The sequence below is a fragment of the Sphaerodactylus townsendi genome, linkage group LG04 (assembly GCF_021028975.2).
Source record: "Sphaerodactylus townsendi isolate TG3544 linkage group LG04, MPM_Stown_v2.3, whole genome shotgun sequence".
Classification (NCBI taxonomy): domain Eukaryota; kingdom Metazoa; phylum Chordata; class Lepidosauria; order Squamata; family Sphaerodactylidae; genus Sphaerodactylus; species Sphaerodactylus townsendi.
Window position 1 is genome coordinate 65,616,994 of NC_059428.1, and position 60,948 is coordinate 65,677,941.

Here is a 60,948-nt window from a genome sequence, read left to right on the forward strand (position 1 = left end):
GAAAACTTTTTAAAAAATAGAAATAGAACTAAAGAGAAGAAAGATGTTTTAATTTCTTGCATCTTGAAATCTACCCCTATATGTGCCATCCCATAATACAATCTCATGAGAACTTAAAGAAATCTGGTTTGAGTCTCAGCAAGCAAGGCATCTATAAATAGAAATAAAGTTAATGTCTATAACTAAATACATTCAGCTTGGATGTTTTACAGGGTAGCCAGTTGGTCTGCAGTAGAACAGCTAGATCTGAGTCCAGTAGCACCTTAGAGACCAACAAGATTTTCAGAATTTAAGGTTTTGAGAGTCATGCATTCTTCATCAGATACAAGTAAAACTGGAGATCTCTGAGTCATTGTATCCAGTCAGAAGGTAGAAGCGATGTTATAAAGATAGAACTCAGGATGCAAACAAAGAATGCATATTGTTACTGGCTTGATTAGAGTATCCATCTTCTCACCCACCACTGGCCTAGTGCAAATGCTGTTGAAAACTTTTCTCGGACAGTACCCATGAATTTCATTTGGAGAACTCACACAAGATAACTTTCAGGTGGCTTACACCTTTATGTCTATTTAGGTCACAATGTGGCAGATAATTATATTTACATACATTTGGGCTGTAGCTGCAATTCTGGCTCCAGAAATAATTGCATTCCAAAATGGGGAAAAAAACCTGAAATGTTCAGAATTTCTGAAAAGGATTGTTCTTAAAGGTAGTTGCTCTAAATGCTTATCAATCCACCTACGTATGTACCATCAGTGTATAAAGTTTAGCAAAATAATTATAAGCTCAAAACTCCACATCCATCACTGTCATTGGAAGATTCACAGACTTTCAGTTAGGGCATTGATCTGGTAGTGGTTAACAGTGGCAGATTCTAATCTGGACAACCAGGTTTGATTTCCAGCTCCTCCACATGAAGCCTGCTAGATGATATTGGGCCAACCACAGTTCTCTCAGAACACTCTGGGCCCATGCCAAGACAGGCAATGGCAAACCACCTCCAAACTTCTCTTGCCTGGGAAACCCTACCGGGACACCATAAGAAAACTGTGACTTGAAGGCACTCTCTACCACCAATATTTGAAATTTCCCAAACATTATTTTCATATATATAAAGTCATATTTATCTATATAATATAGATCCTGGGTTTATAAGATAAAATATATCTTGTAATAAAGGAACTTGGACTAATTACATCTTAACCAAGAAATTATAAAATATACTGGTGACCATTTCATTTGCAAGGAAAAGAAGCAACTAATATCTATTTCACAGCCAATGTTCTTCTTAAAGATATCATTCAAGAACCTCATGGATTCCTGAGCTCCTTAAATAAGGATTCTGTGGCTGAATTCAGAATGGCCGTTTCTGCACGAATGCGGAAGCGGCCGGGTCGGTGTTTCCGACGCTGACCCGACGACGCTGGGACCGTCCGCACAGACAGTCCTGGAAAGAGCCGGGCACCCTGCACCGCAGAGCGCCGGCGCCCGGCCGACCCGGCATGTCCCCGGGCCTCCGGCGCTTCGCCAGAGGCCCGGGGACAAGGTAAGTGCCGGGTGGGGGAGGCATCTCGAAGCTGCTGCCGTTCGCTCGGCAGCAGCTTCGAGGCGGCGTTTCCCCAACAAGAGCGCTTCCGAGCGCTCTGGGGAAACGCTGGTTTTCAAGCGGCAGTCGGAGCGGCGCTGGCGGCGCGGCTTCGCTTTATGCAGCTAAGCGCTCTGGTGCGGAAATGGAGCGGCCTGGAGACGGCATTTTTGCCGTCTCCAGGCCGCCATTAAATGCCCATGCGGAAACGGCCATAGTTCTTGAAAGGCTTTGGGCTCATGTTCTCTCTTTACTTCCTTTCCTTGAGCAAGGATGGAAAATTTGAGACTTTCTGGTTCTGACGATTCACAGTTTGTAGTGACTTCTGAAATGAAGCAAATATAGCTGTTCTCTTGCCTATAAAACAGAATTGAACCATAGTTTGGAATGCTGGTTTACACACAAGAAGACAAACCAGTTTGCTGTTACCCATTCATAAGACATCATAACAAACTATGGTTTGTCTTGAATTAGGAAACCTTCAATTTCCCCGCAGTGGTACAAAGGGAGAAAGAAGCATATGAACCCAGAGATGGGCAACCCAATTCACAGGGCTCTGGCAGCAGAGTACAGTTCTGCTGCTGCTGCTGCTGCTGCACTGCCTTCAGAAGACTTCCAGGCAGCGCAGGGAGGCAAAAGAAGAAGAAGAAAAACATCCCCGGCTGTCTGAAAAGCCCTTCATAGGGCTGAATGGAGTTATACCACCCTGGAGTAAGTCCAAGCCCCATGCTGATGTAGTCCCAGCTCAAAAGCCCAGGTGGAAGCCAACTAAAATAAGCTCCATCCCTGGGAATGCCCCAGCCCAGCCCCCGGTGCTACTGTCTACTTGGATGCCAGAGTGTCTCTGCAGTGGCACCCACTTTTGTGCTTGGCCACCAGAGAGGTACAGTGTGTCCAGATGCCAGCGTCTTTACTTTCTCCACTGTTGTGGCTGCCCCTTACACTAGTAAAGGGGGCAAATGTGCCAGCGCGGCCCTGAGACACTCACACACACCGTTTCAGCCCCCATGTCTGGATTGGACCGTAAGGCTCATTTGTGTGTTTGCAAATGGATCTGAATGGACCCACACCATCTAAAGGCATGCCAGTTAGGATGTTGTAATGTCAACTTTAAGGCCTGATCTATTATTATGAGTAGATTGTTCTGGCACCCGAACTAGTGTCTTGAGAGTACTGTTGTTCATGAGAATATAGAAACTGGCCATCTCTGATATTGGTAACATTTACTGACTAAATATCTCAAGCCTTCTATTGTTTTATTTAATTATTTTTGGCTAGTGTGTATGGTTTTATTGTTTTGCTTTTAGTCACTTCAAGTAGGTTCTGGAGAGGCAGCATACATTTTTGAAAATAAATAAAATAAAATGCATTTACAAGCCACTGCAGATCTTTGTCTTTTACAATGACTAGAGTTCCAATTCTAAGAATGCTTTCCTGAGAGTTAGCCACATTGAATTAGATGGGCATTACCTCTGAGTAGTTCTGCTCCAGGATTGGCTTTGTTCCTTTGGTTGGTGGCTTACATTTTTGTTGTTTCCTAAGTGACTCTCCTGTGATGTAATTACCACACTAGACTTTTAAATCTGTTTCCATAGTCACCTACACCAGACATGAAGCAATGCCAGCAAAAGTTTCAGTATATAATGGTCCACAAATGCCTTCAACTGATCCCTTAGCAAATATGTGTGCAGCCTCCTGAATGAAAAAGATCTTTAGAAAATGTCACTTAAGTTACCAAGCAATTGTTGCTCAGTGCAATAATTTTCCTTGATCTCTTTGCCCTTTATGTTTCTTGTGTCCATTTGTATGTTTGACTGCTTAAAAATTACCATACCAAAGAAGGAAAACTCAATGTTAGGAGCCTTTATAATGACATTTTGGGGGACTTATGCTATTGCACAATAGTGTATGTCCTGTATACACAAGGCATTAATTCACATTTGGAACACAAAAGTTGTAAGTTAATTCACTCTTTTAATATTATCGTTTTCATTTGAAATATCATTATGTTATTATTTAAAAATTTAATAGCAGCAAGCCAAATTTGAGAGAAGCAGAATCACAAAGTTTGGCACTTTACCATCCAGACAGAGTATGGATATTATGGTAACAATTCTTTTTATACTTATGTTTATGTTTATAAAGCATTTTGATAGGAAACCAGTAAAACAGATACTTCTGTCTTGGTTAACAGACTGTAAATAACAAGACAGACAAGTTTGTATACAGCACTTGAGGCAAGTTTCAACAGTGCTTCTACAAATCATTCCTGAAAACTGAATTTTTCAATCATCCTATGGCATATAGCATATTTACCACAATTCAAAACTACCATTTTGTGTAAAGTAGCAGTCCTTAACATCATGTTTAAATGACCATCTCGTAGCATAACATTCTGCTTTAAATGGAGGGTATAGATTTTGCTGGACTGAAGATATATAAGCATTCCACTTCAAATTTGAAATCAAAAAGTGTTCTTTTTGTCCCTTGTCCTGTGAACTTAAAGCTAGAGAGTTGCTGTTACAAAGATATGACAGATTTTTTAAAAGCAGTGAGAATGGCAGTTTGACAGTGTCCTGTCACCGTTAAAACGGGTCCTTCATATGACCCAGGCTTGGACACTGGTACTCTGTACCCATTAACAGCTGAAGCTGCATCTGCCATGTTTCGTGGTCCCGCCACTCCATGCTGTGTGACCAGCTGCTTCTGTTTATGCTAGACCCGTTGCAGCCTTCTGGCTGGGCTATAGCAAGCAATAACCTAATATTCCATCACTGCTCTTCATATGTCTCCCTAAAGAAAATCCTGCTTATATTGCTATGATATGGTGCAATAAAAATTAAGATGTGTCTTAAACTGACAGCCTCTTTCAAGCAGATCACAATCATTTAAACATCCAGAGAAGAAATACTACTTGATGGAGATTTTAGATGCTAGGTGAAGCATTTGAATGCTACAACTTAATTTTGCAGAAAATCATTCAGTTGCCTTTTTATAATATTGTGTGGATGTTTCTGTGTTTGCAACCTAAAATAAAGCACATCACCTTAGGCAAAGGAGAGTTTTCTGAAGCAAGGTTCTGAAAATCTCATTTCAGTTATACTGTGTGTTTTGTTAAAGCAGTCCTTTGTAATACAACAGCAGCCACTGACATCAGATCACAACTCTGCTGAATAAACAGAATGTTTACAATCTTTCTTAAAGCACTTGAAACTGCGCAAAACAACCCATGTACAGTCACTTTTTTAAAAAAGACACAATCCACCCAGATCTCCTGTCCAAGCACTTGTCAAATGAATTAGTTTCCAGTGGGGCACATGCTCATGAACTTCCTGGAGAACTTTTGCCTTTTGGCAATGCATGGCTTATGCTTAATTTTGTATAATCAAATAAAGAAAAGTGGATGAGTTTGATAGCCTTGCAGCCTCCAAAATTATCTGCCCTACTATTAGTAAAGAACATAAAGCTTTTTTTCAAAATGTATGTTTTAAGGAAATTCATTTTGTAGAAATAGCTAACACCATCTCAACTTGGCTAAAGATATTAGCTTTATTGGTGGCCCTTGATAAAAGTTTAATCGTCACCAGTTTTTTGACCGATTGCCAGTTGTACCACTTTTTAAAGGAACTGTCCCTTATTCCAAACATCACTGTACCATAGCATCCTTTAACTGAGAAATATCTTTGCCTAACATATAAATGGACTCCCCACTTCATCCCTCCTCTGACCTGGATGCTCAAAGTAGCCTGATCTCATCAGATCTCAAAAGCCAAGCAGGGGCGACCCTGCTTAGTAATTGGATGGGAGACCACCAAGGAACACCAGGGTCACTATACTGGAGAAGGCAATGGCAAGTCACCTCTGTAAGTCTCTTGCCTTGAAAACTCTACCATGTGGCCATAAGTTGGTTGTGACTTGAGGGCTCTTTACACACACATACCTCACACCAGCATATCTGACCACACTGAACCATGCTGGTGCAAAATGAGGTATTCAGAGTTAGCTGCAATGCACAGATTACAGACCCAGCTCCAAGGGGAAGAAGGGTCTAGGTAGACAGGCAGCAGACACATTGATGGAGTTGAATTGGTCACAGCTTTGTTGGCTACAGCTGTCAGAGCCTTGGCACGACATAGAGCAAAGCATCCAGGCATCAGTCAATCTGCTTGGCAGCCAACGGACACGCTATACTGCCAACATCATGGGGATACTGTGGGATGGCAGCATGTGGGATTCTACATGTGTGCAAGCCACTGAGAGTGGTTAACCTGCCAGCCTCCATAGGCTGCATTTCCTAGAAGTCCACATGCCAAATCCCTTAACAAAGGTAAAATGTAAACATAAGCCATGTTTCCCCAGGCCAGTGCTGATACCACTAAAAGAGGCTGGTGGGGAATCCGTGTGGCTTCCATCAAAGCTCCTACACCTGCAGTCAAACCTGAAGCTTGACCCAAATCCTGTGTAGCCAGACATCCTGCCCACATTCCAAGAAATGGATCCAGTCTAGAAAAGTGTCTTCAGCTTGAATGAGATGTCTGGGTGTTGAATCAAGCAACAGGAAACAGCAGACAACTCAGACATATCACTTTTTATGTTCCCCACTGCTTTTAGTTCATTTTAGATTGCTGACTGAAGAGTTTTCTCCACAAAAGAGATTGTTTTACAATAGAATGAGGGAATCTTGCCCAGAATAGAAGGCAAAAGATGTGCTGTACTGCAAAGCAAACCCCACCCACCAACTTGAAATGCTATCAGCAAACACCCCCTCTGTTCCTATTCAAAACAAGTCACCCACAGTGTATGCTGCATCTATTTCCTCACCTATCTATAAGCCAAGCTAGAGTCAGAAACTGATCAAAGAGAGGTCCTTGCCTTTTAAAATGCATGTGACAGTTCTTTTCATTTCACCAGTTAATAATTTTCTCTTCAGTCTTAGGCCCACACATTCTTTTCTCTTTAGTGTACTATGCCATGTGGCAGACTGTACAACACATACATACACACCAGCCACCTCTTATCACAAACATTTTATTTCCAGATGTCTCTTGTTGTCTTAGTAATAATATTCATGTGTTTCTTATACCTCCCGGCTTCCTCAAATATGTTGAAAATTGAAAACCAACTGATGGAAACATCCTTGGAATTTCCTGAAAACAATCATGCAGTCTTTTAAAATTAGTTTTTGCACTCATTAAGAAAAAAAACCTTATGCTCTAGAATATGTGGAAACCTATGAACTTGGAGACCGGGTACAAATCCCTAGTTGGTCATAAAGGTCACAGGATGACCTTCAGCCACTCTTGTTCTCTCCACCTACCTTGCAGAGTTTTTGGTACAGTTGTCAAATGGAGATGGGAGAACCGTGTACAGTCATTCTGAGGTTCTTGTAAGAAGGGCAGGATAAAAATGTAATAGACTAATAAATGTTTTGGGGAAAGAAAATAATGGATTGTAAACACTATATTGGGACAATTAAAATGAATATGATTGGTTGGATCCATTGCACAGGTATTTTGGATCTTATCTACTTTCCCCTCAACCCCAGCAATCCTTTACAATGCCAAAGAAGGTAATTCCTAGGGTTGTGGGAGCTCCACAGTCTTATGAGTTAATGTGCTGCAGTGATGAATGGGAAGGAAGTGAAATTCCCTTCTTGTCTCTTCTGTCAGAAATGATTTACTAATGAAAGTAGGGAGGAGGAGCCATTTTGCCCCTTCCTGCACCATCCTTCATTGTTATTACTTTGTGTGGATTCTACAATCTGAGGGTCAACTTTCCTGGATCAGAAGAAAATGCTAAGGGGAAAGAAAAGCAGAGAAAATCTACAGCCATCAGTGCCTGCTGCTGATAGATCACACAGGCTATAACTCTATGAGCAGAATGTTAGTGTGATGCCCACAGATGTTCATAAACACATACAAATCAAGAATATGAGGGAAGAACAAGGAGGGTTGAGGGAATGAACAGAGGAGAAGTGGACTCAAAAGGCAAGGTCTGGAAGACAGCGGGCCAGGGAGGCATAAAATTCTTTGGCTTAGCCAGTGTTATTACTCATTTTTTCTATAGACAGAAAACACTTTATTTCTATGTATTGTTGAAGGCTTTTCACAGCCAGAATCACTGGGCGGGGGGGGGGGGGGGGCTGAAGGATCTGAAGATGCCAGCCACAGATGCAGGTGAAATGTCCGGGGGGGAAATGCTACTAGAACACAGCCATACATCTCAGAAACCACACAACATCCCACTTCATTTCTAGTTTCTGCTTTTATTGCAGCGTGTAAATTTACAGTCAGAAAATTGCAAGGGGGCAATGAGGACCAAGAAGTAGCATATATTGCTCCAGAGGTGAATTTTACTTGTTGATTTGACCTAACTGGTTAACTCTTCAGCTGGAATATGCTAATACACTTTGCAACGTCTTTTAAATGACCTGTTTACTAAGCATCAATAATGTATTCATTATATACTGACTCAGTTTCAGAGTGCCACAGATCCCAAGATTGCTTAAGGGATTTGAACAGAATGTTGTCTTTGAACTTATCTGAATATTAATTCCTCATGTATATTATATTAATATTAATTCCTCATGGGAGCATGTAAGACAAACAAATACCAAAATTGATAGTTAATTATTTTGAAATGCCGCTCATTGATGGATAGAGTGGTGCCAGCAGATCAGAAGTTCCTGGGTGTGGAGCCTTATGAAGATGAGGTTTGGGAATGAAAGCAACCTCAACCGATATAATGCCATAGAGTCCACCCTCCAAAGCAGCCATGTTCTCTAGGGGAACTGATCTCTGTAGCCTTGGAAGGTGTCTGCCTTGGAAGATGGAGTCTGTAGCATTATACCTTTCTGAGGTATGATGTCCCCTCCTCAAACCCCATCCTTTCCAGTCTCCATCCCTAAACTTTCCATGAATTTCCTCACCTATCTATAAGCCAAGCTAGAGTCAGAAACTGATCAAAGAGAGTTGGCAACCCTGTTGGCAACCCTGTTTCCTTCTCACCCAACGGCCAACCAGCTTAAATTGATCAGGTACCTGTGTATCACACCGTTCTTTTGAATCAATCATAATAGCTCTGTAGGTCAGCATCCTGCAAGCTTTCTTTTAAAGCTAAAAGACTACTTTCATCACTGTGGCCCTGAAGAACTTTGCAGAAAAAAAAATTGCCACATCATGTAAAGTGCAAGTAGCATGCTTCCTGTTCATTAGCTGTCATTTCTTTTGTTTGATTTGTCTGATCTATAAACAAGAAAAAAATGTCAATATATTATCTGCTCATTTGTTCTTCACTCTGATAGGATTTGATAGGATTCTAACCATCATAGAATAGCTGTTTGTTCAAACTGTATAATGTTGATTTCTCTGATTTCACATTCTGTATCATTCATGACATCCCGTTCCACCCACAATATTAATATGATAATGTGTGGTGATTCTATCTATGCTGCCATTGATAGAGACTCCTAAAAATCTTTGAAGTCATTACTAACATTGCCTTTCAAGATTAGATTGGTGAATCCAGAAAATTTGCTCCCACAGCTATATCAGCTGCTTTTTGTTAACTATCCCGTACTGAACCAGTGTAACCCAGTGAACCTAATGTCAACACTTTGTCATTTCAATTACTCAAAAAAAATGCATGTGGTGTAATAAATCTTGGTATGTATGCAAATCTGCAGCTAATTGTATAGTACTCTCCTGTGTCTCTCTGTTTCTGTAACTTTACAGATGTTCCCAAATAGCTCCATGGGTTATATAAAGAATGATAACAATAAAGGGTTGTCTTAGTTGAGGTCAACATGCACCAGTCATTCCTGCCAGCATATATGCCATCAGCCAAGCAGAAATCTGATATACATCTGCTTCTGTTACACCATCCTTCCAAAAGAAACAACAGGATACTTGTTTGCTGTTTCTTTTCAGGATTAAGAAACATTTGCACCTTTTGTTCCCCAAACAATAATTTCATGGTTATAGAACTGCCAGTTAGTTCTGCAGCCTGTTTAAAGCCAAGAGATGTATTGTCTGAGTAGGTGTCTGTTGTGGGCTGTATAGGAGTACGTCTGTTACTCTACAACTAGATAGCATTGTGTCTGCACAAGGCACTAATGGCATTATCAGACCAACAGCTTCTGCCCTGACTGTCACTCTGCTAGTATTATCAATAAGACACTTCAATTCACTGCTGACTAATTCCATTTGATGGATAATTACATTGAAATCTGCATTTTCCCTGATAATATGCAAAGCAAAGCATAGGTTTAATAAAGGTGAAAGGTGTGTGAACAGGAGCAATGAATGCCTTTACCATGTACATACGGCCTCAGTATGGATGCATATGAATCCTGAAATATGTAGCGGTCAGTCTGTGCATACCAGAGCTGGTAAATACATGTACTGGCCTTGTTCACACAACATAGTGACTACATGTGACAGAAGGATCACAGGTAGTTTAGACAGTGTGATTTAGAGGTTAGAGTATTACACTAGGATCTGGAAGCCCGAGGTCTGAGTCCCCACTCTTCCATGGCAGCTTGCTGGGTAACTTTAGGCCAGGAACATACTCTCAGTCTACCCTGTCCAAAAGGGTTGCGAGGATAAAATGGAGGAGATAACAGTGTAAACTTTGGCTCCTCAGTGAGGAGAAAGGTGGAGACTAAATGAAGTAAATAAATATAAATGGCATGCAGTCCCATTATATATTGAGCATAGGTTCCCAGTTCATACAACTGTTACATCAGAAAAGGATTGAAGTAAATATATATTGAGGGGAGGTCTGATTCCTCTTGTATGACAGTGTTGTGATTTTTGCCTTAGTTACGCCCTCCTCTCAGCAGTAGCGCGCAGAACTTGAAGCAGTCTAGCAGGAGGTGCACCGGCGTGCATGGCAGCCTGCACCCGCGTTCATTCATTTCCCATCCAAGGACTGGCGCAGCGGCTGCGCCCTTGCTACAGCCCCACCCAGGAATGCCCCGCCCAGCCCCATTGGCGCTACACCACAGTTTGAATCCCACCACCATGGGAACCTGTTATTAAAATTTTTGGATCCCACCACTGGAGCCAACTAATCTCAGCTTCCCCACCCCCAGCCATGCCCTTGGATGGCCCCCACTGCGCAGAGCTATGTGCCATGCAAGTCACAAAATCATATAGGCATCTCCCAGTTATTCAAGTTCATCAAGCAGCATCTATGTAGATGGTACTCAATTTGTTGCACAGATATAGATGTCTTCCTTTAAGAAGTGTTTGCCCACCCCTGCATTTCATTGTCAACCAAACCAAAGTATATTGTTGCTGGAAAAGTGTAATTGTTTCCCAAATTAGTAAGGATAATGAAATCTGGAAAGCCCTGCATGTATGCCATGGATTCCTACAATGCTTATGGTATTACTGGTAATTATGTAACTGCCAATTATTAGAACTTTTTAAAAAAGATGGACAAAAACAAGCAGAAACAACAACAGCAAACAGGGAAAGGAAGAGCTTTCAATTTTCTCTGTGCCAAATATAACTACAGTTAAAAGTTTACCACTTGCTCGCTAGTTACAATTATGAAATTATAATTCAGTTAATTCTTACTTATTGGCCCTTTCCCCATTTACCGTTTGCTGCGCGCTACTCTCCCCAAATAGCATGTGGTCCAGCGGCATTCCCCACGAGTCCGGGCGGCGACAACGCAGCCGCCCCGACTCTGCATTCTCACGTCCCCTCAACGCGCGTCATTTCTGACGCTGAAGAAACGGCACCTTCTGACTGCCCCGCGCACGATCCCGCGGCGGAAATTGCTCGCGCTGAGAGTAGCGCACTGCAAACTGTAAGTGGGGAAAGGCCCATTATTAGGTAGAGGAAAGTGCAGTATAAAAGTCAACTCTTCTTCTTCTACTCATCATCTGAATCGGTCTCCTCGTAGTACCAGGTAACCACCTCTCTCTCTTCTGGGGCGTATTTAAATCTCTTTTAATGGGTGCAAATCTTCAGGGTGCTGGGCGGACCTCTCCTTACAAAAAAACAGTACCGTAAATTAAGGTGGAGCTAACATATTTTCAGTACCGATAGGGGCTTCTGCCTGTCTCAAGGGCTTCTTGGGAAAATTACTTGGAGATTTCGGAGGGCTGGAGCATGAGGAGGGATCAGATTGCGGAAGGGAGGGTATAATGCCAGAGAATCCACCTTCCAAAGTAGCCATTTTGTCCAGATGATCTCTATTGGCAATCCTATTAAAACATCTAAAAAAATAAATTTTACAATTTCACCAACTCATCCATTAATGCAGTGGTGGGATTCCAAAAATTTGGTAGCCAGATCACCCCCCTCCTGCCGCATGCCTCCCCTTGCTGCGCCCCCCCACCGCCCCCGCCCCCCTGAGCTTTGTTCAGGCCGCCTCTGGGGAGGGCAGGAGGCGGCCTAAATGAAGGCTGGGGGGACGGGGCTCGGGCAAGCGATGCATTAGCAGGCTGGTCCAGGAGCCAGCCTAGTGCCACAGTGCCCGCCCACCCTGCCAGTGGTGGGATTACAACCGGTTGACCAAACTAGGCGAAAAATTAGCTACCAGTTCTACCAAACCAGTGCAAACCGGCTGAATCCCACCACTGCATTAGTGCTATCATTTGCATAAACATTTATATTGCCAAAGCCATAAGATGAGTCTATAATACTATACACAATGAGATGAAGTAAACCTCAATGAAGTCAGTGGGACTTCCAAGTTAACATGCACAAAAAAATGGGGGGGGGGGTTCCCTTCCAAGTATCCTTGCTTTCTTTCATTATGTTTTCTCAGCAACTTTCTCTGAATTATTTTCACACATCTTTTCCTGGCCAGTATTTGGTACTGACAAACGAAAAGAGAGAATGAGGCCTACTTTTGCCATCACTTGGCAGGTGCCCAACCCTGGCTGCATTCCACTGGCGCTCCTCAAATCTTGAATCAAAGCCACATCCAGGTTTGATACAAAACAACTGCTAAAAATTAAAATAATTACCTGAAAACACTGTATACATTTCTTTCAGCTAATTAGGCAATCTGCCCAGGTGTTTAGCAGCAAGGCACCCGTCTCTTAATTGGAGCAGTATTAATCAAAAGCAGAAGCCAAACAATAATTAACCATGTATCATTATCATAATGCTGTCCCTTCATTATGTAAGATGCACAAACTGCTTGAAGTATCACAACAGCCTCTGTTAACACTAATTTCTTGACAAAAGTACAGGTTTTGAAATAAAATTACCCTGATGGGGTACAAAAAGTAGTATATACTTCATCAATTGGTTGTCTTTTTGGCAGCTCAAGCTTTAAAAGAACCTGGTATACATTCTGGCCTGTTGTTACTGTTTTCTCTGTTCCACTGGTCCCTGTTTTAAAAACCACCCAGTTTCTTTTATACTCCCTGATATGGAATGGTTCCCATGTAGGGGTACGGTGATCACATGTTGCAAGTTGAGCATAAATGAAAATATTATAATATTAGATAGGATTTGCAGAATGCTGACATAATATTAAGCAATTATTCACGTGGTAGAATGAAAAATAGTAGTGAAAACACTATAATAGTGTGGCCTGCAACACCATGGAGTTCAGCATAGCCACAGCTCTAGAATAGAAGCTGTCTCTGAGCCTAGTTGTCCTTGTTTTTATGATCCTATATCGTCTGCCAGATGGTAATATTTTTTTAAAAAAGAATATGCAGGGTGAGACGGGTCTTTCAGAATATTCAGAATTTCTTTAAGCAGTGGGAATTTTAGAGTTCTTCCAAAGAGGGGAGAGGGCAGCCAATAATTCTCTGGGCAGTAGTAATCACCCTATGGAGCAACTTCCTATCTGCCACTGTGCAACTGGCAAACCATGCACAGATACAGTATGTCAGGACATTCTCTATGGCACAGCGGTAGAAGGTCACCAGCAGTTTTTCATTCAGCTGTTGTTTTCTTAAAAGTCTTAGATAATACAATCTCTGCTGGGCCTTCTTAACAATCCCAACACAGACAGGTAGGTGGGCTGAGAGAGTTCTGAGATAAATGTGACTAGTTCAAGGTCACTCAGCAGGCTTCATGTAGAGAACCAGGGAAACAAATCCAGTTCATTAGATAAGAGTCTGCTGCTTATGTGGAGGAGCAGAGAATCAAACCCGGTTCTCCAAATCAGAGTCCACTGCTCTTAAGCACTACACCATGTTAGGCATAAAGGGAATGGAGATTGATGATCAAAGGAGCAGGGAATCAAACCCGGTTCTCCAGATTAGAGTCCACCACTCTTAACCACTATACCACGCTGGATAGGTGGAGGAACCAATACCCTAAAACTGTGTTTTGAAATGGTCTCTGATGACCCAGTTAGTTTTCTTTTGTTTTTGTTAACAGCATGGATTCTTTTCAGTGGATGTTTAACCACATTTTTGAAGTGGTTATTAAGGGCTTCTGGCCTGGAATTTTAAAATGTTCAACAAATACACTGAATATTTTGATTAATTTTTGTTAACACTTATGAAAAATTTCAGCTGAGTCATACATTTTTCACATCAAAATGTTAAATCTTGTGGGATTTTTTAAGTTACTGAGAGACCCAGCCTTTAAAACTAGTTTTGATCTTGAATTTCAAGTGCATTTATTGTTATGAGTTTAATAAAATTATTCACATGAGAAAAATCATATATGATTGCAAGCTGAGGCCTTACAGATTTGCACTTTCATATCTAAAAAAAGTATTGTTTTTAACCTCCATGACTTTGTTGTTCTATTCCATGTTGTGAGAACCCCACCCCCAATTCCCATTGCCCAGCTCTCTAGAGAATAAGGCTTGGAAACAGAAACACAGAGAGAAACTCTATAATTGTAAAAATGTTACAATATTCATGGCCATCGTTTTATGATGGCCTGTGCATTTCCTCTGAAATTTGCAAGAATACCTTGTTCCTATTGAAAAACTTCAATTATAACTGTATGTGGACTAGTTTACCCAAGAACTGGGTAAAAAGACTAGTTTACCCAAGAACTGGGTAAAAAGATCTGACATAAAATAGCTGCAAATTATTCATTCATAAGAGATTTGTTGATTGTTTTAAAATTCACTAGCCCTCTGCTACACTTCTAAAACGGAAAAAAAAGGAACTCGAAAAGAAAACCAGCTATTGGTCTGTGTACTAAGAATAGTTTCCATCAATATTGATTAGTCCTAGGGGACAAACTGGTGTGAAAGCTGCAGACGGTGAGATCCCAGTTGAAGCATGCCCCACTTAATATGATGCCTATGTTTAAGCAGCTCAGAAAAATGGGGAACTAATGGTCTCACACTGAGCATAATACAATTGTAATACAGCAAATCTTCTGTTGCTGTTTTCCTTCCTAAACTGGTCACCCAATAACAAATTCCAAAAGGGTCATCCTGTTAGTCCATGACAGCAAAACAATGTTTAGAATCGTAAGGCAACTTAAAAATAACCAATGTATGTTGACAGGCATTTCTTCAGGCTAGCGCTTGATATCATTACATGCATGATGTGGACTAGAAAGCTGGTTAGTGTATAGTAATAAGCAGAGAAGGTGGGGGGGGGGGTGTGTGACCACTGAAGATAAAAGCAAAGGCAGCACAAGATAATACTGTGTCCTAATGTTAGATACACCTAAGAACCCTGTGGCTGACAGCACCACAGCTATGGACTAGTGGGGGGCTACTGCCAATCTTAACCTCCTGTTGGTACCACCTGACGTCACAAACAGAATCTATGGGGGAGGGTCCATATAGCCAATTTCTGATGCCCTACCGCATCTCAGCCAGAGTGTGAAGGTGACCTTGGAACCATGTGGTAAGGAGGGCTTGGGAGACATCCATTGGTTGGATTCAGCAGGTTCGCACCACTTCGGCAGAACCGATTGTTAAAATGGTGCTTGTAAACAACTAGTTGTTAAATTATTTGAATCCCACCACCAGAACTGTTTGTTAAATTATTTGAATCCCACCACCAGAACTGGTTGTTAAATTATTTGAATCCCACCACTGGAGACAACCCTGTCTACACATCATTGCTGACATGTTACTTCCTCATATGGAACCCATCCATGATCTGCTGATCCAACATGATGCTAAGTAGCTGGTAACCAGAACTGTCCATGGCTTTAGCAAAACCAGCACAGGCCGAACCTAACCCTAGATCCTTAACTCCCCATTCACCCCCTGGAGCCATCAGCCCTGTGAGATAACTATATGACCTTCCCATGGACTTTATAACCCTCCCATGGCACTGAGCCTAGGAAACAGACATGGCCAGCAACCATGTCAGACGGGCCAGGAGACATGGGGTCCTCCCCATGTTTGAGTCAACACAATACACAAACATGAACAAGCAACCAATTTCACCATGAACATAGGAGCACCAACATGTTGCTTTCTGACTGGCAACTGGCCAGAGCAGGAGGCAGTTCTGAGCAGGGATACACAGGCACAGTTCTAAGGGTCCAAAGTCAAGCACACTGGGTCAAAACAGAGTCTGAAACAGAGTCCAAAAGACTAGTCTGAGAGTCAAGGTCTGAGGCAAGGTAACTGAGAGAAGGTAGCAGGAACAGGAACAGACCTGGAGCAGAGCAACAGCGAGACCCATAACATACCTTGCTTCTGTGGAGAAGCAGCTGTTATACCCTTTTCAACAAAAAGAACTAAGTAGAACTGCACCTTCATCTGTCACACGCTGGACCATCTTTGTTTTAGAATGCTCCCCCTGGGTTGTGGTGCCTAGCTAACACTTGGGCCATAGTGCTGAGCTAACAGAACTAGGCACTAGGACCCAAGCAGAACATTCTAAAACAAAGATGGTCCAGCACATGGCTGATGAAGCTACAATTCTGCTTTGCTCTTTTTGTTGAACAGGATATAACCCTTGTTCTCTTATACTCTGCTGGGGCTGGTGACTGTAATCAGTTGAGTAGCTGATGCTGATTCTGTGAGCTACTTACAGTTGCCACACAGCCAATCCAGCAGACCTCCTGCACTCTGCTAGCTCCAAGTGCAGGCACCGGTACATTGTTCTAGCAGAGGAGGAGATGCCAGAGGGCTGCATGCTCCTGGTGCCAGTGGAACCCTCAGAGCCATTTCAGGATCTTTGCTGGTCAAATGACATGGTCCTGGGGCATGATCTTCAGTGTTGTCTGAAGTTCCAGACCTGCTGATGGTGCAGGCCCAGAATGCCAGACCTTCATAGGTGCAGTGATGGGGCTTGTCTTGTCCTCATTGCCAGTCGACTCCTCATCATCATCACTCTCCCTCTCACACTCTTCATCACTGTTGTCAGTGTTGGCCTCAGCAGGGTGGGGTGGGTGATAAACCATGACACAACATTTCAAGAACAAAACCAGCAAGTCAACCACAGAGGGGTTCCCACACATACATGCCCTGCTAACTTAGGGCACAGCAGCTACCAGTCCCTCACCCTTCACTCACAGTAGAGGTCACCAGGGCAGTCCCCAGACCATCCTCACCAGCATGCTAGTAACTCTAGAAAACTCCCTCTCTACTGATCGCTGGGAGCCTGTAGCTGACCCCATGCCCCTGGAATTGTGTGTGATGGCCAGGCCCAAGGATAAGGGTGTGCTTTGGGTACCAGTGTGCAGGGTAGTGTCTTGTCCTCATTGCCAGTCGACTGGCAGTGAGGACAAGACAAGCCCCTTCCTCTTTTTGTGCCACTGCCTCCACTGTTTGCCAAGGCCTCTGCCTCCAAGGATTTGGGCTGCATGCTTGGCCCTGCCCCTCCTCTCTCCTCTTTTAACACTTCCTTGGGCCCAGTTCCCCATGACTGCTGCCTCGTGGTTGATTCTCCCCTTTCTGTCACACCCCTGTGATATCCTGTGGCACAGCAATACAGTTACTGGGGATCCTAGCATGGTTGCATCCCATGTGTTCCTACTGCAGGGGTGCTTGTGCAGTTTCCCCTCAGCCACCTTTATCTTGGCAGCCTTCATGATTGTGCTGCCAAAGTGATCTACAAAATACTTAGTAAAATTAATATAACTATAATACTACATGTATAATTAATTTTAAAATTTACGCAAGTGTAGAATCTGAAAAAAAAAACACCTCAGAAATCCAGGCTAAACAGATAGATGTTTACTGGCCACCTACAACTTTCAGGTATAGCAGATTTCCCTTGAGAGAGACTTTCACAATACGTGGGAAAAGCACAGTTTTTAAAAGCCCAATTTCTAGTGAAATATATTATTACTAAAGATTGATCTTGAGTCAGACATTCTCTACTTTATTGGTTGTTGTAAAATATCTAAGGCACTATATCTCTACTTGGTCTTACTTAATTGACAATGTGTGTATATGTGTGTGTGGGAGTGAGGGAGGGAAAAGGCACTTTCACAGCATATCCTGAACCCAGGCAATTTAGGTTTTTCCAGAGTATCTAATAGTATTAACAAAAATCGTTTTTCAAAATAAATTAGTTGTCTGCAAAAACTTTTTCTAGAGAAACAGCATCACCTACAGGTCAGTAGCTGAACATTCTTAGTACACTACATACAAACACATGCACCCGAACCTGAGAGGATCAGTTTCTCCCCCTCTGGAAATAACCAGCTTTTGAAAGAGAGGATTTTGAACCAAAAAGTAGAGAGGGAGAAAGTGCTTATGTTTTCCCCAGATCTTGGCTCCGAATTACCTCCTCCCATAAAGGGCTTTCAAAGTTCTGGTAAACACATTTGCATTGAAGATTTGGTTCACTTATTTGATGTTTTTATTTATTTAGAAAATGGTGATTGGTAAAAACCAGTTTACTGAAAGAACATACTGTCCATAAATTCATATGATAAATAGATTTTTTTAAATTTGGTGTATTTTTACCACCTATCCATCCGCCAAGGAGCTCAGAGCAGCATACATTATCCCCCCCCCAAACCATTTGATCTTGACAACAACCAATAAAGTAGAATTTTTTTCCAGATCTTTCCACAATTATTTTTTTCAGTTTTGTACAAGAAATCTGATTTTTTTTTAAAAAAAATTAAATTATACTGAAAATGATATAAGCACACTTGTCCTCCCATACCCAAGATTGGTACATCACCTAAAGGGATGGATCCTACTACTCTTATTATTTATTTAAATTTTTATATCATGTTTCAGAAATGAAAAAAGACAAAAGAGAATATTGAATATTGAATATTGAAGAGAATATTAAAGCCTTCAACATTACATAGAATATTGAACGTTGCACTACTGCAGCCCACTCTTATTAAGCAGTAGTATCTGAAGTGCCCAGTGACTTACAGCAGATGGTGCCATTCCCCAACATAGAGGTGGAAGAAATATTACAAATGGTGGTCCTGCATTGTCCCAGATTTCTGTTGATACTCTGTGTTCTCTAAAGATTGCATAATTGAATGGATGAAGGCATTTTTCTTTGTTAAAACCACATAATAAGAAGCTACACAACAAGAGAAAAATTAAGTTGCTTTGAGTCCACACTGGGGAGAAAGATAGGAGTATAAATGAAGTAAATAATAAATATAGTTGAAGATGAGGGGGAAGATCAGGTAAGGTTGGCTGGTGCGGGGAGGGGGAAAGGAAGTAGGGAAAGGGGAGAATATGTGGGGGCTGCCAAGAAGAGGGAAAGAGGAAATGGTGTGAGATGGGATACAGGGGAAATGAGAGGCCCCCCTCCCAGCAATTTGCAGAGGAAAGTAATGAGAATGATCAGGGGCCTGGAGACAAGTCCTATGAAGAAAGGCTGGGGGATTTGAGAATGTAAGGCTGAGAGGGACTTAGAAATGTCCAGTCTGGAGAAGAGGAGGTTGATAGGGGGCATGAATGCTCTCTTTAAGGGATCTGTTCCTGTTGGCAGCAGAGGATAGGACTTGTAGTAGTGGGTATTAATTATGGGCAGAAAGGTACCGTCTAAATATTAGGAAAAAAATTACTGTACAAATAATTCAGCAGTGGAATCGGCTGCCTAGAGAGGTGATAAACTCCCCTTCACTGCCCATCTTCAAGCAACAGCTGGACAAACAATAGTCAGGGATGTTTTAGGGTAATCCTGCGCTGAGCAAACAGTTGGACTAGATGGCCTAAGTCCCTCAGCCTTTCCTCACAGGGCTCATGATTCTAAGTTTCCACTTGTATTAAACTATTTGCCATCTTTAAAAAGATCTGGTGAAAGCAGTCCCATGGTGGTGGGATTCAAACTGTGGCGTAATGCCAATGGGATTGGGCGGGGCATGACAGGGGTGTGCCTGGGCATTCCAGGGGCGGGGCTGTGGCAAGGATGCAGCCACTGCGCCGGTCCTTGCGTGGGAAACGAATGCACGCAGGCGCAGGCTGCCACGCACGCCGGTGCACCTCCTGCTAGACTGCTTCAAGTTCTGCGCACTACTGCTGAGAGGAGGGGCGTAAGCAAAATCACCAATTAGTAACCCCCTCTCGGCACACACAAATAATTAGTAACCTACTCTCGGGAACCTGTGAGAACCTGCTGGATCCCACCTCTGACTAGGCCTCTCCTGAGAGGAGAAGGGCAGTGAGAGAAGGAGACAGAGCTGAATTTCCTTTTCTGCCATGCTTCTGAGGCTCATCCTAGGACAATGTCAGAAAGAAGGCTGGAGGGCCAGCCCTGGGGTCAGCCCACTGATGAAGAAGCCTAACATTGCTCTATGTACACAAAATGGCAACCACACTCCAGGATGATTGTAGGTTCCATACTTGTCCTCCCAGACACAAGATTGGTACATGACCTAAAGGGACGGATCCTACTACTCTTATTATGTATTTAAATTTTTATATCATCTCTTTCTTTTGCCTCAGGTTTTAAGCCTTCCTGCAATCTAAGGAACTGCAACTTCCTTCTGTTGGAGGAAGAGACACTTAAGTTGGAGGGAGGCAGCTTGGAAGATGAATCCACCCCAATGTCTTAGGTGGGAATCTGAAACATTTGGAATGACTGGTTTGCCAGTCCTTTCTATTTGCATGTGAAAACTTGAGAAGGTCAAAATTGATTCTCTTCACACATTACAGTATACAGGTTGTGTGGTACCCTCCCTCTTCCATTGGGTGTAACGCAGCAGGCACACTCGTACACACAATTTACGGCTTCTCCTCAATTATTGTATGTGCCTGATTAGATCGGGGTCGTGGTGCGTGCAGAAGGCCCTTTAGCCTCCATCCCTACCCGGTTTCCCCAGCCTGTCACTGGGCGGAGGGGGGGTGCTTTTGGACATGTTAGAAAAACTCGCGTGTATCGCAGAGAATACTTGGATCTTCCCAAATACAGTATGCAAAGTGAATGTCCAAGACGCAAAAGTCCAAGACTGGTAGAAGGTGGTCTGGGTCCTTCCTCAAGTACCAGGGCCTGACTTCTTATGTAACGAGATTAAGCCGGGTAGAGGAAAACAGGCCGCGGGGGGGGGGGGGGGGGGGGGGGCGTGCCATCGGCTCCTCCTTGTCGGGGGATTTCCAGTCGGGGCTCGATCAGCCCCTCCTCTTCTTCGCTCGCTAAGCAAGCCTGGTCTCACAGCGTGGGCAAGATCCGCCTTCCCCGGTCCCTTTGCTTTCATTTTCATCCGCGGAGCTGCTGCCAACTGGCTGGTTTGCCCGCCTGGGAGAGGGACGCTGCGGGGTTTGGGACCCGCCACGGCGCCCCAGGCGAGGCCAGAGAGGGAAAACAGAGAGCAAAGCTCGCCTGCTTCAAGGTGCGCCAAGGAGCAAAGATTGGAGCTCGGGGGGGTGGGGGGTGGAGCCAAGGGACCCCGTGGCTGGTTGTGCCTCGGGGGGTCGCGAAGGCCGGGGGTGGTGGATTTGCCTGCTGAGATCAAAGCAGAGCTGTTGTGGACCCTCCAGGAGATCTGTCACCTTTTCCAGCTTGCGGAATGGCAGGAAGGAGCCGATCGGCCTGGGCTGTGTTCAGGCCCTGCCTCTTGGCACTTCTCATGCGCAAGTCTACTGTGCCATTTTGTGTGGATGGGCGTGTGTGCGCGCAAAGTGCAGTCATGTAGCAGTCCATTTATAGCGAGGGTGTTCAAGGCAAGACACTCAGACGTGGTTAGCCGTTGCCTTCCTCTGCAGAGCACCCTGGAATTCCTTGGCGATCTTTCATCCAAATACTAACCAGGACCGACCAGCTTCCGAAATTTTACAAGATCAGTATAAGGCTGAGCCATTAGGGGTCTTTATTTAAACTCGAGGTCAGGTTTAGACATATTTTTGAACGATGCCTAAATCCTACACGGATGCAGGTGCCTTCGAGCCTATTGACTGCAAAGAACTTCAGTCCCTCTAACTCTACTTAAGAGAAGGGTTTCAAGGGGACCCCTGAGTGTATGCAGAGTGAAATCCACATGGAGGGGGGAATGAAGTGGTCCACACATTTGAAGCCTTCTTTATGAGAGGGTCCCGTTGGGTTCTGGCATCTCGTTTTAGAAACCATGCCCTCCCAGTCAGATACTTCTTGTTTTGCTGGCTAGGTTAATTGATATGAATGTTCCGCTTCTCCTTACATAAAATCCTGTAAACTGCTCCTTGATTTGGAGGTGCACTGGTTCAGAACAATTTCTATTGCACATATACTCCCAGATTCAGTAGTGGCGGTTCCACTTCCACATGTTATGGACTACAATTCCCATCAGCCCCTGCCAGCATGGTCAATTGGCCATGCTGGCAGGGTCCCCCCCCCCCCCCCCCCCCCCCCCCCTGACCCCCCCCCCCCCCCCCCCCCCCCCCCCCCCGCCCCCCCCTTCCACCCCCCCCCCCCCCCCCAACCCCCCCCCCCACCCCCCCCCCCCCCCCCTCCCCCCCCCCCCCCCACCCCCCCACCCCGCCCACCCCCCCCCCCCCCCACCCGCCCCCCCGCCCCCACCCCCCCCCCCCCCCACCCCCCCCCCCCCCCACCCCCCCCCCCCCCCACCCCCCCCCCCCCCCACCCCCCCCCCCCCCCACCCCCCCCCCCCCCCACCCCCCCCCCCCCCCACCCCCCCCCCCCCCCACCCCCCCCCCCCCCCACCCCCCCCCCCCCCCACCCCCCCCCCCCCCCACCCCCCCCCCCCCCCACCCCCCCCCCCCCCCACCCCCCCCCCCCCCCACCCCCCCCCCCCCCCACCCCCCCCCCCCCCCACCCCCCCCCCCCCCCACCCCCCCCCCCCCCCACCCCCCCCCCCCCCCACCCCCCCCCCCCCCCACCCCCCCCCCCCCCCACCCCCCCCCCCCCCCACCCCCCCCCCCCCCCACCCCCCCCCCCCCCCACCCCCCCCCCCCCCCACCCCCCCCCCCCCCCACCCCCCCCCCCCCCCACCCCCCCCCCCCCCCACCCCCCCCCCCCCCCACCCCCCCCCCCCCCCACCCCCCCCCCCCCCCACCCCCCCCCCCCCCCACCCCCCCCCCCCCCCACCCCCCCCCCCCCCCACCCCCCCCCCCCCCCACCCCCCCCCCCCCCCACCCCCCCCCCCCCCCACCCCCCCCCCCCCCCACCCCCCCCCCCCCCCACCCCCCCCCCCCCCCACCCCCCCCCCCCCCCACCCCCCCCCCCCCCCACCCCCCCCCCCCCCCACCCCCCCCCCCCCCCACCCCCCCCCCCCCCCACCCCCCCCCCCCCCCACCCCCCCCCCCCCCCACCCCCCCCCCCCCCCACCCCCCCCCCCCCCCACCCCCCCCCCCCCCCACCCCCCCCCCCCCCCACCCCCCCCCCCCCCCACCCCCCCCCCCCCCCACCCCCCCCCCCCCCCACCCCCCCCCCCCCCCACCCCCCCCCCCCCCCACCCCCCCCCCCCCCCACCCCCCCCCCCCCCCACCCCCCCCCCCCCCCACCCCCCCCCCCCCCCACCCCCCCCCCCCCCCACCCCCCCCCCCCCCCACCCCCCCCCCCCCCCACCCCCCCCCCCCCCCACCCCCCCCCCCCCCCACCCCCCCCCCCCCCCACCCCCCCCCCCCCCCACCCCCCCCCCCCCCCACCCCCCCCCCCCCCCACCCCCCCCCCCCCCCACCCCCCCCCCCCCCCACCCCCCCCCCCCCCCACCCCCCCCCCCCCCCACCCCCCCCCCCCCCCACCCCCCCCCCCCCCCACCCCCCCCCCCCCCCACCCCCCCCCCCCCCCACCCCCCCCCCCCCCCACCCCCCCCCCCCCCCACCCCCCCCCCCCCCCACCCCCCCCCCCCCCCACCCCCCCCCCCCCCCACCCCCCCCCCCCCCCACCCCCCCCCCCCCCCACCCCCCCCCCCCCCCACCCCCCCCCCCCCCCACCCCCCCCCCCCCCCACCCCCCCCCCCCCCCACCCCCCCCCCCCCCCACCCCCCCCCCCCCCCACCCCCCCCCCCCCCCACCCCCCCCCCCCCCCACCCCCCCCCCCCCCCACCCCCCCCCCCCCCCACCCCCCCCCCCCCCCACCCCCCCCCCCCCCCACCCCCCCCCCCCCCCACCCCCCCCCCCCCCCACCCCCCCCCCCCCCCACCCCCCCCCCCCCCCACCCCCCCCCCCCCCCACCCCCCCCCCCCCCCACCCCCCCCCCCCCCCACCCCCCCCCCCCCCCACCCCCCCCCCCCCCCACCCCCCCCCCCCCCCACCCCCCCCCCCCCCCACCCCCCCCCCCCCCCACCCCCCCCCCCCCCCACCCCCCCCCCCCCCCACCCCCCCCCCCCCCCACCCCCCCCCCCCCCCACCCCCCCCCCCCCCCACCCCCCCCCCCCCCCACCCCCCCCCCCCCCCACCCCCCCCCCCCCCCACCCCCCCCCCCCCCCACCCCCCCCCCCCCCCACCCCCCCCCCCCCCCACCCCCCCCCCCCCCCACCCCCCCCCCCCCCCACCCCCCCCCCCCCCCACCCCCCCCCCCCCCCACCCCCCCCCCCCCCCACCCCCCCCCCCCCCCACCCCCCCCCCCCCCCACCCCCCCCCCCCCCCACCCCCCCCCCCCCCCACCCCCCCCCCCCCCCACCCCCCCCCCCCCCCACCCCCCCCCCCCCCCACCCCCCCCCCCCCCCACCCCCCCCCCCCCCCACCCCCCCCCCCCCCCACCCCCCCCCCCCCCCACCCCCCCCCCCCCCCACCCCCCCCCCCCCCCACCCCCCCCCCCCCCCACCCCCCCCCCCCCCCACCCCCCCCCCCCCCCACCCCCCCCCCCCCCCACCCCCCCCCCCCCCCACCCCCCCCCCCCCCCACCCCCCCCCCCCCCCACCCCCCCCCCCCCCCACCCCCCCCCCCCCCCACCCCCCCCCCCCCCCACCCCCCCCCCCCCCCACCCCCCCCCCCCCCCACCCCCCCCCCCCCCCACCCCCCCCCCCCCCCACCCCCCCCCCCCCCCACCCCCCCCCCCCCCCACCCCCCCCCCCCCCCACCCCCCCCCCCCCCCACCCCCCCCCCCCCCCACCCCCCCCCCCCCCCACCCCCCCCCCCCCCCACCCCCCCCCCCCCCCACCCCCCCCCCCCCCCACCCCCCCCCCCCCCCACCCCCCCCCCCCCCCACCCCCCCCCCCCCCCACCCCCCCCCCCCCCCACCCCCCCCCCCCCCCACCCCCCCCCCCCCCCACCCCCCCCCCCCCCCACCCCCCCCCCCCCCCACCCCCCCCCCCCCCCACCCCCCCCCCCCCCCACCCCCCCCCCCCCCCACCCCCCCCCCCCCCCACCCCCCCCCCCCCCCACCCCCCCCCCCCCCCACCCCCCCCCCCCCCCACCCCCCCCCCCCCCCACCCCCCCCCCCCCCCACCCCCCCCCCCCCCCACCCCCCCCCCCCCCCACCCCCCCCCCCCCCCACCCCCCCCCCCCCCCACCCCCCCCCCCCCCCACCCCCCCCCCCCCCCACCCCCCCCCCCCCCCACCCCCCCCCCCCCCCACCCCCCCCCCCCCCCACCCCCCCCCCCCCCCACCCCCCCCCCCCCCCACCCCCCCCCCCCCCCACCCCCCCCCCCCCCCACCCCCCCCCCCCCCCACCCCCCCCCCCCCCCACCCCCCCCCCCCCCCACCCCCCCCCCCCCCCACCCCCCCCCCCCCCCACCCCCCCCCCCCCCCACCCCCCCCCCCCCCCACCCCCCCCCCCCCCCACCCCCCCCCCCCCCCACCCCCCCCCCCCCCCACCCCCCCCCCCCCCCACCCCCCCCCCCCCCCACCCCCCCCCCCCCCCACCCCCCCCCCCCCCCACCCCCCCCCCCCCCCACCCCCCCCCCCCCCCACCCCCCCCCCCCCCCACCCCCCCCCCCCCCCACCCCCCCCCCCCCCCACCCCCCCCCCCCCCCACCCCCCCCCCCCCCCACCCCCCCCCCCCCCCACCCCCCCCCCCCCCCACCCCCCCCCCCCCCCACCCCCCCCCCCCCCCACCCCCCCCCCCCCCCACCCCCCCCCCCCCCCACCCCCCCCCCCCCCCACCCCCCCCCCCCCCCACCCCCCCCCCCCCCCACCCCCCCCCCCCCCCACCCCCCCCCCCCCCCACCCCCCCCCCCCCCCACCCCCCCCCCCCCCCACCCCCCCCCCCCCCCACCCCCCCCCCCCCCCACCCCCCCCCCCCCCCACCCCCCCCCCCCCCCACCCCCCCCCCCCCCCACCCCCCCCCCCCCCCACCCCCCCCCCCCCCCACCCCCCCCCCCCCCCACCCCCCCCCCCCCCCACCCCCCCCCCCCCCCACCCCCCCCCCCCCCCACCCCCCCCCCCCCCCACCCCCCCCCCCCCCCACCCCCCCCCCCCCCCACCCCCCCCCCCCCCCACCCCCCCCCCCCCCCACCCCCCCCCCCCCCCACCCCCCCCCCCCCCCACCCCCCCCCCCCCCCACCCCCCCCCCCCCCCACCCCCCCCCCCCCCCACCCCCCCCCCCCCCCACCCCCCCCCCCCCCCACCCCCCCCCCCCCCCACCCCCCCCCCCCCCCACCCCCCCCCCCCCCCACCCCCCCCCCCCCCCACCCCCCCCCCCCCCCACCCCCCCCCCCCCCCACCCCCCCCCCCCCCCACCCCCCCCCCCCCCCACCCCCCCCCCCCCCCACCCCCCCCCCCCCCCACCCCCCCCCCCCCCCACCCCCCCCCCCCCCCACCCCCCCCCCCCCCCACCCCCCCCCCCCCCCACCCCCCCCCCCCCCCACCCCCCCCCCCCCCCACCCCCCCCCCCCCCCACCCCCCCCCCCCCCCACCCCCCCCCCCCCCCACCCCCCCCCCCCCCCACCCCCCCCCCCCCCCACCCCCCCCCCCCCCCACCCCCCCCCCCCCCCACCCCCCCCCCCCCCCACCCCCCCCCCCCCCCACCCCCCCCCCCCCCCACCCCCCCCCCCCCCCACCCCCCCCCCCCCCCACCCCCCCCCCCCCCCACCCCCCCCCCCCCCCACCCCCCCCCCCCCCCACCCCCCCCCCCCCCCACCCCCCCCCCCCCCCACCCCCCCCCCCCCCCACCCCCCCCCCCCCCCACCCCCCCCCCCCCCCACCCCCCCCCCCCCCCACCCCCCCCCCCCCCCACCCCCCCCCCCCCCCACCCCCCCCCCCCCCCACCCCCCCCCCCCCCCACCCCCCCCCCCCCCCACCCCCCCCCCCCCCCACCCCCCCCCCCCCCCACCCCCCCCCCCCCCCACCCCCCCCCCCCCCCACCCCCCCCCCCCCCCACCCCCCCCCCCCCCCACCCCCCCCCCCCCCCACCCCCCGGCCCCCAACCCACCCCCCACCAACCCCCGACCCCCCCCCCCCCCGCCCCGCACCCCCCCCCCACCCCCCCCACAGCTGCAGCCCCAGAAAAAAACAATCCAATGCAAAAAGCCTAAAATGGCTGTTTTTTTTTAGTTATTTTTTTAGTTATTTTTTTCTGGGGCTGTAGCTAAGCCTCTTAGTTAGTTGGGGCTTGTGCACGCTGCTGTCAGCCCACCAAAGAGGTGGAAATGGCCATGGGCAGAAGCCTAGGTTTGGCCTCCACCAAGGGGGGAAACCCACTGGCAAACCAGGGAAAAGGGATAAAAGTCTTGGTCATATGTACTGATTGACAGACAGTGGTGAAAAAACATTTGGTGGAATAGAAGCAGAGACCCGTGCTTTATCTCCCTCCTGGCAATAAACAGACTTGTAGTTTGGGCTGGGGATACAGATAAGGTCTTCGCCCCTGCAGTAGCAAAGCACAAACATAAACATATGCACACACATACATACAGAGAACTGTGGGTCCACTGGCAAAGAAATATCTGAAGATTAAGGATCTGTGATCTGTTGGTTATCTTTATTTTAAAGCACTGTGAACATGGAAGGATCCTCTCTCTTTTTGAGAGCTGAGTAAAAAGATTCGTTTTGAAACAAAACCTGAGTACATGCGGGAGAGGAACTATCCAGATTCTTCCCCACACTACCTCACATTGCTGAACTCCATTATTTAGGCCTATTTTCTCCTGGCCTGGATGCTATAAGGAAAGTCCACAACCAGTGGTAAAAACCCTGAAGCAAAATAGGGAGTGCAGGGGGGGGAAATGCCCCGCTATTTTTTTTGGGGTGGGGGGTAGGGGTGGGGTGATGGTGGTGGTGGTCAGAGGTTGACTTTCCTTGCCTGCGTGATACACTTTTAAACTACCCCATACTGTGGATTCCCGAAAAGGACAGAAAGCTTCCCTGTTCATATCTGCCATGCAAAGGAGAACAGAGACCTACCTGAAATTTGGTAAGAGAAATTCCTTAGAAAAGGGCATAATCCCTCTGAATTTCTTTTCCAAACTAGATGGGTGTAGTAATATCTAGAAATGTCATTCCTAACTAAACCAATGGAAACTGCTATTTGGTTTCCTAGTATGATAAGTGTTACTTCTAATACAAAGAATGTGACATAACATTTTGAAGTGACAAACAAATGAAATATAACTCTAACTTCTTTGTTAGCCTTTAATTACGTGGTGGTCACGGTCATCAGACGTGTTCACTCCCAAAACGTGACATTCTTTCTTGAGGTGTGAAATATTATTGAAAGATATTTAGAGCTGCTCTCATCTCAGGTATATTTATAGTCCTTTCCTCCGCTATCAGCCTTGGATTACTACTTCCCATGGTGGGCAGATACTAATGAGAAAAGAGGGCCTTTTATTTAACATCCTAATCTGGATGCCTCCCAAGAGAGAGAGAGAGAATAGTGGAACAGCTAACTGAAAGCCCGATATTTTTAAAGTGCGAATCATGTGGGTCTTAAATAATTTTGCAGAACTGTTACAGTAGGGTATCGGGTTCAAAATATTAAAGCTTAAAAGCGAAAGCCAAATAAAGGAATAAAATTTATTATTTTATCTACTTCTAACTGGCCATTATCAGGAGAACCACACAAGATGACAGTGTGTTCTTACTTTTATAGGTGGTTACATCAGAATAGCAATGTGAATATAATTCCCAAAGCCCATCATCATCATCAATCAGTCATAAAGAAAGGTGGGAGGATTTTCCCTTTCCCAAAAACATTTGAGTATTCTAAGACCCTTATTGGAAGATGGGAGCATCTGATCCTTTGATCTAAGATGAACTAGGACCTGTTTCTTTCCTATTTCTATTGCCTCAGGTTCTTCTTTCTTCCCAGAGAGAGAGCCTAAAGATCTTTATGTTTCTTTCTCCTATTCTCGAGGAGAAGGGAAAATCCACAGGTGTCTGATTAGGAATCAGAAGGCCTTTAAAACAGCTGAATCTAAGACATTTTGTATAACTCTAATAAAGGGCACTCTGGCTTAAACTATCCATTGCTTGCCTAGTAACAGAAAGAGAATAGACTTTCAGGCCTGCATCTTTTCTTTTGCTCAGCTGCATTATGGTAGCTAACTCCCCACACAGAAAGAGCAGTCAATGGGGGGCAAGAAGAAAACCTTTGCATAGAACAAAGTGACATCCTTTATATGCCTTCTACCTACAGAATCCCCCCTTTTCAAAATGCACCCTGAAAAAGCTTGAAGGGTGCCTTTTAAAAGCAAACTGGTGAGAGCTGGAGGAGCATGAGGCCTTGCATTGCTTCCTTTGTTTAGCAGCTTTATTACCAACAATCCCAATACAAGGAAAAGAATAATGGGGTCAAGAGAAATAATCTTACCTCTAGGCTACTTTATAGAGATTCAGAAAAATCCTTTTGATAGGGCTATGTGCCCCATAGAACCACTCAACAATTTTCTTTTTGAATGACAAAACACTTTCCTTGTAGTGGTCTGCAGATTTCTGGATAACTTCCCCTGATGGGGAGTATTGAATCTGAAACATGTTTCTAAAGGATACCCCTGAGGAGCATATGGTAGGTTTGAGGGGTGGGGTGGGTCTCCTTCTATAGAGCCTAACCCCAAAGCATCGCACCTGGTTCTGTCTTCCTTACTGAATCTGTGAACAACCTCCAGATATGTAAAATACGGCGAAGATGAGGGAGCTGGATTGCCCTGTGTTCAACCGCAGCCCACATCAGAATAGGGATTTAACCCAGGCAGTGCGGGATTTTAACCAGAATAGGGATTTCAACCAGGAAAAGAAGCTATTTGATAGGACATACTTGTTGAAAGTAGTCTATTTAAGATGTTGATATAAAGGATTGCTTGGCTCGTAAGGTTAGTCTTTCATTAAATAAACCTATGAAGGCTATCTGGATATTTTATGTATTTACGCAGGCTGTGATCCTGTTCATATGTTTACCTTAGGAGTATGCTGCACAAAGTACAATAGAACCGAGAAAACAATGGTTTTCCTTGGATCGGATTGGCAAGACATGTGGACAATATGCTCCAACTAATGAGTCGCAATACCGGGTGTGTAAATTGGATCCCGCTATTAGAAATTTTTTGAAATTTGCTAAGATTTTGTTTGTTACACGCTGAAGGATTTTTATAAAGAAAAATCCTAACTATTTTTTATTTCTTTGTAGTTTTTCTACTGCAATTGATATGATATGTATTGTCGAAGGCTTTCACGGCCGGAATCACTTGATATCATATGATATGATATGGTTTGAGAAAAATATTGCAGAAGGATGCACCAGTTATAGCATCCAATGTTTCAAAAATCAGCTGTACACCAGAGTCTACTATTAAAACTTATTTATTAAAATTCTAGTTTTCAGCAGATTAGTCAATATGTAGTTAAAAACACCACTGTTCAAAATAATGCTGGGGAGTCCGATTGTATATATAAAACAGAAACTCGATTCAGTTATATGATATTCACTATAATTATGCGTGCAGGTTAGTTCTAAAAGTAGAAGATAACCCTTTGGTAAAAAAATTAAGGCAGACAGGAAGTTATAGTAATATCCCACAAAATAGCACATTGTTCACTTTTTTGTATTTAACCAATCAAAAGGAAGCAAAAGCAAGAAACACCAAGAGTTCCTTCTCTGATAAAGATCTTCAAATGAAGACATGAAGTCACTGAACATGAAAAAAGATGTCATGTGCACAAAAAATGAAGTTAAGCGACCATCACCATTTAAAAATACATGACATTTAATACTGAACTATGTGCATTACTTATTGAACCCCCCATGTGACAGAAGCTTTTCCCATCGCTTTGGGCATTACAATTGGCATCCATTATAAGTTAGTATGGTTAGGGATTGCAAATGGCAATCTATGGGGCAGTTCCTCGATTTATGCTATCAAGCAATCTTCCGCGAATAATTTAAATACAGTGTTTACACCTTCTATTTAAATTCCACAGCACCTAAGCAAAGCAGTAACTGTTCCCCTATTGAAGCTTTCATGTCATATGCCACATGTCCTATAACACATTAGGTTTCTTTTTACCCCTACATAATCAAAGAAAACAAATTCATGTGAACCATGTTGAAAATTTTGCTTTTTTAATAAGCTGGTGTGCGGCGCGCCAAAAAGCAAACCAAGAAACAGGTGCCCTACTTCACTGAGTTTATAAAATTGCTTGATAATCCAGTAGCTGTATTTATTGTGTGCCAAGGTGATCAGTATAATGTTAATGTAGAATCTAAAGCTGGAGAATTTTGGTCAGGCTTGTGCTTTTAACATACATACGTAGTGAAAACACAGATACAGCCACTAAGGAAAGTCCATATAACTGGTCAGGAGCCTTTCGTCAATATTTTACTCAATGTGTAATGAAGTGATCGCTGGTCATAGTTTATAAATTATTACGGTGCCAATGATTATGGCTCTATATATATATTGTTAATCTATATGTTACCCAAATCAAGATAATTTTGAGAATTTTGTGCATTTAGTCAACACACAGTAATTTTGAGAAAGCTTTGGCATTTTATAAAAGTGTCAGCATTTGTAAATACAAAGTTTGTCAAGTACAGTCCCTTTAAATTCTATGCATTTCCAAATACTGTAGAATTAATCCATCTAGCAACTGTCTTAGGAAAAAATCATTGCCATATTTATTGTGAAAAAGAGACTTGGTGCTCTTAAACCCGGATCTTAGATTGCTGAAAAGCTTACAGGGCCCCAGTGAATCAGCACAATCCAGAATCCCACTCTGAATGCAGCATGAGCTATCCTAGTCGTACAAATGCCCTCTCCAAGAGCACTTATGCTTTGTAAGTGAGGGAGGCAAATATGCCAAGCACTCCATGGCTGAAGTGTCCCACAACACTGGCTGTGATGCCTGGCTTTTTTAGCCAGCACTTGCACGCCTGTCCCCAGCTACATTGGCATTCCAAGGGCGTTCCTAGGGTGGGCTCTAGCCTGGCAGCTGGGTTCTCCTCCAGACCCCTCTTGGCCCCCGTATGCCCAAGGCCGAGTTGCTATAGAGGGAGATACACGCATGATTTTCCTAGGGCAGATCTCTATTCTCACTTGTGTGAGGGGGAGTTAGAAGGAGGGTTTGTTACACTTTTGGGCTTCCACACTGTGGGGAAGTCCCTGTGGAGTGGGAAGAGCAAGCTCAAGTAGCACCATCCCCGTACCTTAGCTCTGGATTGAACTATAAGTATTTTGGAACATAGTGGGGAAATGGAAAGAGCACATGGTGCTGTTACTTCTGTTATTATAATAATGAGGACAGGAGGGTTTGTAATTTGGATATTTTACCCCCCCCCCCGCATAATAATATTAATTGGTATTTCTAGTAGCCGAATGACCAAATAATACAATAGAATGTACCAAGATGCAACACAGATATAAAAAAGTGCACTATAAAGCACTATGTGTCCAAGTATCACTGGTTATCATCATCAGTCTTTATTTGTTAGCCATAGGCCTTTCAAATTACATGATAGATCAACAAATTGCAACAGAAACCATATTAAAACCAAACTATATACACAAATGGTGGTAACATGACCTTAAGAATTTACAACTTTTCAGATCTTACATCATTTCTTACAAAGTTTCAGATCTTCCATCTTATAATCTATTCTTTAAACTATAACCTTTCTGCGTTCTAAGTTTAGTAGAAAGGAACGTAAATGAAGCAACCCTATGTCTAACTTCCTCAAAAATGTCAGCCAACAAGAAACACACTTTATTCTCCTCAGTACCAGATATGTTGTGAAGAATATTTTTAAGATAAGTTCCTATTGTGATCAAACATAGGGCAATGCAAAATGTTATGTTTTACATCTTCTATCCCAGGGGTAGGGAACCTGTGGCTCTCCAGATGTTCAGGAACTACAATTCCCATCAGCCTCTGTCAGCATGGCCAATTGGCCATGCTGGTAGGGGCTGATGGGAATTGTAGTTCCTGAACATCTGGAGAGCCGCAGGTTCCCTACCCCTGTTCTATCCGGTTTGTGCCACAATCACAAATACGTTGTTCCTTGGGTTGCTTATTATATCTACCAAAGAGATAATTTGGTGGAAAAGTGTGAAATCTTCAGCTGGTGAGTGCTTTTCTTAAATTTGAATTTGTTCAGTGTAAAAGGTAAAGGGCCTGATTGCTGTTTTTCTTAATTTTTGGGAACCAAGGGGCAAAATCTGAGTTGACAGCACTCATAATATCCTGTTGAGAATCTTTAGTAAGTATCCAGTCTCACATCGCTGGTTATAAAAGCTAATAAATCAGTAATGTATTTACTGTGTAGTGATCACATGATATAAAGATTATTAATCATGCTTTTACTTCGATGTGTGAAATGAACATGGTGTCAACGTAGAATACAAAGACAGTGAATTAGGTCAATAATTTCTTGCAATTGTTAATATGCAGTAAAATTGAGAAAATAAGATGCTTTAATGTATGGAGTAATACTAGTTGTCCCCTTTAAAATCATGGACGTTTATGTTTGAGGACTAACAAACTGAGCACACTTAATTGTAGTTTGCTGTTTATTAATTGGTGTGTTTTCTATTTGGGTTGAACATTGGTTGAACAACTGATGCGTCAAGATCCACCCCCCTGCCAGTCGTCAGGTGATGCCGAAAGATGTGGGGTGGAGAAAGCGAAAAAAGGCTCCCTGCGGGGGTTTCCATGCTCAGCTATGAAACAGGTTTGGTTTCGCAGCTGTCTCCAAGGCCCAGAATACCCATATTTATGCCCCAGAGGTCCGGCGTCTCATTGGTCGGCCTTAAATCGCTCGCTAGATCGAGCCGAGTTGATTGACGTCTCACACGGCACACGGAATCAAAAATTGATACCCCGACCCGCCCGACAACTGATAACGACCAAAGAGCCCCGCATCGCCCTAAAACGACTGCACGGGCTTCTGCCGATCATGCCTGGTTGATTGGCACGTCGTATGGCCCGGAAATCACCTTTTTTGGGCCAAATTTGGCCGTTCCCAATCTCCAGGGGAACCCCAAAGAGCGTCGCGCCACCCTAAAAATGACATCGCCGGCTTCTGCCGAGCGAGCCGGGTTGATTGATGGGTCGCACGCCCGTGAAATCACAAATTGCAGCCTCATCCCCAGCCCCAGCCACGGCGGACTGCCTGCCATTAAATTATAAGCCCAAGGGTGACAGACAGCTCTGCCGCCTTCATTCGAGCACTCTAGAAGGGACATGCCCGGGCATGCCTTCAACAACTGGTCTACTCTGCATGGGTGGCGTGTATATGAAGTGTGAAAACTTTTTGCAGTAGCCGCCGCTGCATCACTGGGGAAAGGGGAAGAGGGGACAGACTATACAATGCTGCTTTGCATAGCACGCGCAGAGCCACCGACCTCGCTCCTGCCTGGAAAAACACTTTATTATTTTCTTAAAAGCATGCTTCCTGGTTTTGTCAGGAACTCTATGCAGGGTGCACAGATCGGTCCAGTCCCTATTATGCTCCCCGGCCATACTGCCCTGAGGGGGAAACACAGGAAGGACTCTTTCAGGAAGTTACATTGCTTTTAGGGAAAAAACTCTGCCAAATGCTCTCTGCTCCTTTTTTATTTTCTGAACTCTGCTTTCAGAAAGCAGCCCCCGTAGGGCAGGATGCTTTTCACAATACACTTTAGAAACAGGAGGCGAGCTTCCTTTTGCAGAAATAGTGCTAAAATGCAGACTGCCGGGGCTTTGCGTATTCAAACCTCGCGCCAGAGACGGGGGAAGGGCACGCTGGGCCGGTTCACCAATTGTTTTCGGTAAACCCTTTGGCTTTAGGGAGGGAGGATGCTTTTACAACAACGTTTGGAAAGAAGCAGCCTGCAAACATAGGGGGCTTATTCCAACACCGCTCAGGAGATGGGAAAGATGCACGATTCAAACGCCATGGCTTTGGGGAGGGGAGGAAGGGTCTGCTTTTCGTTTGGAAAGAAGCATACAGCCCGGGAAGGGGCGGGGGTGGGGGGAAGGCGAGCCTGACCATTAGCAGCTCTCATGCATTTTCAAACAGCACAGCTCTCCCTCTCAGCTCCTCTTGGGTGGGGCTGTCAGCCTGTTGAACGCTGATTAGAAACGCTACACAGAAACGCCCTGACTTGCCGAGTAGAGCCAACTTCCAAAAGTGAATGACAAACCCAAAACAGTTTTCTGAATGACACACAGATACACCCCGGCCACCGTTGCCAGCTAGGGGTAGCTGGGGAAGACGCTAACACATTCTAGCTATGGTTATGCAGATTGATACCTGGGAGGGAGAAGGTAGAGAACTGAGTCAGTAGGAAGATGGGGGGACAGGACAGCCTGCTACGCAGGCTGTCGCTGACAGCTGTCATGATGAAGGGAGGGGGTTTTTTGTCTTCTGGCACTCTCTCTCCCCCCCTGCACCCAGTCCTCAGCTGAACTCCCCTGCTGCCAAACTCCCCCGCCACTGCTACACTGCTGCCTTTGCAAAAAAAAAAAACCCAACAAACCTTTTACTCTTCTGAGTTGTGCTGGCCAGCAACACACTGGGGGCAAAAGCTTCACTGGCCTTAACCCTGCCCCAGTGTGTTGCCAGCTAGCACTGCTTGAAGGGGAAAAAGGTTTGTTAGGGGGGCTTGTGTGGGAGGGGGAGTTCAGCAGCGGGGACTGGGTACAGCATCCAGGGCAAGACCTAGGTACCATTTTGTGGCAGTATGCCACTGCTTAAAATAACTGATAAATTGAAGGCAGTTGTTTCTGGGATGCAAACAAGGGGGCAAAATAAATCCAAACTTTATCTGAAAGACACTGGTGCTCATAGAATAAAGTATACAGTTACATATTGTGTTTATGTTATATAACCTATACTGATAGAAATATATTGAAACATGAGTATTAATAAAAATTGAGATTGCCAGGAAGGAACTAAGATGAGAACTTGCAGGGTTTAGTAAAATATTACACTGGGGTGGGAAAATAAGAAAAGCTATGGAAAAAAAATAGGATACATGGAACTCTCACACCCAAGATGAGAGGCTGCTGTCCAGTGTTCCCTTTATTAAGATTCCCTTTATCACTCAAGAGGTAGAGCGAGGAGGGATTGTGCCCAGGGTGCACGTTCTTCCTGCACCACTGGAACGCCCCTGCCACATCATAGTCATGCCCCTGCAAGGCGCACGCCCGGGGCATCATGCCCCACCAGGCCCCCTGGGCACTATGCCACTGCTCAAAACCCATTTTCAAACTCCACTGTACAAACATTAGAACACTTGTTTTATCTTTGGGGCCAAAGCTATGACACTCTAATTATGGATTCTGTTCTATACTATTTCAGTTTTGTTCTATTTCAGTTCCGATCAATAGCATACACACAGCTACCCACTGTCTTGCGCACTGAACTAAATATTTGTGTCAAAATATTTTATTTTAACTTACAGTGTACATCAGCACTATGACTTCAGTTTTGTACAGCCTACCTGGTAAGTGTTACTACACTACTTTGGATATTTTGTTTAGAAAGAATTATTGTTGGGGTAAATTTTCTGCAATGATTTGATTGATTTATTTGAAATATTTATACTCCGCCTTCTTCCCTTAGTAACAGCATGGCCAACAGTGCAGTTTGAAGCTGCAGAACACAAAACATAGACATCCATTAACAGATAAAAATAATGTACAGATTTTAAAAACACACAGCCTACTAACCTGCAGAGACAGTCTACCTTCCCCCAAATGTGCTCTGAAACAGAACTGTTTTGCATGCCTGTTTAAATGTGCTCTGGGCTCCATTCCTCAGAATCCCTTCTGAGAGGGCCCATTCAATGGAAAATAACTTTTCAATGGTGTTTGCAAAGGAAAATCCTTTGTAACTGTACCATTGCTCAGATGTACATAATTTCAGTGGCAAGTCTACTGTGGAAATGATGTGCAGCTTGAAAATTTGGCCGGGGATGCCCAGCTTGAAAATTTAAAAAATTCTTCCTGCTTTCAATCAAATGTGGATACGTTCTGCAGATCAGTGTGGTCAGTAAACTACCATCCCTTCCTTCCTTCTTGAAGCAGTTAGTCAACACTTAAAATGTTTTGTTGTAAAAGTATTATGAATTACGCTGCAAAATATATACATCTCTATAAAAATATCTTTAAGGGACAACCGTCAGCTAAAGCTTGAGAAGGAAAACAAGATAAACTTGGCATTATACCGGTGGTTGAAAATGAAATTTGGGAATGAGCAGTGGAAGGGGAAAATGCTGTGGTTCTTTTTATGCGTAGACCTGTGCGCTCTCTATTTTTTATAATCTAAATGCTTCCAGTTCAATCAGTATGAATTAGAGCAATATGATTTTCACTGCCAGGACTGCATTATATTTCACTCTGAGCAGGAGGAAGCATTCAAGGGAGCACAAATACTAATCATGCATAATGAGTAGAATTTGTACTTTCCAATTCTTGCTAACATTAGTGATTGCTGTTTTGTTTCATTAGGAACACCTGTACCACCTCTCAACCTGACAATTAAAACACAGGATTTTGAGTACATTTTGTCATGGGAGGCTGGCAAAAATACACAGGCACCAACCTACTACACTGTGATGTATGAGAGCACGGGGTTTGTATTTTTTTGTAATATTTATCCCCATTTTGCAAATTACTACGAAACAAATTGCTGCATGGAAAACATGCACAAATAAAATGAGAACCACGTTTCAAAGGCCTAGGGTCCCCCATGTGTCTGCCTCAGTTTTATTCATCAGAATTTACTTGAGAATTCTATTCTTACGACTGAATATCCTTGGTTGCAAATTCCCAATGTGGACTGGAGAATGGTGTGGGGAGAGAGGGAGTGTCATTCTTTCCTCCTGTCATTTTCTTAACTTGAAACAGGCTCAGGAATTGACAGTTTGCAGTTCTGGGGAAACTTACATGTGTAGGAATGCATGAGAGTTAACAAGGTGAAAATTAGTTCCAACAAAATGGAGATGCTATGGTGGGGGGGGGGGAGAGAGAGATCTGACCCAGAAAATGGATTATTCCCAGTTCTGAATGGGGTTGCATTCCCCTTAAAGAAGCAGGTTCATCATTTTGGGGTTCTTCTGGAATCCCTGTTGGATAAACAATTGACAGAGGGAGTCAGGGGTGGCCTTCACCAGCTCCAGCTAGTGAGACAGCTGTGATCCTTACTGGGCGAAAAAGATATTGCCACTGTAGTGCATATCTTAGTAACATCTAGATTAAATTACTCCAATGTACTCTGTAGGGTTGCTGTTAAAGACTGTATGGAAGCTTCAGTTGATACAGAATGCTGCGGCCACACTGCTGACTGGCTCATAGGGGCCATGTTACTCCAATCTCCTTCCATCTACACTGGTTTCTGATTTGCTTCTGGATTCAATTCAAGGTGCTGGTATTGATCCTTAAAGCTCTGTCTAGCTTGGGACCAACATATCTTAAAGACCATCTTGTCACATACACTCTGGTCATCTTCAGAGGCCCTGCTTTGGTTGCACCTGCCATCTGAAACTAGATGGGTGACAACCTGAGAAAAGGCCTTCATGGCCATGGCACTAAAACTTTGGAACTCCCGTCCCAGGGAGATTTGTCTATCTCCCTCTATTGGTGTCGTTTGGCAGTAGGTAAGCACTCTTTTGTTTCATCTGCCTTAACCCCAATAATGGCTACTGACTCTCCTTTTAGTGTTGTGTGCTTTTAATTGAATGATTCTATCATTTTAACCATATTTTAATTGCTTAAATGTTTTAATTTTTTTATATTTGCCACTTTGTGGATCAGGTGTAAAGGTCTCATAAAATGTTTTAAATAAATGAAAATATTAAGGAGTTTCACATGAGTTTCCCCACTCCTCCTTTGCTTGTATCACCACAGTTCCTGGAGCTCACACATTGGTGGAGAACAGAGGGATCTACCATTTTCACCTCCTCCCCAGTCTCACTTGCTTGCTCACTGTGGAATCCTAGAGGTGTATTGGCTCTACAACTATAAGTGAAAATAAAACTCCTCTGTTCGGAGATGATTTAACCCTTCTTTTTTCGTTTTCGTTTTCTTTTGCAAACCTAAGAGTTCACCCAAGTACACCCAAGTACATAAATTTGCAGATTTAAGTATCCCTGGATAAAGGCCATGTTTGGAATTTGATATATTGCTGAACTCATCCAAATATACTACAGTCTGTTATTGTTACTATAGTTGTTACTGTTATTCTTAATTTAATTTATAACTTCCCTTTCTCACTGGGCAGTTTACAAGTATGATTTAAAAAAACTTTCTGTCAATCAGTAAGTAGGTTAGAAAATATAATAACATGGAGTGGGAAGCCCTAAAAGGTAAAAAACAAAATCCTACCTGGAACTCTCCCATAGAGAGAATAGAGATACACCACTGTAGTAATGCACTGCTGACCCAGCAGCACCGTAGTAGAACGTTGGCACACCAACGGACCTACGGCCTTCTGGTTGCACCGCACCCCCACTCCTCAACCCCGTATGAGTCACGGGTCATGAACTATCTGGCTCAGTCACCGGGCGCAGGGACAATGGTCTTGCCCCCAGGTGAGGATTAGGCTTAGACGCTTGCGCTCCTCTCCGCACGTAGCCAGGTGAGATCATGCATCACATGATGATCTCCCGACCTCCCGCTCTCCCGGAACTCCCTCCGTTCCTCCCTTCTACACGCCCCCGATAGAATCACAATAAAAGGTGCCAGGAACCAGCACGCGGGAGATTCGCTAGGAACACGGACCTCCGCGCTCCCACTGCTGGCGATCTCCACCAGATGTTATCTCCGCGTCTCGTCTCGTTCTTGCGCTGACCACGTGGGTCGACTACACACCACGATCTCCACTGGCAACCCCACCAGTGCACAGGGACCAAAAGGGCTCTGGAGGCTGACTAAGGTCATTCCCCAACCCTCTGAATGCCCCCTGAATGCCAGCGTAGCTCTGGGCAGCACAGGCATGCCAGCAGGGAGCTGGGTACCATGGCCAGGCATCACAGGGCCCCACTGCATTCAGGCACCAGTGGGTTTGCCTCTCCTCCAGTGTAAGTGGCCAAAGAAGGCAAATCCACCTGCATAACTCTTCACCGGTTCCAGAGGGGAATTTGCACACACACCCCTCCAGATTGTGCTGAAATACTTGAAGCAGCCTTTGAAAAAAGTAAGAAAGAATGAAAGAGAACCTAATATGCTGAACATAAAGCCAAAAATAGGTGATCAGAAGAATAAGAGTTCTAGTTAATAAATATAAACACAACTATATTTAATGAGACTGTGCTCATCCTATGGGATTGACTCAATATATGTATGAAAGGCAAACCAAATTGCCATTGGATTTTTTTTCTAGGCAAGGTTCACATAGCACCTGCTGTGTAAGTTTATGTATGATCCCATATCTTTTTTCATCATTGCTGATGGATAAAGAGCCACAGTAGACTGTCAGCTGTCATCTTCTATAGTTTAGACCACATCAGCCTACCATCTGTGAACCAGGGAAGATTCTCTTTCACAAGCAGTGCTAAAAAGAGCCAATGGATTGTGAAGATAAAGCTTGTAGTTTGAGGCAGTAGACTCTACATAGATTTAACAAGTTATAAACAGACACTGATTGACGTGAGCATGATTCATACAGTATGTATTTGCTTTTCTCTAGTCATTGTCTCTTTGCAATGGAATCAGATGAACAAGAAAGTTCCTCTATCAACAATCATGGGTAAGTATTTTAGAAACAGGTGTGTAAGTATAAATTTGAGTCTGTCCTTGAAACTATAAAATAGGATATCCAATAGCTATTTGGGGGCACTTAGGGTCTTTTGTAATCTCCTGTGGTGGCAGAAAGTGCTGTCAAGTCACAGCTGATGATTGATTGATTGATTGATTGATTCATTCATTCATTCATTCATTCATTCATTCATTCATTCATTCATTCATTCATTCATTGGCCGCCCTCCCCCGAAGGACTTATGGCAACCCCATCTAGTTTTCAAGGCAAGAGATGTTCAGAGATGGTTTGCCAGTGTCTTCAGGGTCTGAGAGAGCTTTGAGAGAACTGTGACTAGCCCAAGATCACCCAACAGACTTCAGTGCTTTTAACCACTACACCACATTGGCTGTGCATGTTGGCCGATTATGCACAACATTTCTGCTGTGAAATGGGGCAAATGTCCATCACAGCAATATTTCTTGGAGGGACTTATTTTCTGGAGCCCCACTTTCACCTTCCATTCTCTCTGCGGCAAGCGAGACTACTTCCAGCATGTCTTTAATCTGATTCACTGCCAGAGCAAGACAGATTTGCCAGTGAGCATAACTGTACCTCGGATATCTTCCCTCCACCCACAGCTAGCCTACCTATCTTCACCCTGCTTTCACAAGCCTCTTGCACAGTGAAGAGCCCCAAGGTAAGCCTTCCACACATAATGGGGCAATATTTTACAACTGCACAATATTTTTTCAATGTAGTGATTAATACGCATTTCTGTGCATGTGTGTGTTCGTGTGTACCATCAAGTCACAGCTGATTTATAATGATCCCATAGGATTTTCAAGGCACAAGATTTTCAGAGGTAGATTCCCATCACCTGTCTCTGCGTAGCTTACAGAGTTCTGATAGAACTGTGATTGACCCAACGTCACACAACGTCATGTGGAGGTGTGGGGAAATCCAACCTGGTTCTTCAGATTAATCACTACACCAGGTTGGCTTTCATTTTGTAAATGTGGAGGAAATAATAGGCCTCCATAGGTTTAGACAGTCATCTGCTTAAACATGATTGCATGGAGGCAGGTGTCTTAAATATGGAAATATCAGTGATTTTGATTCAGTTTTATTCTGTTCCGAGTTTTTTTTTTGCTATCTGCTCCCAGTCCTCAAAGTATAAAGGCTTCACAGTCAAAAGATAAATAATGTGTAAATAAGTTAATGTGGATCTTTTTCAGTTTGAGCACGAACTGCAAAGTTATTTTTTTACAAAAATTTAAACCTATACCATGTTGTTAGCTTGGGAGAACACACTGCAATATAGAACATAATGCTATTTCTACTTGGTGGTCAGATTATTTCAAAAAGCTAATCCAAAAGAAACATTCTTACATCCTGGGTTTTTTTTTTTTTAATGCTTCTGCAAGTCTTCAACAGAACAACATTTCTAAATCATGAAGCAAGGGCTTAAATATTTGCCCATAGCACCTTTACACCTAAGCTATCAACTGTTGGGGCCCCAAATTCAGAAGAGAATGATGGTCTCATTATGTAAGACATAGGTGTCAAACTCACGGCCCTCTAGATGTTATGGACTACAGTTCTCATCATCTACTGCCAGCATGATGCTGACAGGGGATGATGGGAACTGCAGTCCATAACATCTGGAGGGCCACGAGTTTGACACCTGTGATATAAGACATCTGATATGGGTCAGTTTGGGAAAACCCCAACCTGATTCATGTCAGTCACGTGACTTGAGAATTTTCAAAATCCTTTCTCCCTGTATTCTGCAATGCAGCCCAGCATGGTAGCAAGGAAGGTTTTCACCTTCCCTCCCTTTCCCATCAGTTGGATACTCAGGCACTCCTCACCCTACTACGCATATCCTCTCCAGAGTAGATCCTTGGTCTTGATGAGTGTGGCCAATGGCAAGAAAGTGGGGGTGGGGGGTGGAGGTGTATCTTAATAAGGTGCAGCTGGAAGAAGAATCTGCTCAGTATCCATTTTTGAAAATGCCTAGAACTAACTCATTGATCCCTTATGTATTTTTATTCACTTTCATCACTTCCATTCCTTTTTTATTTGTTCCCTGAAATTGGCTTGCAGTCAATTTCAAAAGTCCAAAAATTGTTAAAAACTGTGGCTACAGGTTCTGACATGAGGTATGTGGAACGATTTACTGGATCCCAATATAGAGATGGGAACCAATGGCTAGAACCAGAAACCTGGAATTCTTGGGGCTAACTTTATACCCCCAAAGTGTTAAGACAGTGGGGAAAATAAGATACTTCTCAAAGCAGGTGGATTGGAGCCAAAATGTTTAAATCTCTTTGGTAGATTGGTAAAATAACCATTGCATAGGGCAGATATCTCTCAAGGAGGGGAAAACTGGGGATATCAGTTACTTCTTTGAAGAATCTTATGGTCCAACTAGAATGAAAAGCTAAGTTATATGGTCACCATTTGTTTGGATTGAATTGAAAGGGGCATAAATGAAGGAAACTAATATATTACAATCTGACTCATTGACAGATCCTGTTAATGTTTGTGGAATGCTGAATTTAATTAAGACACTGTTATTATCGTTGATTGGGGTGGGTGGGTGATTTGGCTTTTCCCATACAAAGAGATAATTCAATTTCATTACCAGTCTTTGAAATGGTTCAATTTGCTGTGCAGTGTTTCTTTTTTGCTCCTAGATTTGAGAAACAGATTCTTATCTACTATTCCAAACTTTGGTAGAGACCAGATGCCCTTCTGAGCATTCGAGAAGGGATCACAGTGATGTACTTACGTGCTGATCTGGGAATCTGCTTCTTGGGTATTAGGTTGGCAGAGGCAACCAGCCACATGCAAGAGCCAGGCTCCCGGCTCCGGTGCCACTCCCAAAGAGGCTTTCCGGCAGTGTGGGGAGGCTTGAAAAGTGAAAATGGTGCTCACTAGACTTTTGCCACCCACAAGGGTGACTTAAGTCTCAATTTTTGGTTGCTGGCGCAATGTGTCAAATGGCCAGGAGGGAGCCAACTAAGTTTGGCTCTGACCCCGACTGCAGCCTGCCCCAGCACACCAGTGGAGGGAGGGGTGCTGGGACCCTGGTGCAGCATCCAGCAGCATGTCTTAGGGCCAGGGAGGGTTGGAGTGGCTGCATGCCAGAGGAATTGCCTCTCTGCTGGGGTAAGTGCCCTGCGGAGGGTGAATGTGCCAGAGAGGCTGTGTGCTGCTTCCACCGGCGGATTCACACCCACCCACACCCATGGGTCTCTAAATCACGATCCAGCTTATGAGTCAAATGTAATTGAAAGAAGGCACTCTTAGCAACAGCACTGACCTATTTAGCCATTAAACAGCCCAGGTAAAAGAGCATCCCCAAGCATTTGACTTTGGTAGACTTATTTTTGACCATCAGCAAATAGACCTAATGTCATAATTAGGGCAAAAAGCAGATGCAAGAATAATCCACACATCCATTTCCCTAATAACAATGTTAACATGAGTCTCGGATCCATATACTGTAGATATATTGTATGGATCTGGTTGCAGGTTGTATCTATGTTTAACAAAGTTGGCAGAGGCAACCAGCCACATCTGTTTTTTTATATTTTATATTATGTTACCTCTGCGTGATTCTTGAATCTGAAATACTAATGTTTCATTGGAGTCAGTCCTCAGGAAAGAGGATAATAGTTAAAATCCCTGCTACAGTAATCCATACACATTACTGTATGTCCAAAAGTTTTTAAAGTGAGATAACTTTGAACACTGAACATTATGTCTTCCCTTTCCAGTGTCCAATTGACAACATTTGAGGTATCAGAGTACAGCCTCTATGTGTTACAAATGTATGCATTCGTAGGATTGCTGTGCATGTCTAAAGTAAAGTAAAGCATATAGTCTTGGCTGCTTAAACTTTTGGATCTGTTTTAAAGCATGTTTGTAGACCTGCAGTTATAAGTCTAAAAATATGTGGGGCAGTACTTGGTGAATTTCCAGACCCTGGTGGCAGGATTGGCAGCCCTTCTGGCCCTTCTGTTCTTCTTACATCTCTCAGTAGAGTGAGGGGGGAAACTCCCAGCAATAGAGGAATCAGTGAGTGCACAGCTCCAAAAAGCAATAGAAATAGGAGACTGTTAAGCAGACAGTCCATTAAGTTTTGACTTTTCATGGCAAAATAAAGTATATACCTGTTTAATACAACCTGTTATTTTATTTGTTGCTCTAAATTTAACTGGAAAAATGTTTTCTTTATTCTGCCTTGCTTTTATTTAAAGTTATCGAAACATCAAGGAGTGCTCAAATATTACACATTTGCTTTGTAACCTGACAAGGGAGTTTACAAATCCTTGCAAGACATATGTGATAGCAGTGAAGACGATTCCAGAATTTGCAACAAATTATTCAGCCTACATGTTCACTCCATATTTCAATAGTAAGTATATTGTTGTGTCCTGATTTCTGAAGCATTTTCCAGCCCTGCTTGTACATTGTTGCAAACATTCTTGCTGCTTGGAGGAATGCATGTATCATACAAACTGTGAAGCTTTTTTTGTCACCTTCAGGAATGTCCTGTGATAAGACAAAATTAAATTTGGGTATCATCATAGAACAGCAATTTGCCAATTCAGTCAGTGAAACCACATGAAGAGGAAGAGTTAAACACCATAGCCCTGATATTCACATCTCACATTACAATTAAAAATGCCAAATTTAAGATCTATTCACAAATCTCCAAGCTTCATAACTACTTTGGCCCATAAGCTATGGTAACAGCTGCCAAGACCAAAATCTTAGTGCCAAGCTATGTGTGACATGCACGATGCATGATTGTATCTCCCAGTAATTTCTTTAAAAGGTAGTAAGAGTGGGGCAGCAGAATTTGATTCAAGGCTGCAGTGCCAAGATTAATTAACCACCCCATTTTGCTACCATTTCTTGGATAGAAATTGTTTACTGTTCCATAAGCAAGTGGGAGCCTCCTAAACTTGTGTGGGAGGGGTACCATCTCTCTCTCAAGGGGGGACGAATCCCATCTCCCCCTTGCAGGGGGAACCCCTGGCTGGGCTGGTTCTCTGCAGTGAGGATGGCCACCATCGCAGAGAACCACACCCAGCTGTCCCAGGCTTCTGTGTAGGTGCAGCCTGGAAGGCCACTGCCAGGATTTGCCACTGCCTGGCCTGGCGGCTGTCCCAAACTCTCAGCGGTGGTGGTCACCCCATTTTGGAATAACATTACGTGCAGACAATGCTGTTTCAAAAATTGAGGGGATTTAACCCCCCCTTTTAAAAAATCAGATTTTGCTGCAAGCCTAGGGGGTTCCCCAAGTCTGCATAAAAACTTGTTGGGGTGAGTGTGCCCCCATCTGTGGATTTAAGTATCTGCAGCAGGAGTACGCTTTGGATTAGATACATAGTGAAAAAGACAGGCACCTTCTGCCATTTATAATAACTCCTGGGGACAATTTATATTGGCAAATGGTATGAGGAATAAAGATTAAACACATACTCTTGTTGTTGCCCCAAACTACGTCGCTCTTAAACTAAAGAAAACAGTGACAGAGCTGATCACAGATTTCTCATCTAATGCATATTTTGGCCCTGAAAACAGAAGTTAGCATCAGCAAAATAATGCGTTTTCAAACCACTTTCACAACTGTTTGCAAGTGGATTTTGCCATTCTGCACAGCTTCAAAGAGCACTGAAAGCAGTTTGAAAGTGCATTATTCTGCCTGTGCGGAATGAGCCAGAGCTAGTTGGTAGATTCAGGACTGACTTTCAGGATCACAATTTAGGATCATAGCAACAATGATTTTTAAAAGTATATTTTAACTTCCTTCAACATATATGATGAGCAAAGCCAGAAATTTGATTGGTAGCAAATGTAAATTATTACCTCTTTATTTTATTTCTAAACAGCATGCTTTGGACCACCTGAGTTTAATATTTCTGCTTGTTCAAACTGTGTTAACGTGACAGTGAAAATCCTTTCTTCATTAATTACTGTATATGAAAAATTGGATTATACAATAAAGGTGAAAACTGTGGATTCTGAAGAACAAGTAAGTAATTCATATGTCCACCTTTCTCCTGATCATCACAAGACTGGTTTAATGGACAGCTGCATTCAGAAAAGTTGTCATAGTAATAGATTCCCTTGATTGACAGGGAGCTCAAATGAAATTCTAAGGATGGCAGTTAAAATAACAGTTGGGAATAGACAATGGAGGGAGAGCAGATTTTGAGGCAGTAGAGTGAGCTGTGAGCTGTGCATAAAGGATTCTCCTCTGGACTCAGAGGAACATACTTTGGTTTAGGACCAGAAAGGATCCATAACCACTTACAAAGGGAACTAGCTTTAGTGCTGATAGGGTGATCCTTAAGTGTTTATTAGGAAATAGGTCTAGTGAAAAGACTAATCCCAGGTCAGTTTAAAGAAGGAAACTGGGAAATTGTATACATGGTCTTAACTCCTCCAACTAAAGAACTACTGTTTGAAGAAGCTTATGTTTATGAATCAAAACAGTGACTGCCAAGAGAAATCAATTTCAGCACATAATAAAAGTATCAACTGAGACACATCTTAAATTATAAAATATCTCTTATATATGACCATCATAAGTTCCTCAGTGGCATAGTGGCTAAGAGCAGGTGCACTCTGATCTGGAGGAACCGGGTTTGATTCCCAGCTCTGCCGCTTGAGTTGTGGAGGATTATCTAGAGAATTCAGATTAGCCTGTGTACTCCCACACACGCCAGCTGGGTGACCTTGGGCTAGTCACAGCTTTTCGGAGCTCTCTCAGCCCCACCCACCTCACAGGGTGTTTGTTGTGAGGGGGAAAGGGCAAGGAGATTGTAAACCCCTTTGAGTCTCCTACAGGAGAGAAAGGGGGATATAAATCTAATAAATCTTATAAATCTAATAAATAAATAAATAAATCCAAACTACTACTCCCCTTCTTCTTCTCATTTCTGTTCTGTTGCAAACCACATTCATGTTATAATACTTTATTGAACTAATATTTACATTCTTCTCAAAGGAGAAAAATGAAACCATGTTAAGTTTTACTTCAAAAAAGCCTCCCAGGTGCCAAATATTTCTGACCTTTATATAAATGAAAGGCAAGCAGTTCTGTCATGCAAAAACAATTTAGAAATATTAAAAACAACAAATATACAAATATTTAAACCAGTTTAAATACACCCTGAGCTTCCCACCAGTGTGTATTTCCCCTTTTTCCACACTTCGACTGCTCTAAGAGTTTTCTGGAACAGCTCTCTTTTTCAGCTTTCCTGAATAACCAGAAGAGTAGGAGACCCCTAACCTCTTCTGAGAGGCTGTTCGAGAGGTACACCACTAAAAAGGCTTGAGCCTGGACTGTTGCTGGAGAAAAAAGCTGCTACACAGAAGCACAAAGAAAGAAGATTTTTTTTCAAATATCTGGACCCCAGCTCATGAAGGATTTTAAAGGTGTGCACCAATCCTTCAAATTAGGTCCAGAAACTAATCATCAACCATTGAAGGGATCTCTGTCCCACTAGCAAGTCCTAGATAATAAATGGACTGGTGAATTTTAATTAAAAGTATCTATTTTCATCATTTAATTCTGTTGTCTTTTCAGCTATAGATATTTTATAATTTATGGTACAAGCTTTTGATCCATGGTCCAGACTGTGCTTTATTATTCACATGGAGCTCCTACATGGATAGGTCTCTGCAATGGATGGGCAGCTCAAAGTGAAAGGTGAAATCTAGTCTGATAAGGAAGATCCAAATTTGTTTCAGAGCTCCTGCTGGAGCAAGTAATATATGCTTAATATAACAGCACAATTCCTGTACCAGCTCTCAAGTGCTCATGATGAGACTTACCTTAAACAAGCAGAATATGATTCTACACTGGCATATCGTTACCATCATACCACTCTTGAAGCACATGCAATAATATAATAGATAAATAAATAATAGTATAATAAACTTGTGAAACTGCCTTATACTGAGTCAGACCACTGCTTCCTTTTGCTGCCGTTGTTTATCATGCCAACCAGCAGCACTCCAGGATTGTACACTTGCTATCTGAGATCTTTGAACTGGGGGTGCCATACACAGAGTCTGTGTCCTTCAGCATGCAAAACTAGTGTTCTACTACTAAGCTATGATCTCTCTGCCATTGTTGGAAACAGAACACAGGACTTGATGAAACATTGGCCTGATCCATTTTGGCCACTTTTGTGATCTTTTGTTATGAATGCTCAGTCTTAAGGCTACACTTAGGGCATTAGATCTTCTCCTCTCCAGGTTTTTTTTAATGACTTTTACAAATGCAAGCTCTGGTATTGTTTGATCAAAGACAAGACTGGTGTGTGGGAAAGATGGAAACTAAAACTTTTTCCTTCCTTGTCTCACTGGTAAAACCACCCCAAGCTGCTTTTTTACCTCTGTGAGTGAAAACTTACAAATACAAGTACAATACAATATGACCTTTATTAGGCATGTCATGTAAATATACATTGTATTTCAGCTATAAAATCAGATACAAGTGTTTTTCCCCAATGTGGGTGAAAGAAGGTCTGGGGTATATTTTTCCCCAGTGAGACAATGAGAGGAGATGAAAGGGTTCATATGTTCCTCTCTTGCCATGCAGCTCTGTTCCATGATCAAACTACCTTAAAGCCTCCTTTTGTGAAAGAAAAAGCTATTGTTTAAAATATACAGGGCTGTGGCAGTAATGTGTAATGGAGTCCAAATCAAATAAGGTAGCTGACCAAAATTCTATACTGAGTTCATGGCTAAGGTGTAAACTGAGCTGGGGAATTTCCTTCTCATAGTTAATAGCAGCATATTCTACCATTTTAAACATTTATATCTCCCCTTGCCAGTACACTTGATGCAATTTTCAAATTAAACTATTTGTCTTTACAGGATATTGAACACTCTAATACAACAAAAACAGAAAGTTTTGGCAGTGTTTTTGAAGGTTTGCGTCAAAACACAAATTATTGTGTTTCCGTTGATATGCGCTCTTCTCTAAATAAATTGTGTGTTCCATCTCCCTGGAAATGTATTGTGACCAGCTCCAAAGATAAATCAGGTACCATGGGTTATGATGGGGCAGAATTATTTGTCTGTGCATTATTTACTGTGGGGTAGGATATCTTAAAAATAGCTTCTTAGAGTTTTAAGTAATATTAATTCTTTCTTTGGAATTCATTCCTCGTCTAAACCAAAAATCTGATACCTTGTAAGAAATGCAGTGTTTTTTAACCAATAATCTTTTAAACCTACAGATAATGTTATCGCAGTCGTATGTGCCGTAATTATACCACTAGCACTTGGACTGATTGTGTGGTTGCTTTACAGGGCTGGCTATATTGCCTTAAAATCAAAGGAAAGACCCAAAGTTTTGGTATGTAGACTTTGAAATCTTCTGTTCACTTTTCATCACGTAGGCGTTGTTCAGGTGATGCAAAAGGGTGGTGTTCAGCTCTGCAGTGGTAAAGCAGAAGCAAGGAAACATGTCCCTGAGTCTGTGAAGCTCACTGAATTATCAAGCCAGTTCATTCACTTAACCCTTACTGACTTATATTGGTATGATCGTTGCATTGTCTTTGAACCAAGGCAATCCTAAGCAGAGTTTCACTCTTCTAAGACCACTGAAGTCAGTGGGCTTAGCAGAGTGTAACTGTGTATAGAATCCTACGGTAAGATACTTCACAGAAGTGTAAGTCTTTAAATCCCCTTCTGTGTTCCCTGCTATGTTCTGTACACACATTCCCCTTACCTCCCCAAGTCCATTTTTTATTTCCTGAACTTTCTGAAAGCTGCCCTGATGATAAGTTAGGATAAGCAAGACTGGCCCAAGTACCTCCAGAGACCGTCATAGCAGTGAGAGGGTTTGAACCTCGATCTGAGCAGATCCTAGCTTAGTATTATGACTGCTACACCACTGGCTTTCAGCCACAAACTGTGCTATCAACAGTGGCATAGCGAGGGGACACAGGGGTGGAGCCCCAGGTGCCACTTTCTTAGGGGTGCATTCAGTGTTGGGATTCAGCAGGTTCACACCGCTTCGGCAGAACCGGTTGTTAAAATGTTGCTTGTAAACAACCAGTTATTAAATTATTTGAATCCCACCACCAGAACCAGTTGTTAAATTATTTTAATTCTACCACTGGGTGCATTGCAGGGCTGCATCCCCCCCCCCCAACTGCATCACAGCCCCAGTGGAGACTCAAAGGGGCTTACAATCTGCTTTCCCTTCCCCCCTCACAACAAACACCCTGTGAGGTAGGTGGGGCTGAGAGAGCTCTGAAAAGCTGTGACTAGCCCAAGGCATGTGTGGGAGTGCACAGGCTAATCTGAATTCCCCAGCTCTATAGCTCTACTGCTCAAGTGGCAGAGCTGGGACTCAAACCCGGTTCCTCCAGATTAGAATGCACCTGCTCTTAACCACTACACCACTGCTGCTCTTCATCTTCTAGATGAAGATTCCAAGTTTTCTCCCAAAGCATCCCCGTGTGGACCATATTACAGTAATCAGGCCTGTAAGCCCCATAGTGGCATGGATAAGCATAGCAAAGTTAAAACAGTCTAGAACAGAGGAGATCCTTTGTGCGGTCCTATGAGTAACTGCAGCTTCTGAAAAGCATTTCTCATATTTGAAATGTTTCTAGATTTTTTAATCTAATCTGATAATATATTTTTATGTTGTAACCTGACCTGAGCCCTATGGGGATAGGGCAGGATATAAATTTAATAAAATTTAATAAATAAATAACTAAGCCACCATCCGTTGCTTATTTATTTTATTGTAAATATTTATGTCTCACTTTTCTCCTGATGAACCTGTCATAGGTACACAAATTATTTAAGGAGAAAGGTTTTACAAGAGGTCTCTAGATCAGCTCTTTAAAAACAGTTACTACAGTTGGTTTGATACTTCAGCAACAATTAGGACCAATGCAGAGCCAACCCAAGCACATAGATGTGTAATAGCACCACCCACTAGTAGGAATAGCAATATAACTATTACAGAATTCCTTTCCAGAAACCCAGCATTCCCAACCACATAATTTCTGTGAAGGTTACCTGATCCAGCTGATCTATGTAGACAGCATTGCCAGAGGGAGATGCAGACTTAAAGGTGTAACACTTGCTGGCTAGGTCATAGACGCGTGCTGGAGCAAGACAGCAGAGAGTCTTCGCAGGGTGAGGATTAGTTTCAGAAGAAGTCCCATAAGAGGAAGTTCTGGGAGGCTGGCAGTGTGGCTGCAATGTGCAACTTGACTGTTGCCTCACTAACAGCTATTTTGTCCATTCCTGCAGTCTCTGACCTAAGCTTGTGTAATGGACTCTTGACACCTTGCTTTGGTACTCATGGCTTTGACTTGGCAACTCCCAACTCTGCTTCTTATTTTTACCAATACCTGGGATTGTTCCTGGTCCCAAGCCCTCTGCTCCCTAATTCTGCTTGCTCTTTCTCTCCTGGCAAGCCTATAACCATACACCCCAAGCCTGCAATCTAGACCACCGCACACAATAGCTCTTGGCTCTTAATTAACTAAATTATTGATGACACTGATCCCCAAAGTTATGGATAATTTTGCTTAACAACTGGATAGATGTGACATATTTATGTTAATAACATTTGAACTCATAAGTATGTGTCACATCTACCACATGATCACCAGCTGTGAATTCTCCATAGGAACTTAATTTAGAAGTGCCACAGGGTACCAATTTGATCAGGATCATTGTGCAGGGGGAAGAGGGCCTCTGGAGTCATGCAGGTTAGGAACATGGCAAAGGGGAAAGAGCTGCTCCCCACCGCCACAGTTAATTCTATTCATCAGGCTAGAGGCTGAGTTACAATCAGAGTTTTTCTTTATACCCATTTCCTGAGAAAATGTAATAGGCAGTGTTTGCTTATGTGCAACACAGGCTACTTCTGCATGGGGGTTTTCTGGGTGCTTTCCCCTCACACACACCTCCAGAGAGCATTTAAAAAACAGTAGGTCGTAAGAGTCTCACTATAGCAATACTTACAACCGATAAAAAGGGAGGGGGGAGGACAGTGGCAGATGCCAAGAGAAATAATACCAGATATGAATGTGGATCGGAAATTTACATGTTTGCACAACCTGATGCTGATTCAATCTTCTCAGAAATGTCAAACAAAAGCTGATTTGGTTTAACCCACAGAGCAAGAGATATCTCAGAAGGTGGCCAAGTTGCCAGTGTCATATAAAAATCCTAACAAAAACCACTGCTGCTGGGAGGGGTAGTGGTGGTGGTGGTGGTGGTGTACAGAGCAAAAACTCTGTATGGAAGCAGTCTCAGGCCGTAAGTGCCTATCAGTGAAATCCTAAGGAGAGTTACTCCAGTCCAAGCCCATACATTTCAGTGGACTTCGACTTGAGAAACTCTGCATAGGATTGTGCTGTTAATCACACTGAATAACACAGGTCTTACTTCTGAGTAGACCTGCCTAGGAGTGCTCTCTCAGGGTCCTGTCCACCTCATTTTAGAAGAACCCAGATTAATGTATGAGTTCATTTGAAGAAAGAATAGTGAACTGAAGAGATTGAAAGCAGTTTATTGCGTCCTAAGGTGAACTAGATTTAAATTAAAAGGAATAATTAAAAAGACATAACTTATCATAGAAAATATATTAGAACTATATGTCCAGCCATGCCCAATGTCAATTTAATTGGGTACCAGTATTTGAATTTACAAAGCTGAAACAAGTTGTGTTCTCACATAAATAATGTTCCCCCTCTCCCCAGTGGAATAAATTGTTGACCTGAGGCAAAAGTCAGAGTAATAGAAAGTAAGTCTTTTGAAGTGGTAGTAAGTGAGCTCAGGCCGTTTCCCCACTCACCTTTTGTTGCGTGCTACTCGCTCCAAGTAACGCGCGTTCCAGCAGCACTCCCCACTACCGGAGCAGCGACAACGCAGCCGCCCCGATTCTGCCGCCTTCGCAACCCCTCAGCGCCCGTCATTTCTGTTCCTGTTCGGAACAATGCCTTTTGGGAAACCCCGCGCAACTACCTGCAGTGGGGAGCGTGACTGCGCGCTCAAAAACACCCGAAGCTTACAAAACTGTTTTGCCTCTGCTGTTTTTTAAAAAGTGAGGAAACGGCCTCAGACACTTATTAGGTGTTCCAACTAGGTTGGAAGTTATCATAGTCAAAAGACTCATGCTTACAAAATTGACCTGAAGGCTTCAGAAGAAATGATTTTATGAAACAGGGCAATCACCAAATAAACTGTCTCATGAACTATGAATTAAAAAAAATCTATACCCATCTGGGGGAATTATTAGGGTTTTAGAAGTATTAGTATTCACTTCTCAAATATCAAGTTGAAGGCCATTGTTTTACCACCTAGATATTCCAACAGTGATAGACATTAGAAAAGGCTCACTGGAAGGGCTTTTCCTCTTGAGAAAAAAGTGGCAACCTCAAGAAACATTTTAAGTACATGCAATTTATTCTGTGTGAGTATTTCAGGTATTCATTATTGAGTCATTTACTGCAGCAGAATCTGTGTTCCCAGGAATAGTTTAAATTTTAGCTGAGATCTAGATTATACAAACAACAGATGATGATGTAGTTCCTGAACTCTGTACCACTTCAGATTGCAATCAGAGCAATCATGTGAATTTCCTATGGGGGACAAAATCCCCTGTACATGCAAAACTCAACAAGGCTAGGCTTCCACCATCAATTTTGGTCTTCAGGTGCAGCCGCACATTGGAACTGCGCCTTCATGCTGACCTGCCAGTCAGAAGATTTTTCCTAGCTCCATAGGAAAACATGGGAGTTTCTCCCTCCCAGAATCATTTGCACTGAATGAGGGGGGCCCTCCACCCTTAGTTCTTTGCCACCAGAGAAATAAGACGTTTTCCTTCAGCTCTTAGTTTACCTTGTCATGTTCTTATGGTGAGTGTTTTTCCCTTACCGGGCAAGACCCATTCTGACTGAGCTGTGGCCTCCAAGGCTCTTTTCAAAAAGTGTATCATTTGTGGCACAAAGATGACCCATTTGGATGAACACAACACCTGCTTTTAAATTCTGAATAAGGATGGGAATTCTTTTCCCACACAAAGTTTAAATTCCCTTCTTTGCTAAAGATTGGTCTCTTTTTGATACCATCTCTCTCTCTTGGCCAATCCCTCTGTTCTACAAATATAGTTTAGGAGACAAACTAGCTCTGTTTTTAGGACCTGGGTAAGAAATTCCTCTTTCTCTATTATTTCCCTCTTTGGCTAGAGTAGTGTCCTTTTTTCCAAATACTCTTTCTCTGGCCAACACCATAGGTGTATACAGAGATACTAAACACAGCTGAACCCTCAAGTTCCAAGAATCCTAACCTATATGCCTGCCAGCATCTCTGACTGAGTTTTAAACTCCACCCACTCCCAGTATGTCACTCACAGAAACAGGCTTTGTGAAGAATTACTCTTCACAGTCAGTTTTTTCCCAGCTTCTGCATACTCTTTGCTTTGAAATAGCATTGTATGGAATTGAGTTTTTATACACTATTTAGTTCTGTCACAGTAGACGTTTAAATATATTTACCGAGAAGAACTTGAAGGAGTTCTTCATATTTTCCCCTCGCCCACTATTTTCCCTTCTCCTTCCTTGAATGCTCACATAGCCTCCTCTCTTTTTCTGCTTCCTTCTCTCTACCAATGAGTCACCCTACCTTTATCTGCCTCTTTTTCTCACCCTGACAGTTGCTACCTAGGAGAACTATGGCTGAGTTGTATTGGCCCCCATGCTGGGCTCACTTACCCAGTGCTGGCCACCAGGTCCAGTGTTTATGGTGCGGAACATGTATGGACTTGCGGCGGGGGGGGGGGTATTTTCTTCCATATCCCCTTACCTATACTATTCCATCTTTTCATCCAGAAAAGTTCCCAGTAGTAAGGAGCCACTTCCTCATCCACCATGAGCAAGGAGCCTCTGCTCCCCTCCCTCTGCTAGGGTGGGTGGGCCGTGTCCAGATGCCAGGCCCGCTCCCTCCGCTCCCTTGCATGCCACCCCTCACTCCCTCCCCTTCCCCCTCCCTTGCATGCCACCCCTTACTCTCTCCCTCTCCATCCCTTGCATGCCCCCCTCCCTCCCCTCCATCTCCCTCTGCTAGGGTGGGTGGACCATGTCCAGATGCTGGGCCCCCTCCCCTCCCTTCCCTTCCCTTGGTCACCAGGCTGTGGATGGGTCACTGAACTTCATACTTCTCCTACCAGGCTGGCTGCCCTTTGTTCAGGTTTCTGCTGCATGAGAAGGCAAGGGTGAGCAGGTGGACTGGGAGTGCCTCCATAGCCCTGCTGCGGCATGGAAGAGATCAACATTCTTCTTTTTAAGATCTTGTGGTGCCAATTCTCAGCACAGCTGAGATTTAAAGAAGCCTTCAGCATGCTTTTATCTTCCTAAAAAGATGATCTTCCTTCCTTAACACATCAAAATGTCCCATAAAACTTTCATTTCCTCTACTCACAAAGAACTACAACTCCCAAAAGCTTGCATGTTGAAAGTTCCCACAGGAAAAGAAGGTGTTAACTTTCCTCCTCTTCCTGTCCAGGTATATCTGGTTGTTCAATTGCCTCCTGACCAAATACTTTTGGATTCGTGAGCAGCATCTTGCTGGGAAGTGTTTTCTGCACAACTATCCAAAAGCCATCCCTCTCCAGAGGGAACCAGCATCTGCTCCATATTATTTCAATGGGATTGTCTTGCTGCCAAGAAATGGAAGGGGCAAGAACTAGGAAAGAACTTCTTGTGAGTTGTCTCCAGCTCCCATTCACATTAATTTACACCTGGATAGATATTTACATGGGAAAGCATTCAAACTTCTCCAGTTTCTAAGTTTCTATTTGTAAGTAAAGAGGAAGGACTTTGAGGATAAGGCTTATGCTAGCTTGTTTGCAAAAAGAACAGATTTTAATAGGCAGCCATGATAAAAGCAAAATAAAAAGATCTAATTAGAAATGCTGTGAGGGATGGTTCTTCAGAGAGCAATCTCAGCAGGTCCACACTTTTCATCTATCTCTCTTTCTTCCTCTCTTTTCACCTATCCTTTCTTACTTTCTTTTCATCTTTCTTTCCTTTCTCTTTTTATCTCTCCCTCTTTCTCTCTTTTCATCTTTTTCCATTCTTTTTTCCTTTTTCCTTTGCCCCTTCCCATCCCAGAATTGCAGATCTTGTCTTTTCCAGTTGCAAAATGGCCAAATTGAAGCCATTTGGAGATCATGGCAAATTGTTTAATTCTAGGATTCTAAAACCAGGGGCTCCACATGCAGAAGGGGGGGTGCTTATGAAGGAGGGGAACACACAAGAATTGCAACAAGCCACCATTAGTTCATCCTGAACAGAAGTTTATTTGTAAAATTTGAATACAGTCCAAAGGTGATGTATTGAGTGCCACTGTTTTTATTACACTCCAGCGTGGCTTTAAAACTACCCCATGCATCTGTTTGTAATTTTCACATTTTTCTTTTCAGGAAGGTGTACAAAAATTAAAGTATTCACTTTTCCGTTCTTATCCTGAAGAAGTACATACTGTTCAGGTCAGCCAGGAGAGGAAGAAAACATTTGAGGAAACCAGTTACGATGATGAAAGTGGTGACAAAAATGATGCTATATATACAAATCGCAGGCCGTTGGGTACAATTTCAAAATTCCATTCGAAGGCAGACGTAGAGGATACAGCATCTATAGGCTATTCATCAACTTCAAGTGACTGTCAAATGGATGAAGTGTTAGACACTGAGGTAGAAGACGCTCAATATGACGTAAAGAAAGAAGACAGCACAACAGACCAGATGTTTTATCCTTCTTCTAAAATGAACTCCACTTCCATACCCAAGCCAGATGGTGGTGACTGCTTCAATATCAATTTAAATACTGTTAAGCTAGAAATGCCCAATACAAACTGGGATGCAACTCTTGTCTTACCTGAAGACACATCAGACTTTCAGGAGCCCTGTGATCTTGATACCTCTGAACCAAAACATTTTGCTAACATAGTGGATATGCAGAGTTCTGATATTCATGACCTCTCACTTACATGGCAAAATTATAGTGGGTCTGAAGAAAGTGAGTCATCAGAATCAGAAATGGTTGGTGAATACATGAGAAGATGAATCAATGAACAGGAAAATAACCACTTACTAACTACATATGGCAGCTTATTCCAGTGTTAAATAACATCTGGCTTGGTTAGCACATGTTCTCTGTTGCTCTTAGTATGCATGAAAATGTACTAGTGTTGTGACCATGCTTAGTATCAATATATGCTCAGTTGTCAAATCTTGACAACAAGCTTCCATTCCTGAAACTATGGCCAAACAAATCCAGTTTTATGGATGGTCAATAAATAGCAAAAGTACACAGGTCACGGTATCTTCATATCTGGTTTTATAACCAGTCTTGAGATTGAACTTCTAATAAGCACTTATAGTCAATACCACATGGTGATCAAATGTTGTTAAGCTAAGGTGCTTTGCTGGTAATTGAGAAATTGCAGCAGAATAGATCTGCCATTTCTTGAAGGTCTCAGCCAGTGGGTTTTATCACTATGCCAGTACCTCCAGTTCCCTGGGAAAGCTCAATGCTACTGCCTGTACAGTATGTGAAACTACAACAAAGACATGCAGTTCAACACTCCTGATTTCTGGATCCATATCAAATGTCTTTTTTCCATTCAAGATGAAGCAGCCCCCGCCCTATCCTATGAAAACCAAACTGCCTCTGGCCATTTCTACACAGTTTATCTGCTCCAGGCTCAATGCTATTAGGAATTGGTCTCTCTGAAGAGCCAGGGTAGTGTAGTGATTAAGAGTTGGTGGACTCTACTATGGAGAACCAGGTTTGATTCCCACTTCTTAACATGAGCGGTGGACTCTTATCTGATGGACCAGATTTGTTTCCCCACTCCAATATTCCTGTTGGGTGACATTGGGCCAGTCAAAGTTCATTCAGAACACTCTCAGCCCAACACATCTCACAAGGTGCCTGTTGTGGGGAAAGGAAGGGAAAGGAGGCTTTCACAGCTGGATTCAACTGGTTGTGGTGGGTTTTCCAGGCTGTGTGGCCGTGGTCTGGTGGATCTTGTTCCTAACGTTTTGCCTGCATCTGTGGCTGGCATCTTCAGAGGCGTATCACAGAGGGAAGTCTGTTACATATTGTGTCCAATATTTATGCCCCAAAATGGGTCCTGAAGTGGTATGAGATAAGCTGGCAGGAAAGCCAGAGACAAATAACTAATTACTTTTTTCAAGGTTCCAACAATAAGATAAGAGAGGCTTGATGAGAATGCCAGGACAATTCTCTTGAATACTGATTGATTGCTAGGATGAATGCAAAAAGGTTAAGTAATGGTCTCCTTGGAGCACTGATTAAATTACCTTAGGGTGACACAATAGGGATTAGCTGTCTCCACTGTCCAGCCAGGCACACCTTACAGCCAGGGGAAACACACAAGATGGATCCCCAAAACTCTCCAAGCGGCATCCTTTTTGTGTGGAGCAGTGTCTTGCTCTTTGACCTTCCTGTTCAGGCTTGATACCCAAGATGAATCCCAAAACTCTCCAAGCAGCATCCTTTTTGTGTGGAGTAGTATTGCTCTTATGCCAGTATTTGATGGCACCCCTTAGCAGGAAGAAGGGTCTGACTGCTTACACCTTCCCATGGTAAAAAAGGTAAAGTTTCTCCTTCAGTTGTGTCCAACCCTGGGGTACCACTGCGAGCAGTGATTTCATAGGCAAGCCTCTTTTGTGGAGTAGTTTGCCATTGCTTTCCTGAGTAAGTACTCATTTACTGACCAAGAAATGGATGGATGGCTGAGTTGGCCATGAGCCAGCTGCCAGGATTTCTGACCCACAGGGGGCTCTAACTCCTGACTGTGTGGGTGGCAGTGCAAGCACTTAACCACTACACCACATGGCTCCTGGTGTAGAAGAAAAAACAAGATTTTCTTAGTATTTGTAGAGTCAAAGTGAAGTTGTTATTTTTACTCGGTTATTTCTGTATCTTCATGTTTTTATGGAATTGTACAGAATTTCAGTATATTTTAAAATACAATAAATTTTTTACCTCTAGCTAATTTGCAACTTTTTGATCATGTGCATTACTACATAGGTATCTACGGAATAACACTTTGCTCACTTTTTTGTGACACATAATCTTTAATATAAAAAGCATGTGCTAATTTTGAGGGGAAGGCTAGGTGTGAAGGATATTGCTTTTCTGCAGGGCACACATATTCCTACTGAATTCCATTATGACCTTTGACATAAATCTATAGACCACTGGTTCTTAACTGGTAATACACATAGCACTGGCAGGACACAACAATACTCTAGGTGGAATGCAGGTCTTTCATAAAAATGATTAAGAATTCACTCTACTTTTCTCGGGTTGTATCGCCGTGATCCAGTAGTATTTTCTCCTGACGTTTTGCCTGCATCTGTGGCTGGCATCTTCAGAGGATCTGACCCCAGATCCTTGCACTGTTCCTTGCAAAAGCCTTATTTGCTGTTACTTTGTATCAAAATAACATTCTCTTGATCTCTCAATATGTGCACTTTAGAGAAGCAGGAAGGAGCCTGGAAGCATGGAGAGGGGGGTTGAGGGGGAAGGCTCCAGATCACCTGGCAACCGAGTCTGTACTGTGCTGAGGCTGTGCTGGTGGAGGAGAGACTGAACATAGACAGAGATGAGGGGAGGCTGTCCACCTCCTCTATACATACGAGAGATTGATCTCTTGATCAGTGTACTTAGGCAAGCAGGAAGGATCTGACAGCATGAAGGGGGGTGAGGGGGAAAGCGTGCAAAGCACTGCGAGGGAGTGGGAAGGCTGTTCATGGGAAGAAATAAGAGGTCTGGGGCAAAGCTGTGCCCACTGGCAAATCTGTCCCACTCTGGCGGCAAAGCAAGATTTAAATAGTTCTATAAGAGGTTTTGCTTGCTGTGAAGATAGTGGAAAGTGAAAGTGGTGCTCCAGAATATACATCCATACAAGAAATCTTGCTGCATCTAACGCTGGTCTCCAC

General features: G+C 46.7%; 1 protein-coding gene across 1 annotated transcript; it reads left to right on the forward strand.

Moving 5' to 3' along the window:
* Window positions 1-21,048: 21,048 nt before the first annotated feature.
* IFNAR2 (interferon alpha and beta receptor subunit 2) lies at window positions 21,049-58,821 on the forward strand. The gene is made up of 9 exons (XM_048495341.1): window positions 21,049-21,261; window positions 36,625-36,666; window positions 37,673-37,796; window positions 40,851-40,910; window positions 45,170-45,327; window positions 46,811-46,953; window positions 49,812-49,980; window positions 50,177-50,295; window positions 57,397-58,821. The coding sequence occupies exons 2-9, from the start codon at window positions 36,639-36,641 to the stop codon at window positions 58,036-58,038; spliced, it is 1,443 nt and encodes a 480-aa protein (XP_048351298.1). The 5' UTR covers window positions 21,049-21,261; window positions 36,625-36,638; the 3' UTR covers window positions 58,039-58,821.
* Window positions 58,822-60,948: the final 2,127 nt, after the last annotated feature.

Excerpts from the sequence above, each read along its gene's own strand:
- IFNAR2 (XM_048495341.1), top strand. The coding sequence starts at position 36,639 with ATGACTTCAGTTTTGTACAGCCTACCTG. Across the intron at positions 36,667-37,672 it reads AGTTTTGTACAGCCTACCTG|GAACACCTGTACCACCTCTC; the intron begins GTAAGTGTTACT and ends TTGTTTCATTAG. Across the intron at positions 46,954-49,811 it reads CTGTGGATTCTGAAGAACAA|GATATTGAACACTCTAATAC; the intron begins GTAAGTAATTCA and ends TTGTCTTTACAG.